Genomic DNA, 72,089 nt, shown 5'->3' on the forward strand with positions numbered 1-72,089 from the left:
AAGAAGAGGACTGGAAGAACATCTGAGAGGTAGGATAACCACCGCGGTGCGTTAAAACATTAATAAGGATTTTTTTTGACTGGATGATATAGGTCCTATTGGCCTAACACGTTGTGAGTTCCCTTACAGGTATGACTGGGTTTTTGCTTCTGTGGTCATCTTCAAAGTACCCAGAACCATTCGGGTGTCACAGGTAGCACTGAAAACGCATTCCTTGCTGGACGTGGTAGAGAAGCCCCCAGTCCGTCGGGTCTCTCCCTGCAGTTCCGCTGCTTGGCCGCAGGGGGCGGAATCTGCGGCGGACTGGAAAACCGGCGGGGGCGTGAGGCGCCGCTCTCTCTCGGGTCAGGCTCTCGGCTCCCGGCTCCCGGCTCCCGGCGCGGAGCCGTTCCTCAAGCGACGCGCAGCAGCGGCGGGCGGGGGGAGAGGACGCGGGAGGCAGCGTCGTCGGATCCGCCCGCAGTCCGCAGCCCCGCTGAGCCCAGAGGCCGCCCGGATGGAGCCGCCGCTCCCGGTCGGAGCCCAGCCCCTTGCCGTATCCGCCCGAGAGGAGGGGGAGGGGAGGCTGAGCCGAGGGTGGGGGCCGGGGGACTGCGGAATCCTGGGGACCGGGTCGGGGGACGGTGGGGCCCAGAGGCCGAGCAATGCCAGGGGGTGCGGGGTGGTGCAGGAGGCGACACCGGGGGGTCGGGCAGAGGGACAGGAGGCTCCCTCCGCACCGCACCACCCTCCCTGGGCGCGCTTCTAGAGGAGACCCTTAACCTGTGCCCACATACTGTCGAGGGTATGGAGATGAACGGGCCCCTTCGGGAGCCCTGCGCCCTAACCCTAGCCCAGAGGAACGGGCAATATGAGTAAGTAACCACCAGATCCCACAGAGAAGGGAGCTTGCCATTACCCCCACCCCCAAACCGCGACCACCCTGCCACCCTCCTGCCACCGAGGCCACGCGGGCAACAGGTTCAGGTACAGGTGTGAAGCGCGAGTGCTCTGTAACGACGGGGCTGTGCCCTGAATTTCCAAGCAGCTAGCTTGTGCCAGGCAGTGTGGCTTAGTGGGAGGACTCAGTGGGCAGGGAAGCAGGAAGCCTGGGTTCTTAGTTCCTGTCCCTGCAAACTGACATGTGTTGTGTAACCTTGGGTAAGTCAATAAAGCTTGCTTAGTGTCCTCATCGCTTAAGTAAAAATATGAACTGCCTTACCTTATAGCCTTTGGAGTTATAACTAGAGGAATAATTAATAAATGGGGAAGTGTTTTACAAAAACTTAAAGCGCTATAGAATTGCTGCACTACAAAAGTTAAAGACTTGCCTTTTCTTAACCCCATTCAACTGGTTCCTCCAGTCTCCCCAGCCCCCATCCCACCAAATTCAAAACCTTTCAACTCACTCTAAGGAATGCAGAGTCATTAGTTCAGTAATAGTTTTGTGGAGGCCTCACACATTGAGAGAGAAAGGGTAATGAAATCTGTAGAAGTGTAAATGACATTTGACATTTTATCAGTGTGTGTCATCTTGCAGTTTGCACATAGGAGCTCAGTAAATACTGGTGATGGATTGATGAAAAGTTTTTTTTTTAATTACTGTAGCTGTTGATCTCACTCCTTTGCTACTAACGCCTCATCTCCAAAGTATCCATGGTGAGACCACAACATATCAGAGGCCCCTATCTCTGTGCGCCCAAGTCACCTCCTGTAGGTGCCCACTGGTTTCTTGATGTCAGATTTCTCCTGAGGTTAAGTGTCGACCCCTTGAACCCTGCCATCTCCCAATATTGGATTCTGCCTAAAAACAATTTCCCTCAGCCCCCACTTTCAGAATCTCCAGACTCAGTCTGTGTCTGGCTATCTAATTTACACAGAAAAAATGTCCACTGGCCTAGCCTGTCCTCTTCTGAGACTATTAGAACCACTTTAACTGGACATCATCTGGTTCTGTGAAGTAGCTCTTCCCTGGGCCCTGCTTGGTCATTTCTGTTGATGTGGGAAATTCATGTTATTTTTCCAGTTTCCGCAAACCCTGGAAGACCAGTTTAATAAACTAAGTTCAACAGAAAAATGGACTAAAACCTGGAATACCACTGCCACTTCCAAAGGCTAAGATGGGGTGAAGAGAACAATGGATGTGGAATCCACAGACCTGGGTTGAATTCTCAGTTGTGCCACTTTTGAAATGTGACCTTTGAGCAAACCAGGAAATGTTTTGTGCCTCAGTTTCCTCTTCTGTAAAAACAAGATTATGGGGATTAAATCGAATAGCTCCTTATGGAAATGACCACAGTCTAGGATCTGGTGTCTTGGTTTTGTAGGGTTGGAACTCTGTTCAGCTAATAAGCGACTGAGCAGCTGGCCTTGAGATAAATAAGCGCCTCATCCTATCGGAGCTCTGATACTAGAAGTACTCTTAAACTCACAACAGGTAGCTCTCCTGACTATTTGTATCTTCTTCACGGAGAAATCAAATTCTTGTGTTCTAATTCTGTATAAGGTATTATAGCAACAACCAACATTTAATGGCTCAATATGTTCAAAGCACTTTTGACAAATCAGTTCATTTGACCCTCATGTGAGGATTATGATGAAATAGCAAGATGATGATCATCATCCCCCTTTTATAGGTATAGAAATTGAGGTACAGAGAGATTAAGTCACTTCTTCATAGGAAGTATCATAGCTGAGTTCTGAACCTCTGCAACATAGCTCTGCTGCCCCAGTTCGCAACTGCTACTCCATGCCTCCTCCCAGCTACGTAGGGAGGCTTGACTCTCAATCAGTAACCTATCTCAGAAATACATTATCTGAGTAGGTTTTTGAAAATCATTCCCTGGAGACCCCCTAATACCATAATACTATCTATAATCTCAAATTCAAGTCTTTTGGGTGCCTTCTCTGACTTGGGTAGCCAGAATTTTTTCATTTTTATTTTTTTTACTTTGGGCCTTTTTATCCTATATTTTGAAGCCTATCTTAATCTTCAGGGCTGTAGCTCTTGCTTGCAACCATAAAAAACCAAAACCAAACCAAGTGCCGTCGAGTCAATTCCAACTCATAGCGACCCTATAGGACAGAGTAGAACTGCCCCATAGAGTTTCCGAGGAGCGCCTGGGGGATTTGAACTGCTGACCCTTTGGTTAGCAGCCGTAGCACTTAACCACTACGCCACTGGGGTTTAGGAGAACTTTATTTGAGAGGCCAAAATTACAGTTAAAAAGGTTTTTGGAAATGGGGAATCAAACACTAGGGTTCAGTTTTTTTAAGGATAATAGGTTACGATAGAAGCTGTTGGTTCACCTTAAACCTTCTTTGAACAAATCAAAGAAGGCATTTTTCTCCTAGGGATAGTGCTGAGTTGACACAGTTTGTCCAACACTCTTCTGCTTGAAACTACCAAATTCTGATTCCATTGTTTTGCCATATACCTTTTTGTAAAAAAATCCTTTTCTGAAATGAATGATTATGTTTAGGTAGAATTTTCATGCTTATTTTTAGCCTTAGTCATTCACCATAGTTTGTTTAGTGACTAACATGTAGTAGATATTCAATAAATGTTTGTGGCATTAACTTAAATTCCCAGTTTCTTCATTTTGTGATGGTTTTTAACATTACAGTCTAGTTGAAACTTTCTGCTAATGTCCAACACCATTTCTAGGCTACATTATTTATTTTGAGATTACGTATATCGGTTTATGTTAATTTTCCTTAAAGTAAGCTCTTCCTCCTTGACCCTTGATTTATAATCCTTTTATTTAGTTTCTGGTCTCCGTCTTGGTTTACAGGGCTCTTTTTTTTTTTCTGATGGAATTATGAATTTTCCAGGTTGAAAAAGTCCTACCCCATTTTTTCCAATCACCTTAAAATGCAAATTAGCCAAATTAGGCAAACAAGATCATAATACAAAGACAGCATTAGTACTTTTATTTCTTTTAGTTATATCTAAGCAACCCTTTCCCCAGGCTATCCCCTTCAAAATTAACACATTTGGAAGAAAAATCAAAAAGCTAAAACAATAATCCCCCCAAAAGACAACAAAATAGAAACCACAACCTTCCAAACAAATATTTTTAATGCCAGATGTTGAACAGTCATATTTAAAAATTAGCCTCTGTTTATAGCTTAACTAAGCTAGTTCATTTATTCAACAAATATTTATTGAACACCTACTAGGCAGGAGAGAAAACTGACAAAACTGAATATGATAGCGTCCTTGCTTTCAAGGAGCTCAAATCAGTGAGGGGAAATAGATATATCTGTAACAGAGTGTGGGGAAATAGAACTATAAATAACATACTGTACTAGAGGGGCAAGGAAAGGAGACGAAGCCACCAGCTCTGCTTGGGGATGTGGGGAAAAGCTTCACCAAAAAAAAAGGAGGTGATATTTGAGCTGGGCCTTGAAGGATAAGTAGATGTTCTCCAGGAAAAAAAGAGAGGAGCATTTCTGGCAAAAAGAAGCACTTGAAGAGTGCTCAACTTTGGGGAAGCTAGGAGACCTTCAGGATGACTGTTTACCAGTAGATTATACCTTGATTCTGGGCCACTAAGGATAAGTAATAAATGAAAATTAATCTTTCAGGAGTACATATGGATTTTAGAAGTCTTGCATTTCACACTGGGGAGTCAAGTTCAGTAATCCCTATTTAGAAATACCAGCATAAAGTTGAAAACCGAAGTAAAAACACAGGAGATACGAAGTCAGCCTGGTTGTGATATCTGTTACCTTGCTGGTCACTAGGGTTATTTGGACTGATCTGGTGGGCTGGGCACCTTCTGTTCTCCATGAACTTGCATGCTTGTTTGAAGAAATTGAACCATTCTTTGGTAAAAAGCTATAGGAGTATGACTGGAAAGCTAATATATGAATTTTCTATTTCATTCATTCAACAAACATGAGCAACTGCTACGTGCTAGGTACTGTGCTGGGTGCTAGAAATACTGTGGTGAGAAGACAGACACAGTCCCTGAACTCATGGAGTTCACATCTCGCTGTTAGTTCTTCACTCTGGTGTGCATACTCTGAAGGCGTGTCATCTATAACTCATGCTCTTAAAATTGTAAGCTGTTTTTCGGACATACACCGTAAGTTTTTTTTATGGCATATAGGACTGTGGGTATTCAGATATTGATCACCGCAAGCATCTTTTTAAAACTAAACCAATATTCTAGCTGTCATAATGCTCAGGTCCAGAGAACTAAATATATTGGGCCTAACAAATACAGATTAGATTTATATAACAAGACAGCACTGTGTTTTGTTGCTAAATGTCTGGGTTTTTCAATAAACTATTCGTTGATACATTCTTCTGTTTCCTAGGTTAATAATCCAGTTGCATGAAAAGGAACAGCACGTTCAAGATATCATTCCTATAAATAGCCACTTTAGATGTGTTCAAGGTACTTGCTGTAATTGCTTGGCTCATTTTATAATGTTTTCCTTGGTCATTATTGCATTGCATAATTCCATACGTATCGAAAATTCATCGTTTCAAGTAAAATGAAATGTATTACTCTTTGCAAAAAAAGGTAACATTAATAATCTACCATCAAGAGAATGATAATGCTTTGTCTAAGAGTGTTGAAGGGTTATAAAAAGTAAACTCTATATATATTGTCTTACCTGTTTCTCTGGCTGGGGTTAGAGATCTATGTAGTCTGTTACCTATGCATAGTCTTTTAGGCTTACTGAACTATGTCTGGATTTAAATGACATTCTTGGACTTAACTGACACACTACTTACGGTAAAGTATCAAGGTTGCCTGGATTCACACACATTCAGCACTTTCTTCCTACACTATTTGAAATTAAAACATTTGGCAACAAACTCTCCAGGTTCTAATACCTTTCACTCAATTGTGCTAACTCAAACCTTGACATTGGTGAATCATAAGAAAATTGACTCCAGGGAGGAAATATTTGACTTCCTGCCCTCAGATTTGGGGACTGAGAACAGAAAATCTGTTGTTTCATTTGCTATAATGAAACGCAAAAACTGGAAAGTTTGTGTAGGAGGTGTTGCTTCTGTCATCTCAAATTGCTGTAGAAAGGAAATTGATTACTAGAGAAGAAATGCATTATGTTAACACAGGGTCCACTGGTTTCATCAGGCAGTGTATCGCTTATAGCTTCTTGGGAAACCTGAGGAGAACCTTAGAAAAATTGTAGGTGAATCCTATTGTGCACTGATTTTTTTTTAATTACATTTAACTTTTTTAAATTTTTATTGTGCTTTAAGTGAAAGTTTACAAATCACGTCAGTCTCTCATACAAAAATTTATATATACCTTGCTATATATTCCCAATTGCTCTCCCCCTAATGAGACAGCACACTCCCTCCCTCCACTCGCTATTTTTGTGTCCACTCGGCCAGCTTCTGACCCCCTCTGCTCTCATCTCCCCTCCAGGCAGGAGATGCCAACATAGTCTCAAGTGCCCACCTGATCCAAGAAGCTCAGTTCTCACCAGCATCCCTCTCCAACCCATCGTCCAGTCCAATCCATGTCTGAAGAATTGGCTTCGGGAATGGTTCCTGTCCTGGGCCAACAGAAGGTCTGGGGGCCATGACCACCAGGGTCCTTTTAGTCTCAGACAGACCATTAAGTCTGGTCTTTTTATGAGAATTTGGAGTCTGCATTCCACTGCTCTCCTGCTCCCCCAGGGGCTCTCCATTGCGCTCCCTGTCAGGGCAGTCAACAGTTGTAGCCGGGTACCATCTAGCTCTTCTGGTCTCAGGCCCATGCAGTCTCTGGTTTATGTGGCCCTTTCTGCCTCTTGGGCTCATACTTATCTTGTGTCTTTGGTGTTCTTCATTCTCCCTTGCTCCAGGTGGGTTGAAACCCATTGATGCATCTTAGATGGCTGCTTGCTAGTGTTTAAGACCCTAGACACCACTCTCCAAAGTGGGATGCAGAATGTTTTCTTAATAGATTTTATTATGCCTGTTGACTTAGATGTCCCCTGAAACCATGGTCCCTAAACCCCTGGCCCTGCTACGCAGGCCTTCGAAGCATTCAGTTAACTTTTTTTTTATTGCAAAAGTAACACGTACTGTAAAAGGTTTGGAAATTACAGAAAAGTATGAAGAAAATAAGTGGCCCAATCTCATCCTTGAGAGAGAAACACTTAGCATTTTTTTCTACGCATGTAACTTTCAGGGTAGGTGAGACTCGTACTGTATATACAGTTTTTTTTTTTTTTTTGTCTATTCCACATGCAATCATATTATGAGCTCTTTTCCATGCCATTAGTGACTGGATAGTATTCCATTTTATGAATGGCCTATAGTTTAATTATTCACCTGTGTTTGATAATTGGATTTTTTTTCCCTTGTTTTTCACTAGTATAAATAATAGTGTGAACATCTCTATACATGCATCTTCCTGCACATCTCTTATTTCTTTAGGATATATTCCTATAAGTGGAAATACTAAGGGTATGTTGTTTTTTTTTTAAGACAGCATGTATTAAGAATTAAAAATATCTGCAATGAATAGTCTCCACATTATATAGAAGAATGAAGTCATAACTATTTAGCTTGCCATGTGTGAAAGAAATTTAAACAAGGCAACTGTATGCCTTAGTAAGTTGCTGTGGTCACCTAATTTTTGTAGCACCGTCTGTTACATACCCAGCCCTTTAAGGAAGAGAAAAGCCAAAGAACATGACTTCAGATTAGTATCCTGATAGCTCTGTACTGTTTCATACAATTTGTAAGGTGTCATCTACCCTGTTTCTTAGTATTGTTTTTAATAAGAAACAACAGATTGGTAGATTGTGATGCTGCCCCTTGGGATCTGGGAAGATACATATGCACGCACACAGTAGTTTCACATGGTGAAAGGAACAGTTACTTCCTTGGAATTTTCACATCCTTTCTTTTTCCTGACCAGTACATCAATTTTGTCAATTGTCTATAAGCACTCAGGTTTTACAAAACTAAGTTACTGATGAACAATGGTGAACATATAATACCTATGTCTTGGTGTCCTATTTTCCGTGGGTGTATCATGCTAGTAATAATAACGAGACTATTTTCTTATATTAGCCAACTCAGTTCCTTATTGTTAGTTATCTAGTGCTACTATAACAGAAGTACCACAGGTGGATGACTTTAACAAAGAGAAATTTATTCTCACACTCTAGTAGGTTACAAGTCCAAATTCAGAGTGTCAGCTCTAGGGGACGGCTTTCTCTCTCTGTCGGCTCTGGGGAAAGACTCCTTGTCATCAATCTTCACATGGTCAAGGAACTTCTCGGGTACAGGGACACCAGGTCCAAAGGATGCACTATTCTCCTGGCTCTTGTTTCCTGATGGTATGAGGTCCCGCTGTCTCTCTGCTTACTTCTCTCTTTTATATCTCAAAAGAGATTGATGCAACAGACAACCTAGTCTTGTAGATTGAGTCCTGCCTCATTAACATAACTGCCCCTAATCCTGCTTCATTAAACATCATAGACACAGGAAAACCACATCAGATGACAAAACGGTGGACAGTCACACAATACTGGGAATCATGGCCTAGCCAAGTTGGCACACATTTTGGGGGGACACAATTCAATCCATAACACTTACCAATTGCTTCTATTGCACCTGAATAATGGAGCCAAATATACAATCTAGTGAGGGAACTAGAAAAGGCTGAGACTACTCCATCTGTCCAAGGTAGATCTGCCTAATCCAGAGGAGTCAGTACTCAGAGTTCAACTAGCCAGGAGGGCCTGGCAGGTGATGGAAGTCAGAGAGGAAGAGGTAGGTTGAATTTGGACACTAGAGGTAAGGAAGGAAGGAAGTCCAAAAGAACCATCGAGAGATAAGAGAACTCAGAACTTGGATACTGTGCTTTGCCCTGTTTTATACTTCCTGTTGGGTACTGTGGGTCTTGGGTTCACGGGTGTTAACTGTAAGCTGAAGCCAGTCAAAGAACTTCAGGTATACTGGTACTCTTCTATTCCAGGCAGGGGCAGAAATACTGAGATCACTGGGAAATTTCAAAGACTAGAGCTGAGTTAGGAAAGTAATTCACTTCTGGGCCTTTGGGGTCACTTCCTTGGCCTTCTATAAAAACCAAAAACACCAAACCCGTTGCTGTCAAGTCGATTACAACTCATAGCGACCCTATAGGACAGAGTAGAACTGCCCCATAGAGTTTCCAAGGAGCACTTGGCGGATTTGAACTGCTGACCTTTTGGTTAGCAGCTGTAACACTTAATCACTGTACCACCAGGGTTTCCACTGGACTTCTGTAAGAACTCTCTAAGTGACACGGTTAGATCATCTTAAATCAGTATGTTATAGTTGAGAGGAATTATTAACATGTTGTTAATGTTCTCTACTATTAATTTGTCATTCATCAATTTACTTTGAGGAGTTCTATCTGATTACTGTAGGAGCCCTGGTGGCATAGTGGTTAAAGCACTCAGCTGCTAACCAAAAGATTGCCAGTTCGAACCCACAGGCCGCTCTGTGGGAGAAAGATATGGCAGTCTGATTCCATGAAGATTTACAGCCTTGGAAACTCTGTGGGGCAGTTCTACTCTGTTGTATAGGGTTGCTATTGACTCGATGACAGTGGATGTTTGATTACTTGTTCAATTCATTTTCCTTTTAGTTGAATTGCTCATAATGTCTAGAGCATAGTACTATTAAAATCCTTTTTTAAAAAAGTACTAAACAAAGAAGCAAAGAATTTTTTTTGAATGTGTTCTAAGACCTAGGAGTGGTGACTAAGAAGCAGTTATTTAGTTGGGCATGTAATCCTTTTGGTTGTAATGAATGGTTTTTTCTTCTCTGATCCTTTTCTTCTTTTTCCCCCTCAGAAGCGGAAGAAACTCTTTTGATTGACATAGCTTCAAACAGTGAGTATCTTTCTGAATGGAGTTGATTTTCAATCAACAAATGTTTGCTTGAATACCCACTATATTTAAGACAACTTTTTTTTTGGCACACCTTTTATTTTACCATCTTATCCTGTATTAGTCTTCATTTTCTTAAAGCAGCCATACAAATTGGCACTGGGAGGAATGCTAAGAAAAACATGTAAGCTGGCAAGAATCTTTATAAAAATGGAAAACATGATCTGCTTTTCTAAGGCCGAACTTCTTTAAGCTACCAATATTGTTGCCATCAGTTAAACCATTGTTGTGGAATTGATAATTGTAGGCAGGGCTAGTAAAGTGTTTAAAGCACATGAGGTTTATGGGTTGGTTGTTGTTGTTTTTTTGATTGCTGTTAATGTTTTCAGCTTTTTTTTTACCCTATTATTATTATTTTTGTTTTCCATGATTTATTATATTATTTCCAGAGACTGCAGAGTCCATAAAATTGCTTGTCCTCAGCATACCTTTTTTTTTTTGGAAATATTTTTCGTCTTGTATTTATGCCTGGTCCCTTCAAGGCATCTCATCTGATTCTTTATCAGAGGGAACACGATCTTCCTTCTTGCTGTCTCTGTTCTCTCATTTTTATCTGTTTGAAGCAAATTACCACTGACTTTCTGTGCAAGCTGTTCTTTGTTTATCATCTAATTGTACTGTGTTATGGAGAAGAGAAAATGGGCACTTAGCTACTGTGACTACTTTGAGGTTTCTATGGAATAGAGTATCTGACCGTGTGAATATGGATCAAACAGGTTGCCTCATCAGCTAACACTAGGATGAGTGGGGCTTGGCACTTAGCAAGGGGCTATGGGCTAGACATAATTCTATTTAAACACAGTCTCTGCCCTTAGCACCATCAATTTGTATTGACCTATTTAAGTAGGCCTTTTCTGGTTCTGGTTTTATAAGCAAACCCAGCTGCTGGCTTCTACTGCAGGTATCCAAGAGAGAAAATAGCTTAATATCTATGTCTTATTCTGCTTAGAAAGAAGGAAAAAGAGCAGTAAAAAAGCAAAATTAGAGCAAAGGCAGTTAAGCAGTGACTGACATTGCTGCTGTAATAAGATACAGAAATATCCTGTTCTTGGTGTAGAAATAGGTATTTGATCCAAAGCTGAAGAGTTAAACTGAGCTGTGCCATTTTTCTTATAAACACCCGGTTTACAGCATTCGTTTTGTTGTAACCTCTCCTACATTATAGAAATTAGCCATGCACTGCTGTGTCCAGAGTTCATAGTGACTACTTGAATAAAATCCTTTGTTATTTCTGCTCATTTGGTAGTATTTGCACTGAAACTAAAAAGGACCCCTGGTGGTGCAATGGTTAAAGTGCATGGCTGTTAACTGAAAGGTGGGCAGTTTGAACCCACCGGCTGCTGCATGGGAGAAAGATGTGGCAGTCTGCCTCTGTAAAGATTAAAACCTGTTGCCGTGGAGTCAATTCGGACTCATAGCAACCCTATAGGGCAGGGTAGAACTGCCTCATAGAGTTTACAAGGAGCACCTGGTAGATTCAAACTGCTGACCCTTTGGTTACCAGCCTTAGCACTTAACCACTATGCCATCAGGGTTTTTTCTGTAAAGATGACAGCCTTGAAAACCCTGTGGGGTAGTTCCGTTCTGCCCTGTGAGTCTCTATGAGTCAGAATCTACTTGATGGCATTGGGTCAGGCACTGAAACTAGATTTTATCTTGATCCTTGGGCTTCATACATAAACCTTCAGGGCGCACAGCATATTGCAGCTGGAGGACCCTGGGTTTGTATGGCAGGCGTGATCGCCCCGTAGATTGGTGTTTTCCCATTGTCTGGATGTTGGTAATAATTTTTTTTTTCTGATTATGAAGGTAATACATCTTCATTGTATGCAGTTTTTTAGGTTAAGATTTTAAGGTGGATTTTACCTGTCTATTTGCTGCTATTGTGAGTAGAATGTTTTTTCTGTTATATTCTAATTGCATATTATTAGTTTACAGAAAAGCTATTGTGTCTTGGATATTTCTCTCTTATCCAGCAACTTCACTGAAATTTATTTTAAATCCTTTTTTGTTTGTTTGGTTTTTGTAGACATCCTTAATCATCTTCTGATAAAAATTTTGTCTCCTTTCTAGTAGCACTGACTATTAGTTTTACTGCACCAATGAGAATTTTGGGGTCTGTGTTAAATAATGATGATGACCCTTGTTCAGCTCCTGATTTTACTGAGAAAGCCTCAAATGATTTTTCAGTCTTAAGGATGTTACTGCCTGTTAATTTGAGAGATGTTTTTATTTTTTACCATATTACAAAGCTGCATCTAATTCAAGGTCACATGTTTTTTAAAATCATGACTGTGTGTTGAATTTTATCAAACGTCTTTTCAGTATCTGTGGAGGTGGTTATATTGGCCTGCCATATGTGACCTATCGATAGACTGTATTATACTAATTCCTAATATTAAATCCTCCCTAATTTATTCATTATTCAAAAAATATTCATTGAGCACCTTCTATTTGCCAGGCACTGTTTTAAGGAGCCCTGGTGGCGCAGTGGTTAAAGCAGTTGACTGCTAACTTAAAGGTCAGTGGTTTAAAACCACTAGCGGCTCCTCGAGGAAAAGATGTGGTAGTCTGCTTGCCTAGAGATTACAGTCTTGGAAACCCTGTGGGTCGCTATGAGGTGGCAGTGGGTTTGGGTTTGGGTTTGGGTTCTAAGTGCTGCAGAATCGTGGAGACCAGCATAGATAAGGTTGCTGCTCCTTTGGTTCCTGCTTCTGTGCTGTTTGGTACTAGTGTCACATATGTGTCTATAATTCATTAATTCATTCTATAACAGTATGAATACCTTTTCTTTGCTTACACACTGTGCTAGACTGTATGGATATATCAGAAAACAATGCAGTCATAGTACTTCATGGAACTTAGTACAAGAAATGGACTCTAAACCAGTAAGGTATAGATACTTGCATAATTGCAGTTTTGATAAATGCTATCAAGACATACAAAAAGTGTATAAGAGCAGTAACTAAATTAGGCAGGGTGGTCAGGAAAGGCCTCTTTGAGGAAGTGACATTTCAATTGAGACCAGAGGGGCTAAGTAAAAGTTAGATGAAGATGAGGGAAAGAGTATTCCTGGTAAAGAGAACTACATGTGCAAAGACCTAAAGTTGGGAAGTTGTTGTTGCCAGGTGCTGTTGAGTTGATTTGGACTCATAGTGACCCCATGTGACAGAGTAGAACTGCCCCATAGAGTTTTCTAGGCTGTAATCTTTATGGGAGCAGATCGCCAGGTCTTTCTCCCGTGGAGTCACTGGGTGAGTTTGAACCATCAACCTTAACGTTAGTAGTCAAGCACTTAATCGTTGCATCACCAGGGTTCGTTATATTGGGAAGTAGTTTGGCACTTTCTCTGAAATGAAAGGCCAGAGTGCCTGAACAAGTGAGACTTAGGCACCAAGGGATGGCAGGCAAGGGCCAGACCAAGCAGAATCTTGTAAGCCATGGTGAGGAATCTGGATTTTTAGATTTAAAAGATGGGAAGAATATGAAGGATTTCATGCTGGTGTGTCATCTGATTTACATGGAAGCAGAGAGTCCAGTTAGCAAGCTATTTCAGCGGTTTATGCTAGAGAATATGGTGGCAGTAGGAATGGAGAGAAGTGGACAGATTTGAGGTAAAAATAACAGGAATTGATTTGGGTATAGGGAATCAGAGGAAGAAAGGTCGCAAGGATGAATCCCAGGTTTCTGGCATGAATATGGTTGATACTGCATTTGCAGAAATGAGAAACATTGCAGGAGAAATAAATTGTCCTTTAGTGGGGTCATGAATTCAGTTTTGGCCATGTGTAGTTTGAATTTCTTTGAGACATTTTAGTGTAGATGTTAAATTAGTTGAATATATGTCTCTAAAGCTTAGAAGAAAGGTCTAGGCTACTAGATGGGATTTGAAACCACGAGAGATGATGTGAATGCCTATAAAGCTGTGCTATCTAATATGGTAGCCACTTTTTAGCTACATCTACCTGTTTAAATTGATTAAAAATGAAGTGTGAAATTCAGTTCCTTAGTTGCACTGGCCACATTTCAAGTGTTCATTGGGCACGTGTGGCTATTGGCTACCATATTGGACAACACAGTTATAGAACATTTCCATCATCACAGAAAGTCCTATTGGACAGTTCTGGTATAGAGTGAGAAAAGGGTTTAGGATTGAACCCTAAGGAACTCTACTTTTTAAAAGGTAGAGGAGGAGATATCAAGGGCACTAAAAATTAGTGACCAGAGAGAGACAAACTAGATGAGTATGGTAGCATGGAAGCCTTCAGAAGAGAGTATTTCGAGGAGTACTCAACTGTTGATTTCTGCTGGTAGGCCTAGTAAGATGATGGAAGAGTATTCACTGGATTTAGTAATATGGAAGTTGTTGGTGACCTTAGGCAAAGCAATTTCAGACGAGCGGTGGGAGTAAAAATCATATTGGGAAGGATTAAAGAGAGAAATGGGAAGTGAGAAAGTAGTGACTTTGTGTTTTTTAAAGCTTGACTGTGGAGCAGGATAATGTAGAGATGGACTGGAGTTGGAAGGAAATATGGAATCCAGGAAGGTTTTTTTTTTTTTAATGGGAAGGCCTTTGAGCACGATTTAATGCTGATGGGAAGGAGCCTGTGAAAGGGAAACGTTAAAGATATTGGGGTGGGGTGTCCTGGGAAATGCATGTGATTGTAAGATTCCTGAGAGAATTGGAGGGGTTATAATTCAAAGTAAAGGTAGCGTTTGATAGGAGTAATCTTCGTTCCTTGTATCAGAAGGGAAAAGAGATGATGAGTACAAATACAGGTAGGTTTTCATGTGATGACTTCTTTTTTCTCTGAAGGAGGAAGTGAAGTAAACTGCTTGGAATGAGAGGGATTGAGAAGAGGAGAAGATATGAAATAGTTGTTCCAGATAGTAGACTTAAAATTGCTTCCTATCACAGAGGGCCTGGTTGAGGTTGGCAGTCAAGAATTTATAATGATAGCATTCCGCCTGTGTGCTTGCATGCCTGTGTGTGTGTTTACCCCCTCTTGTTGCTCAGGTAAAAGTACAAAGAAGGCAATTAGTTGGATTCTGAGGGTTGGAATTTAGCCAAGTAAGGAACTTCTGGTTTTTTCCGAGAGTGTAATAACGGCATTTGTTTGATAAAAAGGGTCGTGAAAGCAGGAGGGAGCGGATGGATAGTGAGAAAGTGGAGGGCTCCATAGGTTCCCATGAAGCTAAAGAACAGTTAAAATGGGGATAATGAGAAAGTAAGCTGGAAGGAATAACAGGTCAGAGTGGGACATTGGAATTAGAGATTTATGAGGTGGAAGTTTTTTGAGTCAGGTGTTGAATCCTGGATTCAGAAGTTTCTGGGAGTATGGCAGATGATCTCATTGAAGAAGAGGGAAGGAAAGAAGATACTATAGCTCAGAAGATAATGAGCTTCCAAGGAATAAGGATTTTCCTCAGGGAGGAGGAGAAGGAATGGTCTGGAGGTAGCATTAGGAAAAAATAGGACAGCAACCTTAAATTACAGTGTGTGAGGGACTATAAACAGCCTTCACCTAAGAGGGCTGCAGGGGAATGCTATTCTCAGGGACCAGCCTGTTTTCACTGGACTCTGGTTTTCAATATGGATGCACATTAGAATCACCTGGGGAGTGTTTTAAACACTCCTCATGCCTGTGCTTCATCCCCAGAGGTTCTGTTTCAATTGGCCTGGGGTGGGGCCCAGCCTCAGTTTTTCTAGAAGCACCTCTGGTGATTCCAGTGCATCCATACTTGAGAACTGCTGAGTGGTAGAAAGAGTAGTGTTCAGAGACGTTGAGGTTATGGGTTGTTGGAGGCCCAGAGAGTGTTGGAAGGGAGAAAAAGAGTAGAAGTTTGGGTCATGAAGTAGTTTGTCCCCTTTTCCAGGTTACATGGCGAAATAGTATCCAGTGTTACTTTGTAAGCAGTTTCTGGAATCTTTTGGCCATTAAATGGGTCAGTTTGAGTTTAATTTTTGTATTTCTAAAATATATCTTTCAAGGATTGTGGGAGAGAGGATATGTGTTCTTGTTCTAAGTTTCTATCAGATAGAAACTGCTCTTTTTCCCGCTACTTTTAGTATAAATGACCTGAGAAAGGGAGGACTTGTTATGCCTTGAAGGAGTTTTCCCCTGTATCTTCAAGGCTGCTGCTCGTTGAAACAGTCTATTCATAAGCCCTCTCCCTACCATGGCACTCTCATGAGTTTTCTTATCTCTGGTCCACTTGGGTGCCTTCTTTTTCGTTGTTTTTTTTTTTCTCTTCATTTTTATCTCGTGGAGCCCTGGCAGTGCAGTGGTTTAAGAGCTATAGCTGCTAACCAAAAGGTCGGCAGTTTGAATCCACCAGCCGCTCCTTGGAAACCCTATGAGGCAGTTCTACTCTGTCCTATAGGGTCACTGTGAGTTGGAATCAACTCAACAGCAACAGGTTTGGGTCTTTTTTAATCACTACTTTTACTTTCCTTTTTTAATTCCATCTTTGAAGATAGAAACATCAGGAAATACAAAGGGAGAAAAGACAGCCGAAGTTTCAAAAGTGCATTTTCACCATAAGTAACTAAGATTTTCGTTTTATTTTCTCATTTCTTTGTTATTTATGAGTGTTAAGAGCTCAGTTCAACAGTCACTTATTAAATGCCTTCCCTCTCTGAAGTCTGGCGTCACTGTCACCAGTCAAGAGACCAACCTCCCGGTTTGCCTGGGACTTTCCTAGTTATAGCACTGAAAGTCCTGTATCCCGGGAACCCCTCAGTCCCGGACAAACTAAAACAGTTGGTCACCCTGGACCTTCAAAACTGTTGTGTTGGGTAATCTGTATATGCAAGCCTACCTTTTGCTCTCAAAGAGTTTGTAGTTTTGTGGGGCATGAGAAATCAATACATGTAATAAACCAGTTAAAGTCCTAATATAAGCAAGGGCATAGATTTCTTGGATCACCATGTCCAAACGATTGATACAGATGGTAGCTATAAGGCATCAGAAAAGGGGAGATAATATGTTATATACATAAGAAACCAAAGTTCTAGATAACTTTGCTTCTAATTACTTTATTTTCCAATTGGCTATACATGAACCATGGAGCCCTGGTGGCACAGTGGTTAAGAGCTATGGCTGCTAACCAAAAGGTCGACAGTTCGAATCTACCAGCCACTCCTTGGAAACCCTGTGAGGCAGTTCTACTCTGTCCCATAGGGTTGTTATCAGTTGGAATTGATTGGACGATAACGGGTTTTTACTCAAACCAAACAACTACTGGACATAGGTCATTATATTGCTTTGGTAAGTTTATTCAAGACATTTGCTTTTCACGTGAGATAAAGAGGTATAGAGGCTTTTTTTCAGAATAATTTGGACCAATCCCACTATTCATTTTTTAAATTAGCTTGTAAATTTGTTAGCCCAGATAGAATCTGTACCTATGAACAAGCCATTGTTCCTTTATTCTTTTCATGCTTCAGTTACACGATCAGGATTTATAATGGTAGGAATTTCCAGCCAGGGGATGGAAGGGGGATGGTTGGGGAATATATCTTTTGCTAGAGTTTGGAGGTCCCTGTGCTTACATCTGAGAGAGATATCAAATGTAGGGAACTATGATTTCTATACGTATCTTATCATTATATCGAGTTGCTCATTGACACAGTTGATCAGCCTTTAGGAGCGCTAACTTCTCCTAGGTTTCCCTCTCTGCGTCCTCTCCTCCCACTTCCCACCACACTGAATCCCTGGATCTTGTACATATGCTTCCTACATTAGAGGTCTGGAATATTTGTGATCTGGACCTTCTTTTAACCTGCTGAGTTGAGGATATGATCACAATTAAACATCGTGTTTAATAGCTATATGTATGTCTTTTTAGGTGGCTGCAAAATTCGGGTTCAGGGGGACTGGACCAGAGAGCGCTGCTTTGAAATCCCTAATGAGGAACACTGCTCGAAGTTCCTCTCAGAGGTTCTTGCTGCTCAGGAAGGTAACTCAAGACTCAGCAACTTTCTTCCTACAATTTAAATAGGAGTAAAATCCTTACTTGTGGATATAGAGGCAAGTGGCCATTAGCAAAGTACCTCACCCTTCAGGCCTTAATACTGTTTTTTTTTTTATCTTTCTTTAGGGGATGAACCCAGGGATAGATTAGGGAACAAGCCTATTTAGCTTTAAGGACAATTTGAACCTTTTTCCAGAATGGTCAGTGTCATGGCAGACAGATACATTTTCTTAGGCTCTTCCTTTATGTTCGGGAATGGTGCTGGCCTCTGCGTTTGAGGAGTATTATGTGAATGGCTTTTGATTATGGGAAACTCTACTCAGTGAAGGGATTTCCCAGTTTCTGACCAGGACCTTTCTCTCTCCAGCTCAGTTACAGCTTCTTGTTCCAGAGCAAAAGGACTCATCCAGCTGGTACCAGAAATTAGACACTAAAGACAAACCTGGGTTTTCAGGTATTAAAAGGGTTCTTTTTCCCTGGTTGCTATGATCATTGCAGAGTCAATCAGTTTTATCTGGACAGATGAAATGATACGGATTAATGGCAGTGTCGGGCACATTTTCCTATGGAGTGGTTTTAGCTAGCCCATGCCCCTGACTAATGTGACTCTTAAGCCTGTGGCATATTAGCTATTAGGTTTTTGTGACGAGGGAGATAATGATGTAAGGTGTTGTGCTACATCTTCAATAAATGCTAGCTTTTTTTTTAATTGTTATTCAGGTCCCAGAATAATGTAACCTACTGTTGTTTTAAGGAGCCTTGGTGGCACAGTGGTTAAAGCACTTAGCTGCTAACTGGAAGGTTATATCCTTGTTTTAGGGACAGATGGTTTTTTTCCCCAATTTAAGTTATTAGCACCTTTCTGGTACCTTTCATTGTAGTGATGCCAGTGATGTTAGCTTCTCCCTCATCCCTCTTTTGACTTTGGGTTCTGTGTCCTTCAGGGCTTCTTGGATTTGAGGATAACTTTTCATCTATGAATTTGGACAAGAAAATCAGTTCACCAAATCCACCTACAGGGACTCATCGGGAGCCCCCACCCCCACCCACTTCTGTCAATAGAATGTAAGTGCCATATTAGAGACATATTTCCCATGTAGGAGACTTATATTTTAGGCAGTTTTATTTTTGAATTCCTCATTTATTTTTCAGGTTTCCACGTGAAAAAGAAGCCACTAACAAGGAGCAGCCCAAGGTAACCAACACCATGCGGAAGCTCTTTGTACCAAGTAACCAGTCTGGGCAGCGGGAGGGTCTCATCAAACATCTCCTGGCAAAGCGTGAGAAAGATTATGTCAACATTCAGACTTTCAGGTTAGTCTCTCTTCTACTTAACTGACTAGTAGGTATAGAAGAAAACAGCCTTTCGGCATTTACATTTTTATCTTAATTAAGAATCAAAGCATGAAAAGAAGGAAAGGTCATCTCATTCAAGCCCTTGTCTCTATGCTGGTCATTATTGTACATATCCAAATCCCAAATCCCTTGGATTTGCTAACTACTCACAGTACCACGCCTGCTAATGTTTTTGTCTACTCTTAGAGAACCAACTCAGGCCTCCTATGTACCAGATGATTGCCCTGTACACATTCCACAAGCGAGCATGTTTCTCTATGTGGCTTGCCGAATTTTTTTCCAGCAAATATTGGAAAAGTAAAGTCCATCATCACTACTAAATCTTAACTTACTTTGATAAATTAAGGAAAGTTTCACTAGTTGTCTCCTTTTGATTGAGAGGTCTGTATTCGTGAATAGCATGTGCTTTTCTAGTCCAGGATTCCAGTCCCATCATGCCTCATTTATTCCAATTCAGTCATAGCTATATCTTGATGTTAAAACCTCCAGTTCCCTATATTCGCCATGATGACTGTATTTGTATGTAAGCAATTAAGACAGTCATGAGTTTTCCCGTCTGCTTTCTTCCTTAATGTTTTATCTGCCTCATCAGAATTTTCTACACAGATGTCCTTGGAATCCTTTGGGAAGTGAGCTTTTGGTTTCAACTACAGCTCCTTACAAAACAGTTGTCCATATTCAGCTAGCTTATAGAGTGAAGATAATGCTTTCCCATCCACAAGCTCTGCCTTCAAGTATGAATTTGGATGGAGTTTAGTTGAAAGGAAACATAATAGAGCAGTTAAGCTTGTGTTTTTTACATAGAAATTTGGTTCCTTTCTGTAGGTTTACTTAATGTAAAATTTAGAGAAAATAAGCCTACTGGTTTTGTGTTCTAGATGCAAGTTCTTCTTTTGTGTGTGGCAAAACATTTTGAGAAATTATGTTAGCTTATTATGAACTTACCCCTGTATAGAAGTGACAAGAGAGAACTTTGTTGGTTCGTACTTGAACTTTGTTTTCAAATTATTTTTTTGATATTATATATTAGATTTTTTGTTGGAACTTGGAACGTGAATGGTCAGTCTCCAGATAGCGGATTAGAACCTTGGCTCAACTGTGATTCGAATCCTCCTGATATCTACTGCATTGGGTAAAGAACACTTCTGGAGTTTCCTTTTGGCTGTCTGCTTCCTGTTCATTTACATGACATTTGCACCTCCTCCCCCCTCCCCTCGGCTTTTTTTTTTAACTATTTGTTAGAAACCTATGGTGAACTCAATGTGAGAGTTAACTTATACGTCAAATTTGTGAGATCAGAAAAGAACAGATAGCTAAAATGATGTAAGGAAGCATCTAGTACTCTTAAAAACCATAGAAAACTCTATTCTTCATAGAAACTGAGACTTGAGGTCAGTTTTAACAATGACTATTTCTAAGCTATAAGAGCAAAGCTCTACTGTTAACCCCTTACCAAACCAAAACCAAACCCAGTGCCGTTGAATCGATTCCGACTCATAGCAACCCTATAGGAAGAGTAGAACTGCCCCATAGAGTTTCCAAGGAGCGCCTGGTGGATTTGAACTGCTGACCTTTTGGTTAGCAGCCATAGCACTTAACCACTACACCACCAGGGTTTCCATTACCCCTTGTGGAGATTTTTTTGTTTATTTTTGCATAGCATATGAATATTGCTGCTGGGGAGTCTTTAGAAAAGAAAGGTATTTGGCCTTACTGATCACCTGGTGAACAGAGTAATTCTATAAAATTTCTCTCCCCACTTCCCCACCCATTCTTTTTTTCATCTAATGTTTCAGAAAATGGGACAGGACGTAGTCAGAGATAATTATGGGATATGTGTAGAGCTCACATCCTCTTGTTTTCTCAGATTCCAAGAGCTGGACTTGAGCACAGAAGCCTTTTTCTATTTTGAATCCGTGAAGGAACAAGAGTGGTCCATGGCTGTAGAAAGGGGTTTGCATCCTAAAGCCAAATATAAGAAAGTAAGCTGCGTTTAATCACCTTCTTTAGTATATGACTTAATAGAGTTCACTAGGAGTTATTCCACTATGTATAACTTTTTCCGACAGGTTTAATTGAATTCTTCCCCATGTGTAATACTGGGATAGGGCATATGAATCCTTTATATCTATTTCCTAGAAAAAAATTTCCCTAAGCTTTCTCATCCTATATTTTCATTAGTTAGCTTTTAGAAGAGGAAAAAAAAACTTTTTACTGTTCTCATATCAATAATTACATATAAGGTAACTAATTTGTGCAGTAAAAGTTTAAGATTGAAATTGTTCACTGTTACGGTCAGAACTGGATGTTTTACAGAAAAGCAGCGTGAAGCATGTGGGTACATAGGATATACTTTACGATATACTTTGGAATCAGAACAAGAATAGAAGTCTTGTGGAATTTAAATGAGTTCTAAAATTGGTTGTAGGTTGAGAGGAGTAGAATTGACTCTAGCAAGGTGGGCCAATTTGTTGATCTTTAGAAGGCATGTGGTAGAAGCATTTAGCTACCAGCAGAGTTATTTTAATTATAGATCTACCACACTAAGCCCTTTTAAAGGAGTAATCTGTCTCAAATGATTTGTGTCTATATCTTCTAGGTAATAAGACTCTGGAAGACTATATTCCTCTCATACAGACCCCTGACTGATACATATTTCAGACCTATTTCTAGTTCACAGATTAAAAGTAATCAAAGTTGTCCATCAACATGTGAATGGATGGATAAATAAAATGTGGTATATACATACAATGAAATATTATTCAACCATAAAGAGAAATGAAGTCCTGATACATGCTACATAACTAAACCTTATGTTGAATAAAGCAAGTCAGACACAAAAGGACAGATACTAGATGAGCCCACTTAGATGAAATACCTAGAACAGGCAAATGCATAGAGACCACAGTTTGTTAGTAAGAGGCGGTGGAAGGAGGAAATGGGGAGGTATCGTTTAAGGTATACTGAGTTCCTGTTAAGGGTGATGAAGAAATTTGAAAACAGACAGTGGTGATGGTTGCACATGGTGAACATAATTAATGTCACTGGATTGTACATGTAAAAATGGTTGAAATGGCAAATGTTTTGTTACATGTATTTTACCACAATAAAATTTTAAAAAAGGACTGCTGTCTTATAGATTTAAATTGCTTAAAAAGAAAATTGGAAATGAGAAACTAGAAGGAGAGGTGGAAGGAGTAAGCTGTGATAGGGCTTTATCTTGATCGTTTAAAACTTTTAATGTTGCCTACTCCTGGTAGATTAGGAAGTGATTAAAATAATGAATCTAGAGCTTGAGCGTACTTATTGTCCCTGAAGGCTTTTAACTCTTATTGGTCAGAGTCAGATTAGAGCTTCCCCAGAGAATTTTTGTTTCTTCTTTATGGGGTCTGTAGGGAAATTAGATTTGGGCATTGTTTTGTCTTCTTGGTAGAAAATTATTTGTGGGAAGTTAGATGTGTGGCAAAGAGTAGTGTCAATATTAACCTTTTATAACTCCCTGGAACTCATAGGTTCAACTAGTCCGCCTTGTTGGGATGATGCTCCTTATATATGCCAGAAAGGACCAGTGGCGGTATATCCGTGATGTTACTACAGAAACAGTTGGAACTGGGATCATGGGGAAAATGGTGAGTTACTTTGGAAATGAGGTTTACTGTTACTTACATCCATGTGAAGTTCAGTTGCTACTTGTGTCTCTGTACTAACTGAATTTTTACTCCTGCTAACAGGGAAACAAAGGTGGAGTAGCTGTGAGATTTGTATTTCACAACACTACATTTTGCATTGTCAATTCTCACCTGGCTGCTCACGTGGAGGACTTTGAGAGAAGAAATCAAGATTATAAGGACATTTGTGCGCGAATGAGTTTTGTGGTCCCAAATCAGACCCTCCCTCAGCTGAACATCATGAAACATGAGTGAGTGGTTAACTCTCATTTTGCTTTTGAATAGTGGGGATAAGAAGGGGTTAAATGTGGTGCAAAACTGGAGAGCTGGGAAGAGTGAGGCATTAGTGTTTAGGGGCTGGGATCGCAAAGAAGAGAGGGTATTCGAGGAATAGCAGACTCATTGAGGCAGAGAAATTAAATTTGACATCACAGCAAAAGCTAGTTGTATTAGTGGGACATCTAGAATAATGCTGGAGGGGTCATGTTCATTCAGTTTTTATTATAAAATAGGATGTTCATTGTAAATGTAATAAAAGATTAAAAGTAAAAATCCCTCATTTCTCATCCTCCACCATCCCCAGCCAAGCCCCTCTGTCCAGTGGAACACTGTTAACAGTTTAGTGTGTATCCTTCTAAATCTGTACCGTCTAGTATGACAGTCAGGAGCCACAAGTGGCTATTGGGCATGCGAAATGTGGCTTGTCCAAGTTAAGCTGTGCTGTAAGCGTGAATTATGCACTGGATTTCAAGGACTTTGTAGGGAAAAAATGTAAAATATCTCAAGTTTTAAAAAATGTTGATTTACATTTTGATAATATTTTGGATATATTGGGTTAAATAAAATTACTTTCACCTTTTTAACTTTTTAAATGTAGCTACTAGAAAATTTAAAATTACATTTGTGACTTGAATTCTATTTCTATTGACTCGCACTGTTCCAATTTATCTCTAATATGCACACACAAAAACACACTTGTTATATGGGATTGTATTAATCCCATTTCTTGTGGATCTCTTTCCAAGTCAGTATATAGAGATCAACATTATTCTTTTCTGTGCCTGTGAATCATTAAAAATAGGGGCAGGGGAGATTTAAAGACACCAATGGAAGCAATAGGATAATATGAGTGAAAGATGAGTGAAGAATAATGGGACTTAATAAGGATAGACACAAATCAGTTGGGAAACGGACTGGGTGATAGAAAGTGATTAGTTGTGAGGAAATTAATGCCAGTGATTTAAATTCTGAAAAAAAAAAATAAATTCTGAGGGTGACTGGAAATACCTGGCTTGAAATGGGAATTCATAGGAAAATAAAGATCATTTAGGGGTATTAGAATCAGTAGAGAGTCGAGTAATTGAGGAAAGAGTAGGGAAGAGTAGTGATATCAGACTGTTTCCATATTATGTCAATAATTAGAAATGTCATACGGAATTCTGTTTCACAGTGGTAAAGTCAAAGCATTGAAATTGATGGTCATAAAGTTGCCCTGAAATTCCGTAAATGTATTTCTCTAGGATTCCATAAATTTCATGTTGTAATTGAAATTGGCAAAGTGATCCACTTGGAGCTTGAGATAACAAACAGGAAAATCCATTTTGGTGTAGTAATTTCAGGGTCTCCCCCTGTGGGACCTTCTGCACATCTAGGGGCCTTCTGCATATCTAGGGGCCTGTTATGGTGACTGGGAGCTGGACAGTCCCATGCCGTGCTAGTCTCCTTCTTGCCTGGACTGTTTGGTCTGCAGAACTTCGGCAGGAGAAGACAGGTTGGCTACACTAGAGAGCCTTAGACTACTTTCCTAGTGGGGCCTACCTGGGAGAACTATCATTCAGATCAGATCGTTCAGACCGTACAGACCTTAACGGAAAGCCTGCAGAACCTCAGCGCTCTGAGAGGCAGAAACCGTTCAGATGTTCTTCCCTTAGAGGGCCTGGCAAGCAGCCAGGCAAAATCTTGAAGCTAGTCCAACAAATAAACTTCATGCTTCTCAGTCAGTTAACTCCGTGGCTTCTGAATCCCGTACATATACTGTATTGCCCCCTTTTTGTTCTTTATGTTTTCACGTATGGAGTGCCTATTTCTCCCACCTATTTTGTAATCCATGGTGTCTCGCAGGTGTTGAGACTGCTTGCCCCCAAAGAATCAGTTATAGCTTTAAACCCTTTGTCAGATAGTGATAAATGAGCTCTTATCAATAAATTACCCATTTTTCTTCTCTTCATTCTCCTCTGGTTGATTTTTTAATGCTAATTATGGCTACTTCTGTGCATATATTTCTTGATTCTCAGTGTTGTCATTTGGTTGGGAGATTTGAACTATAGACTTTGCATGCCTGATGCCAATGAGGTGAAAAGTCTTATTAATAAGAATGACCTTCAGAGACTCTTGAAATTTGACCAGGTGAGTAAATTTTTCATTTTTTAGGTACTTTTTTTTTTTTCCTTAGATAGTAGAAGAGACCATTAGGTTTATGAGGTACATACATGGAAAGTGTGTCTTACTCTAGGAAAAGAAGGTAAGGTCTTAATTGTCTTGTGAAAACAGTGTGACTAGTGATATAACAGGCATTGAATACATACAGGGTGTCTAGTTCTTTTATTAGGTCTTTGGATGGAAGGAGGGGAGAGAACATTAATGATAAAAAGAAATTATAATATTTGTTTAATAAGTCTTTATCAAGAAGAGATTTCAGAAATTTAAAGAAGTTGGAGAATGGGTGGGGTTAATTGGAGAACACTTCCTGGAGGAAGTGGGCCTTCAGCTATGTCGATGTGGTTTGGCAGCTGGAAGGAGGGAAAACTCTTCTGTGATTACTTGGCACGCTGAGCAACAGCTTGGAGGTAGGAGCCGGAGGTCCCGTGAGGAGATTGGGAAACAGAAAAAGAAGTTTGCCTGGGATAAATAGCATAGGCTGTGGTCTCAGTAATGGGAACTGATTTGATAAGTTGGGGCTAGCTGGTGTGTAGATGAAAACACCTTTGGGAAAACATTGACCCGCTGTAGTGTTTATGTGAAACCTGATATTCGGGAACCTAGTTTTCCATATATTTGAGACAGGTGAATTTGCCTCAAAACCTGGCATGTGACTTGAATTTTCACTTTAGCATATGGGTACTGGCTGCTAAAAGTGAATGCTTATTGAGGGAAGACAATGTTTTGACTTGATCCAGATATCTTTAAATCCCTATGTGGATCCTTTTTTTTTTAATCATTATACTTTTTTATACTTTAGATGAAGGCTTACAAAACTAACTTCTCATTAAACAGTACACGTATTGTTATGTGACATTGGTTACCAACCCCACGACATGTCAACACTCTGCCTTCTTGACCTTGGGTCCCCTATTACCAGCTTTCCTGTCCCCTCCTGCCTTCTAGTCCTTGCCCCTGGGCTGGTGTGCCCCTTTAGTCTCCCTTTGTTTTATGGGCCTGTCTAATCTTTGGCTGAAGGATGAGCCTCAGGAGTGACTTCATTAATGAGCTAAAAGGGTGTCGGACACCATACTCTCGGGGTTTCTCCAGTATTAGTAAGTCTGGTCTTCTTTTTGTGAGTTGGAATTTTGTTCTACATTTTTCTCCAGCTCTGTCCGGGATCCTTTGTTGTGATCCCTGTCAGAGCAGTCAGTGTTGGTAATCGTGTACCATCTAGTTGTACTGGCCTCAGTCTGGTGGAGGCTGTGGTAGTTGTGGGCCCTTAGTCCTTTGGACTAATCTTTCCCTTGTGTCTTTGGTTTTCTTCATTCTTCCTTGCACCCAAAGGGATGAGACCAGTGGAATATCCTAGATGGCCACTCATAGGCTTTTAAAGACCCCAGACGCTACTCACCAAAGTAGAATGTAGAACATTTTCTTGTTATGCCAATTGAGCTAGATGTTCTCCGAGACCATGGTCCTGACAGCCCTCAGCCCATTAATTCGGTCCCTTAGCGCTACATGAATCTTTTTGACTTTCAGACACAGTAAAAATCCAGGTGTTTTGCAGTAGAATGGCTTTTGTAGTGACCCTTTCCTGGCTGTGTCTACCTTCACATTCAGGTTGGCTGACTAATTTCTTTGCCTTTCTTCCTACCTCCTGCTCCCAAAAGGGGTACAACTGGAATAAATTCTGACTCTTAAGTAACTCTGGTAAAATATTTGAGGGAGGATAACTTTCAAAATAATTTGTAACTATTCACTGAATGTGACTTTTATAATTATCCATTCAATATTTGTGTGCATTTTAAAAATACACTCAGTGGTTCTTGCTTTGTGTTAGGGAACCTATGATGATTCAGATTTCATTCTTCCATTTTACCCTGGACACCATTAGCAATAAAATTAGTAATGTGCTAATAAGGAGCACCCTAAGTGAGGGTGAGTTTAGATACCATGGGAACGGAATGCCAATATTTAATTCATAAGATACAGAAATCTTATTCATGTACTCTCTCATAGTTGTCTGGGCTATGGAACTAGGATACTTAGAAATGGAAATGGTGCCTGCTAAACCTGAATGTCAACTGTATTATGGTAGTATTACTCTGCTGATGCAATGTTTCTTTTTATCTCTAGTTAAATATTCAGCGTACACAGAAAAAAGCTTTTGCTGACTTCACAGAAGGCGAAATTAAGTTTATTCCCACTTATAAGTATGACTCTAAAACAGATCGATGGGATTCCAGGTAAAGTAACAAGAACCTTCCCATAGAATAGGCTAAGGCCTGATCTTATTTCTGTCCTTCCATATTGGTAAGGGGCTGGGAACTTTGTAGGTCATGCCCTAAGCAGATATAAAAGCCTAAAGACTCAGTGCTATTACATAAGAGGTTTTTTTTTTTAATTTTATTTATTTTGTTGTTGTTATTGAGATTCTACATAGCCAAACATACATCAATTCAACAGTTTCTACATGTACAATCCAGTGACATTGATTGCATTCTTTGAATTGTGCAACCATTCTCACCCTCTGCCATTAACATGAACTCACTGCTCCCTAAGGTTCCTATCTAATCTTGAGTTGCTATTTTCACTTTGATCCCATATAGATAGTTCTTAAAAGAGCTTAATGCTCAAGGCAGACATTCTTTCCCAGTTAAACTAAACTGTTCTATGTCAGAGCTATTGAAGTTGTATGGGCAGTACCTTATTTTTCTCGTCTCAGCAGACTCACTTAGATTTTTGCTTTCCTGATCTCATCCTACTTGTTACCTATTGCCCTGTTGCTGGCTTTTTTTTTTTCCCCTCCCAAATGGCTTCTCAACTATTTAGTTGAAGATACAAGAAGGTAAAAATACTCAAAGATCTGTGAAAGATTTTTCTAGCACAGTGGTTCCCATTCCTGAGTACACAATAGAATCTCCTGGGGAACTTTTAAAAGTACTGATGCCTGGGCCCCACCTCTCCTACAGCCAGAAAATGTTGAGAACCACTGTGTAAGAGGCCCTTTGATTTCCTAGTTACTTCATTTAAAGTGCCTCTGGCAGTAAGTTCCTGGTAACTATTTGTCTTCTACCTAAAATCTGTCTCTTTGTTTCTGATAGTTTCCTAGTAGGCTGAGCCCAGAAGTTTAAAATAGAAAGGGAATACTTTGCTTCTTTAGGCTCTGAGAACAGGGAGTGGGGGGTTGGGAGGGGTGAGGTGGGGTGGGGAGAGTTCTGTTTGTATTACCTTGCTCCCAGGCTGTTGATCAGCAAATGAAAAGTGACACTCACAGATCTTGTACACTTTGCCTTGGTTCTTCCGTTCACCTGACTGGAGGCCAACTAAAGAGCTACTGATATTTGTGTCACGTTCTGGATCAGGTGTACAAAGTGTGGCTTATTCTAATAGAGTGATAAATAGGTTTTTTTTTCCCTACCCTTGGTAGTCTATGGATTGTTGTATGTTCAGACTTGCATGCCTAGATGTTAGTTCACCTCTATTAGAGAAGCTAGACTTGTCTATAAAAGTCAAGTTTAGAGACAGGATCTCTACTCTTACTCATCTCTAGAAATTAGGCCCAGTCCAGGAATATAGGATTGGATTTTCAGATTTTATTCATTATCTGTCTGGAGTGAAGTGTTTTTGTAATTTATAGAGCAAAAGAGGATGCAGTGTTCAGAGTATAGTCCTAACTTTCTGAGGCTGTTTTAAGAGGGTGCTGTTATACTTCCCCCCTGTGGTGAAATCCTTGAGGATAGAATCCTCATCTTAGGAGAACCATTTATTCATTCATTAGATGGCTACGCACTGAGCACCCCCTTTGCCTGAGGTACTGTGCTAGGTGCTGGGAGTTCAGTGGCATACAGACAGACACAGTTCCTTCACAGAGCTTGCAGTGTGGTAGGAAAGAGAATAGTAAGGATTGTTAGGGAAGGAGAAGTACATGGTTCTTTGGGAGCATATAACAGGAGGGTCTAACCCGGGTCTGCACCAGTGTGGCGGGCATTACATTCTTGTGTAGTATGGCCTATGTTCTGCTGATAACTCGTTTCCTTATTTGTAGTGGGAAATGTCGGGTCCCAGCTTGGTGTGACCGAATTCTTTGGAGAGGAACAAATGTTAATCAGCTTCGTTACCGGAGTCACATGGAACTGAAAACCAGTGACCACAAGCCTGTTAGCGCTCTCTTCCATATTGGGGTAAACGCTTGTTTGCTCATTCATTTGTTTGTGTGCTAAGTGTCTGTTCTTAGAGCATTATTTAGCCTCAGAATAGATCAGTGATTCCGTGAGCCATAAATGTTTCCATAAGCAAATAATCATTTGCAGCATTGAGAAGTTAGTGCCCTCAACCCTCCTAAATGCTCTCCATGTAGGCCTGCACTTCCCAGGCCTTTTAATGATGCGCATGTTTTTCACACTATACAAGGTTGGGTAGTAGTAACCTTAGCCTTCTAAAGTTACTATGCATAAGGAAGAATGAGAGGTTAGGTTTTAAAGGAGTAGTTTTTCCTCAGGCAAATAGTAGGCAAGGGAGGCAGTGAGGGAGAGGTTTCAGGCTGGGGGTAGTGAACAGCAGGGACAAAGGCACAGACCGGTCAGAATACAACCAAATCTATGTATTACCTTAAGAGGTATGATGTATAGGTATGGGTCTTCCCATCCAGGACCATGGGCTTTAATTTTTTTTTTTTTACTCTCTTGCATCCTAGGCTGGGTTAATGCCAGTTATTTAATTTTTCTGTCTCTGTTGTGAGTAAAAATTTGTTATTTCCCATTGTATTTTCTAGATGTGTGTTACTAGTATGCAGGTTATACCCTGTAATCTTCCTGATGTAACTTCTTACAGCCAGTACATTTAGATTATTTCTTTTGGATTTTCCAGACCTACGGGCATGTAATCTGTCAGAATTTGTATAGCATAGTGCGTAATAGGATGGACTTTATAATTAGACTGCTTAGATTTGAGTCCCATCTCAGCCCCTTTCTAACTGGACAACTTATGTAAGCTCTCTGTGCCTAGTTCCCTCCACTATAAAATGGGGACAATAATGGTGCCTACTTGTGAGAATTAATGAGTTAAGTCATGCAAAGAGTGTAGCAGAGTAGATTTCCTTCCTCTGTGTTTCTGTCGATTTTTCAGGTTCTGAGATAGCTATTACCAGCATATTTGACCTGCTCCTGTTTTTAAAAGGAATGACTTTGGAACTTTTCCTTTAAGTAAAAATTAATTATTGGCCTTAGATTTTAAATTTTATCAAGACAGTCATGACTTTACTTTTACCCATTTTGAAATTTGAAAATAATAATAATAATAGTAAGCGTTCCTCAAATAGCAGCTAGTAGCTACATGCCAGTGATTGTACTAGGCAGTTTGCACACACCTCATTTGCACTTCATGACTGCTTCAAGTTAAATATTTCCAATTTAACAGATGAGCAAATGGAGAACTAGCAAGTTTAAATGACTTCTTTAAGAACATTCAGCTAGAAGGAGAGCTGAGATTCAAATCTTAAGCCTGTTTAACTCTTAAGTCTATGCTCTTTCTGCTACCCCACAATGCCTCTATAGTTCTGAAGAACTTACTGGCTAAATATATCTTCAGATACTACTTTTAGCCTTTTTAATTTCTAGTTTGTATTTGTGGGCTGGGAGCCCTGGTAGCACAGTGGTTAAGTGCTCGACCACTAACCGGAAAGTCAGTGGTTCGAACCCACCAGCTGCTCTGTGGGAGAAAGATGTGGCAGTCTGCTTCCGTAAAGATTACAGCCTTGGAAACCCTATGGGGCAGTTCTCCTCTGTCCTGTAGGGTCACTCTGTGTCAGAATCAACCCCACCGCAATGGATTTGGGTTTTTGATATTTGTGGGCTGCTCAGTTTTCTTCGTTTGAATTCTCTTAATCCATTTTTTAAAGGATGTCTTTCCCCAAACACTAACCTCGTGGGTTTAATCAGCTGTGCTTGGTTTTTTTGGTTATATTTATTTTCAGAAACCTGGAATATTTTTAATACTCTATGCATATTAATCCAGAGCTTCCAGTAAGATATTTAAAAAATTTTCCAGTTTCCTGTGTAATTTTGTGTATCTTTAATAAAGGTCTACCTTTTTCATTTTTAATGATTTTCAGATCACACCAAAAAAACAAAACAAAGCAAAACAAAACCCTTGGCCGTTGAGTTGTTTCCCACTCATAGCGACCCTGTAGGGCAGAGTAGAACTGCGCCATAGAGTTTCCAAGGAGCGCCTGGTGGATTCAAACTGCTGACCTTTTGGTTAGCAGCCATAGAACCTAACCACTACACCACCAGAGTTTCCTTAGATCACACAGGAATTCAAAAATGCTTTCTCTTTGAAATAATTTTTTTTAAACAAAATTTACAGATAAGGTTGAAGTTCTCCAATACTTGTTCTCTCCTCCACTCCTGCCTTTGCCGAAACCACCCCCAAGCCAGGCCAACTACACTTAGGAGTTTGGAGTGTATTTTTCTAGACCAGCGCTGTCTAGTAGAGCTTTCTGTGCTGATGGAAATGTTCTATATCTACGTTGTCCAGTATTGCTCTACTAGCTGTATGTGGCTATTGAGCGCTTGAAGTGTGGCTAGCGTGGCTGAGGAACTGAATTTGTAATTTTATTTAATTTTAAGTAAATTTAAGTGGGCTATCAGACAGTACAGTTCTAAACCTTTGTGTATGCTTTTCTATTTACCCATAAACAATATACAGTGAAACCTGTGAGAGCCAGAGCTCAACAGGACTGGCTTGTTTTTCTGGGTCTTGCAAGTTTTCCACCTTTGACAGGGTGCAGTCTTAGCACTTCTCTGTTGCTCTGAATTAGTGGAAAATATTTGAGTTTTCTTCCTTCCACAGGTTCCGGCTTTCTCAGGTTTTACGGTAGTATTGTTTTGTGTGTGGATGTGTATATCATAAATTGACTCATACTGTGTGTTGGCCTGCAAATTTCTTTTTAGTTTATTTTTTAAAATTCAGCAGTTTGTCTTGGAGAACTGTCCATGTTATTGCATAATATCTAGTTCATTGTACTTTTTTTCTTAATTCCTAATTTTGTTGTAATTTCCTTTTCTAAAATGGATGTATCGGGTGGTAAAATCCTATGTTTTTTTTCCCCCGTTATTATCCTTGATGTGCTATTAAGCACTATGAACATGATAAGCCGTTGAGAAAAGGTTTGATTTTATTGAGTAACCATCCCGTCTTTTGGACTCTTGGGTGTACTAGGATTAGAGGCTTTGAAAACCACATTACATTTTTACCGCAGTTGGCATCGATGACTGTTGACCAAGGGGCCAAGTGCTCAATGGCCAGTTAATTTCAGAAGACTTGCAAAAAAAAATTTTTTTTTTTTTGCTGTGGGCTGGAGATCCAGCTGAGATAGTGTCCCCACCCCTGAAGTTGGTAATGTGGTTTGCTGCATTGGAATTTGGTAGACATAGGGAATCTCTAGGGAGCTTTTAAAAATGCAGATGCCTGGACCCCCAACCCTAGAGATTGTGATTAGTAGGCCAAGGCATCTGCATTTTTAAGGCATTCCCAAGTTGATTTTGTTGCAAATGGTCCACAGACCACACCTGGTATTTTGGTAAAGGCCTTGCACTAGAGGTCTAGATGACTTTTGGTATTAACTGTTGCAGTAGGCAAGTTAGTTGATCTTTTTGTGTCTCGATGTTCTCAGCTAACAGGAGGAGAATAATAATCATTGCTTTGATAGACTCATAGGGTTGTTGTGAAAATAAAATGACATATGTAAAATACTTTTTTTGAAATAAAATGTTGCAGAGTTTTGTTAAAGTAGAAGATACTGTCGTTAATATTTATAGCAAAAGCTCATCTTAACCTGGCACTATAGTATGGACCCTGGTGATGCTAAAGTGGTTACTGGATCCTCAATTCTCTTAAGATTTACAGTTCAAATGTGTAAACCTCCCCACCCCACCCCCCAGTCTTTCAGATATTTGGCTCAACTTCGACGTTCTTATATTCCACATTTGCGTCAGAACCTCTGCTGCATACATTAATCTTTTTTTTTTGACATGGATTTTTGTGAAGTTTTCTATTTGAAAAAGAAATTGGTATCTCAATAAGTTAAAGTGCTGTGTTAGTTTTGTTCATTTTTGGCATCAATTTGTATGAAGTTTTAATAATAAAAAGAAGCAGTGATGTCAGGAAGCTTAAAAGTGCTGGGTCAGGAGGCAGATTTTTGGATCTGTTTGTCAAGATGATTTTTTTCTTGGTCATCCTGGTTTTACCGTAATCTAGGACATTTTGTGCAGGCTGTGTTCTAAAATGGCCAGAAGTTCCATTTATTAACATACCTTTGCCATTGTATAATCTGACCATTGATATTATGGTTCTTGGCATTGGGCATAGCAGATAATAGTTAAACCCTGTAATCATATTTTCTGCCATTTCACCACTTTATGATGACTGTTAGAAACAGTTCACAGGTACGTTTTCACGTTGTTAATTTGTACAACGCAGGAAATCATTTTTACCACAACCGTCACATTTTCTCCACCACTAAATAATTTAACAATGGAGCAAGAAAATATTCTTCCCAAGAATCTATTATTGCCAAACTTCTTAACATAGAGGTTTAAGATTTCCAGGAAGTTAGCGAATTAATCTTCACTTACCTTTACCTTAAAATGTGTGCCTCTATATTTCTTAGTCTAATTAGTTGCCTTAGTGACCTTTTAAAAATTGTTAGAGCATCTTGGCAATATATAAATTGGGAGTGCATAAGACTAAAATAAGGACCTGTTTTCTTTCAGGTGAAAGTTGTGGGTGCACTGCGATGTCAGCATGTGTTGGAGAACGTTGCTTACACCACAGTTTGTTTTAAATGATGGCTGTAATGATCAGTTTTTAATTGTTACATAATCTCAAAAGGAGATGAGCTAGGAGCATGTAAGACTGAAAACAGGGTTTGTTTTCTTCCAGGTGAAGGTTGTGGATGAACGGAGGTATCGGAAAGTCTTTGAAGATATTGTACGCATCATGGACAGGATGGAAAATGACTTCCTTCCTTCCTTAGAACTCAGCAGGAGGGAGGTGAGTAAAAATACATGGCCTCCCTGTCTTCTGCCCATTGTGGTTACCACAAAGTAAAGCATCTTACTTAGAGAAGGCAACACAGCAAAGTGTGTGCTCTGGAGTTCAACTGCCTCTGTTCACATCCCTGCACTGCCAGGAGTAGATGTGTGACCACAAGCAAGTGTCTTTACCTCCCAGAGCTGCAGTTTCCTTTTCTGGAAAAAGGGCTGGTTGTTTTTTTTTTGTTGTTGTTAGGATTACGTAAGTCAGTACACATGAGGCTCTTAGAACAGTGCCTGGCACATAGTAAGCCCTCAGATGTTGGCTGCTCTTATTTAATATTTCAGAGTTGCTGGTTAGTTCATATGTCTGGAAATAGGAATTGGTCACGGGATGAGGATCCAGAAACAAGAGAAGTAGCAAGGACCACGTAACTCCTTGTCTGCCAGTGTGGGAATAAGAACATATGAAAGTAGGTGGTGTGAAGCTAGCCCAGTTGCACCCCTGGTGAATAACGACCTTATTCTTTATTCATATTCTCTGTGGAACAATCTAACCGACTTACTTCCCCTGCTAGTGATGCATGTCTGTGTCTGTCTGTTACTCCCCAGTTTGTGTTTGCGAATGTGAAGTTCCGGCAACTACAGAAGGAGAAGTTCCACATCAGCAACAACGGACAGGTCCCCTGCCATTTTTCTTTCATCCCTAAACTTAATGACAGCCAGTACTGCAAGCCGTGGCTTCGGGCTGAACCTTTTGAGGGCTACTTGGAGCCAAGTGAGTTTTCCTTTTACCATTGTGTCTGCTTGTACCATCGCCTCCTGACTCCCATCCCCTCCGTCTTTTTAACTTCTTGTTTTCTAACCACATGTCTCTTACCTTCACGGTCATTATATTTGTGGTACCTCTTCTGTGCACTCAGTCTCTGCCTTTTGATTGCTTGATAGTTTTTTTCAGGACACTTCTCCTGTTGGTTCTCATGCCCTGTTTTGGCTTTTCCACTGGAAGTTTTCTGTGTTACCAGGTATCATCTCTTACATTTCAGATGAGACAGTAGACATTTCCCTTGATGTGTATGTCAGCAAAGACTCTGTGACCATCCTGAACTCAGGGGAAGATAAGATCGAAGATATTCTTGTCCTTCACCTGGATCGAGGCAAAGATTACTTCTTGACCATCAGTGGAAATTACCTCCCAAGTTGCTTTGGTACATCTTTAGAGGCTTTGTGCCGAATGAAAAGACCAATTCGAGAAGTTCCTGTTACTAAACTCATAGACTTGGTAAGAAGCATCCTTAGACACAAACCTCCTTTAGATGTAATTCTCGCCATACTTTGTGCTTTCTGTTTTCTTCGGGACTATCGAGTGATAAATAAGAATGTCACTTTAGTCTAGCACTACTTAGATTACTTCAAGCTGAGAGGACAGGGGAGATGGTAATCTATAGCTGGCTCTTGTCAGGAATGTAATAGACAATACTACGCTCACAGAATAAGATTAAAGGCTCCCCTCTCAAATATAAAACTCTTATTTTTTAAGCTTTTCATACTTTCAAGTCATTTCTATATATATAAGCGTGCAGGTGAGATATGGTAATGGGGGGAGGCAGTATTGTGCCCGTTAAACATAGAAGAAAACTAAGCAACGGAGACATTAACTTGCTCAAAATCAAATAAGTTAGTGACAGACCTGTCTCCCCGATTTTCTGATTCTCAGCCCAGTACTCCTCCCCATACTGCATTATATTAACCGGAGTAAAACTTTGTTACTTACTGAAGCCCAAGCCTGTGAGTGAACTTTGGGACCCCTGCATCAGAATCCCCAGGTTGCTTATTACAAGTTACAGGTTCCTCCCCTTCTCTCCCCTCACTCCCCACCTCTGGCAACAGAACCAGAATCTCAGGGTGCGGTGCAGAACCAGAATCTCAGGGTGCGGTGCGGGGGGGCCAGGGAATCTGCATTTTATCAGCATTCCAAATGATTCTAACGTACATTTGCATTTGACACTTATTTACTGTGATTCATTTAAGAAAGGAAAGGATAATTTCCCCACCACCAAACCAAGCTCCAGTTTCAGTGTCCTTACAAGGGAAGCGCTTATTATCTTCCGTAACATAAATTGATTTAGTACAAGTCCATCCTTCTAAATGAAAAGATTGTTGGATTTGTGTGCAGACCTCTTTGCGCTCTATAAGTATATTCTTGGTCTTTTCCCAAAAGAAAACTAGGTCAGGTGCCCTCCAAACGTTATCATTCACATTAGCATTCTCGCTCTCCTTCTGGCCTAGCCAGAGCAAGTGATTGTATCGTCTGGGGTGGGGGGAGGGCTAGACCGGCAGGCAGGCTGCTGGCTTGTTTGAGTGTGATCTGCTCTGTTGCTATGGAATTGTTTTAGCTGTGACTCAGAGAGCAGATTAAAACACTGGAGTCCAGTCCCTGCATTCTTTCTCGGAATTTACTTGTTTCCCTAGAGCCTTCATGACTGAGTTTATTACCTCTGTTAGAGAGAGAACCATTTTCTTCAGAAATTCATACCCTGACATTCTGATATTTCTCATGAATACTTGTTTTCTTTGCTGCCACCATATTCCTGTCTTTCCGATTTAGTATTTCACCTTTCAGAATACAAATCATTCTAGATAATGAGGTGGTTTTCTCTATTTTTCCCTACCCCCTCCCTTCCATCCCAAGCACCATTTCCCAGCTTTATTTTTGCTGACTTTTCATTATGAAAAATTTCCAATATACAGAAAAATGGAAAGGATAGTACAGCGAACACCCACATACCTCACGTACACATATACACATACACATTTTTTTGCTGTACTGTTTGAAATTCAGTGGTACTATCATGTCCCTTTGCCACTAAACACTTGAGCCTACATCTCTTAAGAAAAATGACAGCTTCTTTGTAGTCCAGTACAATTACACCTAAGAAAACTTAGAGTAATTAACAGTGTCATCTAATATTCAGTCTCTATTCACATTTTTCCACTTGTCCCAAGAATTCCTTTTATAGGCTTTTAAAAACCAGAATCCAGGCTGGGTTCGTGCATTGTATTTGGCTAGGTCCAGTAGTCTCTTTTATGGTAGAACAGTTCTCCATTTCTTTCTTTAATGACATTGACTTTCTAAGAGTCCAGTACAGTGATCCGGTAAAAAAAAAAAAAAAAAAGCATCCACTATTTCCTAAATTGTCTCATTGTTTCCTCAGTATTTTTTAACTTATCCCCTTATACTCCCCCCTCCCCACTCATTTCCTGTAAACTGAAACCAAGCTTTGTTTTTGGTAAAAATGGGGGGAGGCATTATAACACCCTTTGCTACAGCTTTCCCCTATTACTTCTGGAAATAGCTAGAAGGAAGCTCAACTAGCCTAAAAAGTTCTTTTGTTATTTAAAATAGTATCAGGTAATTCAACCACGTTTGCGCATGAATAGGAAGTAGCCAGAATCATTAGCAAAATGAATGGCTCTGTAGAAAGCCCTTTTTCTTTTTGTGGACAAATGATTCCGGGTAAAAAATAGAACCCTGGACCTTTTTTAATTAGAAAATTGCTGAGTTGTTATCAAATTGTATGTGTGTGGTCATCATTTATTCTTTTAAAGCTTTTATTTTGTAGGATTTAGGGTTCTAATTCTTTTTGCATTCTGTTGCCTTTCAGTGTTATTAAATTCCTGTATCTCATTAATGAGAAATTATCCATATTAGTATGGGTCAGTAAACAGAGGAATCTAAGATTATCTGTACCCTATTCTTAATACCTTCCCAACCTGTTTTGACTTGATTTTGGCCTTCTGAAATGCTTTCTTAAGTCTGATGTTTGTTCGTGTTTGTTCCAAACCCCAAGATAAAATTTCATATCCTATAAGGCCATGCTGTTAATAATTGGTACTTGATCTCTATTGTGTCGTTTGCTTTAAATATTGGTGAAGCCAGATATGAGTTCAGTGCAAATGTTGAATCTTCATGTACTGTCCAAGAATGATTCTTTCGCCACATCCTCTTCCCACCAAATACCGAGTGAAATAACTGGCATAAGTCCTTCTCATTCTTCCTGTTCCTCTCAATGATAGTGACTTCTGCCAGTGTCTAAGACTCCTAGAATAGTTGGGATTAGCACCAATAACCAACGGATGAAAATCTACTGTTTGTGATTACCTTTATCCTGTTCCAGAATTAAGATATATTTTTCTGTTTTATAAAACTAAATAGCATATAATCATCAATATGTATTCTCTACATGCTGAATACAAAGTATTATAATGTGGGTTCCTATAATTTAGTGGTGATGTTAGTATACTTGTATGTACAATATGGCTAAATTCTAAATCATGGTTAATAGGGAGTTTGGTTAATGTCCAGTGTGTTTGGTAAGTCAATATCTTGGCAAATCATTTAAAATGAATGTTATAGAGCTTAGAATTTGTATTAGCAATAGATTCCTGTGCTGTTTACTCAAGCCCCTCTATGCTATAAAAGTTTATTGATTGACCAGCTAATCTCTATAAATTTCAATCTCAGAATCAGCCTATTTTGACTTTAATGAATGTTTGGTGCATGTGGCATTCACATGACCAGAAATGAGAAATTCAGCACATAAGACACTGGAGTAGAAAAATGATTTCGGGAGAGTCATAGAAGTTTATAAGTTAAGTCCAAGGATGTAAGGAACCTGCATCAATATGTTGGGTGAGCAGGCTCTTCCATCTTGAATAAAGGCGAAAGAAAGGAGCAAAATAAAAAGACCAGGTGTGAAAAATTTTAAGATTTCCCTGGAAAGAGTAAGGAATAAGGATAAAAGTGGGGGATGCTGGGTAGGTAGAATGGGAGCAAATGGTAGAGAGCCTTGAAACCGACGGACGATCCTCTGCTTGAGCCCGAGGACATCTAGAGCCACCAGAAGGCTTTGATGATTAGTATGAGGTTGTAAGTCAAACATTCTGGGGTTGCTTGCAGAGTGGACTAATGGAAAGGAGGAGACGAAGCTTGAGCTTGCCAGATTTGGTTAAGGGTTGTCGTTGTAAATATAGAGATGAAAAAAATACAGGGCGGGGTGGAGAAACTGTTCGCTTGGGGACATGCCTATTAGGAGAACAAATGCCAAAAATACGGAATAACAGCTTAGTAATTAATCCATCCCTGGTGATCTCGTCGCTAAGTGTTTACTTTTCCTTACTGATTCTAACCACTCGTTTCTTATCCTGTTAGGTGTATAATTTGTATTTCTTATTCCACATTGAACTAACCCCTTTCCAGAGCTTCAGTTTCTGTTAAATTTTCTGCCTTTTATTTTATTTATTGTGGTTTAAGTGAAAGTTTACAAATCAAGTCAGTCTCATACAAAAACTTATATACACCTTGCTATTTTTTTTTTTATGTACTCCTACAGGGTCGCTATGAGTCGGAATCGACTCAATGGCAGTGGGTTTTGGGTTTATGTACTCCTAGCTGCTCTCCCCCTAATGAGATGGCACACTCCTTCTCTCCACCCTGTATTCCCCGTGTCCATTCAGCCAGCTCCTGTCCCCCTTCTCATCTCCCCTCCAGACAGGAGCTGCCCAAATAGTCTCATGTGTCTACTTGAGCCAAGACGCCCACTCCTCATCAGTATCATTTTCTGTCTTATAGTCCAGTCCAATCCAATCCCTGTCTGACAAGTTGTTCTGCCTTTTATTTTTAAATTGAATCTTGGGCCTCTAAGGTCTCTTACATTACTTCAGCATGCGTTTACTACTGAGAAGCTCCTAGGAGGGTGAATGGTGGGTTAAAGAATGATTTGCACTGCATTTGGTGGGTGCCATTGTTGCCCCACTCGAGCAGTCTAGAACTAGGTCCACTTTTTTTTATGAGATCAACACATAGCCTTCTGCAGAGAGTGGGCGGGTCAGCTGAACTAAGTGATTAGTAGTTAACCTTAGAACTACCTGAGGAGTAGGCTGCTGATTAAGAGGGACTAAGTAATCTGTTTCTGTTTTCAGAATTGATCCTAATGTTGAAATAAATATAATTTACACCTACTTTCTCTATGCCTATACCCAAAGAGTAGACTCTTAAGGCGAACCTGCTGCCCCTTCACCAGTATCTAATCAAAGTCCTTTTGATTCTTCTTTCAGTTTTTTCTTGTATCCATTTAATACTCTTTTCCTGTTATTAAAGGTTTTACTCTCTCATGCTTGTCCTGCCTTCTTGATAGCCTTTTAATGATTCCCTTCGCCTCCATCTCTCTTAAGACCCTTCAGCATTTCCTACTCAGGGCTGTCAGATTGATCTATGATACTGCTTTGGGGCCTATCATATACTTGCTTACAGGTAGTCAGTGGCTCCCCCATGCTTGCTGAATATAATCCAGATTCCTGAGCCTGCCCATTAAGGTCTCCCATAGTCTGACTTCAACATACCTTTTCAGATTTATTTCCTGATATTTTTCTCAACATACCCCATGCTCACCACAAGATAGATGCCTGACTTCTCCCTAATCTCCCCTCATGATTTACCTTCTCTGCACCTTTGCTTAATTCTGCCCCCTCTACTTGTAATGTCCCCTTCCTATCTCTGCCCTTTATGATCTTATAAATATTTTAAGGGCTAGTTAGGTCCCACCTGGATTGTGAAGAGTCCTCAGAAAGTCCTGGCTGAAAGCCATCTCTCCTTCATTTGAACCCTGTTCTGCTTGTTTGTTTGCTTTTTTTGTTTTTTCTTTGAATACCATCTATTGAGAACTTGTATTTGTGAATTATAACAATATGAGACTGTAAATTCTGGAACTCCTCACCCCGACTCGGTTACAGGCCAGGGTCTGGGCCCACGTCGTTTTCCTTTATGTATCTTCATTTCTATCCCCCTGCCCCGTCCCCAAAAGGGGATATTTAGCCCAGTGCCTTATACTGGCAGATGATCACTGTTCAAAGAAAACTTCTTTGAGGGCCTCGCCTGACAGGTTAGTATATAAAAACTGTGCCTCGTTTTACTCATCATGTGCCATGCATTCATGGGAGAAAAAATAGAGAAGTCTGTCAGACCCAGGCGGGTTCTCTATTTGTTAACAAGTAGTCCTAAATTTTAAAAAAGGCTGTACGTGAAAAATGTGTTAAATTAGATGTTTGGCATTCAGAATTCACTTTCACATTAAAAAGTGATGTAACTACAATACGATAAATATTGTATAATTCATAAAGCACTACTACTCTGATTACTTTTTATTTGACCTTCAGTGTGGTATTTAAGAGTCTAGGTAGCAAAATTATAGAGACAAGAAAAAGATCAGGGTTTCAGCAGGATGGGAGAGGGACAAATAGATAGATGGAGCACAGGGCATATTTAGGCCAGTGAAACTTCCGTATAAATACTGTCCTGGTGGGCACATGACGTGCGTTTGTCAAAGCCCATAGGACTGTACAACACAAACAGTAAACCCTCATGTAAACTGTGGACTTTAGTTACTAGTAATGTATTAATAATTGGTTCATCGATTGTAACAGATGCACCACAGGAATGCAGACGATAATAGCAGGAGAAACTGTGTGCAGGGGAGACAGGGGTAGATGGGAACTCACTACTTTCTGTACAGTTTTGCTGTAAACCTAAAATTGCTCTAAAAAATGATCTTCAAAAGGCATCTAGGTAAGCTCACAAAAGCTTGTCTAATTCATAAAGTATCTAATACTAAAAAACCCAATCGCCATATACAACAGTAGTTTGGGGAAATGTATTCAGCATTACAACTTGGAATGTCGGGGCACACTACCACCCCCCCACCCCCCGTGCATTTCTGACAGTAAGATTGGAATTTCTCCTGTTACCTATCAGAAGTGAGACGTGTGATTTTTACTTCAGTTCTCAGTGGCCTCTAGTGGGAGTGGGAGGATTCCAGTTGGTAGTCGCTGGAGGGGTGAGGAGCTTTGAAAGACTCAGGCCGTCTGCTGACTTATCCACCTCCCCCCCTTGGTTTTAGGCTGCTTCCCTGTCCCTATGAGGTAAATATTATTATCCCTGTTTAGAGATGAAGAAACTGAGGCTCTATGTAGTTTTTAGTAACTTGCCTAAGGTCTGTACAAAATTAATAAGAGGCAGAACCAAGATTTGTACCCAGGTTTGTCTATTACCAACGTCTCTACTCTTTGTGTTAGGCATGCTGCCTTGAAATGAGGGCTTCTCACTATCTTTAGCCTGTTAAGGAGTGGAATACATTCTCACAGCTTTCTCCTACCTCTCTGTCCAGGAAGCAGTCACACTGTCCTTTTTGAGTTGTCTAAGGGAGCATATAGTGGTAAGGGCTGTGGAGTCAGTCAGACCTGGGGTTCTAATCTTGATTCTGCTGCTTACCACCTAATAGTAAGCATGGCCTTGGGCAACTAATTTAATCTCTCAGAGTCTCAGTTTCTCCCTCTGTAAAATGGGAATACCACCTACTTTGCATGTATGTACAGATTAAATGTCATTGTATATAAGCACTTTGCACAATTCCTGATACATGGCAGATGCTCACTAGGTGGTGGTGGTAGTTATTGTTACTGTTATTATTTGAACAAAATAACACAAAAGACAGAAGATAAAAAAGCTAGTGTCTTCTCTCCCCCCGCTCCCTCTTATACCCTGTAGGAAAAGACAGTAGGGGATAGTGGTGGATCTTCTGGTCCACAAAGGTCTGAAATGAAATTCATGTACATTCTAGAGTTTCGGTACTCCAAATTTTTTTTTTAGGGGCCTTTGAGGAGGGATCCGGGTATGGAGAGACAGAAAGGAGTCTGGAATGCTGCTCAGGAGGCTAGCTAGGGTGAGAAGAATGGCAGTGGAGAGGAGAGAAGCTTACTGCCTCCTTCCCTGTGGCCACTGTCAGGCCCACAACCAGATCCTCCCATGGCAATGGCATTAGGACAAGGGGAGAAGCAGCACAGGACAGCGAGCAGGGCTGCCTCGGGAGGAGGCATCTGTGGGCATTTGGCTGGGCCAGCCAGCAGCTGAAAAAGGGCATAAAAGTTTAGGGCTGTACGTGTATGTTTCTTGAACAATATTCTCAATAAACTGCACCAACTTGCATAATAGAGAACTTTGCCTATGGAGAATGTGTTCCATTTTCTGCCATCATAATTTATTTGAAGAATTCAAAGCTGTTTAAAGCATATGTGTCTAGTAAGCTAGTGAGTTCTAATAATACTGATCTGTTTCTAATTCTATAAGTTAATTCTAATCATTTTCTATCTGTAAATGACTTTCTTTTCCCACTCTGCTCTCAGGAAGAAGACAGCTTCCTAGAAAAGGTAATGCAGTCCATTGGTGATAATGAGAGTTTCCCTGTGCTTGATTAACACTTAACTGTGGTCCCTGGAATGTGTCCCTAGGCTTACCTATTCAGAGACCTCTGACTCGGTGAGAATCCCCCAAAGTCCTGCCAGCTGCTGTTGAATGTGTCTGAAGGATAAGATAGTTACTGCACGTCAAGCCGTTGAGACTCAATAGATGAAAGCAATAGGACTCAAGGTTCTAGATTTGCGTTTTCGAAATGAGAAGTGACTAAAGAACTGTCTTAATGTATCTGAAAGCTCATGAGGTGGAGGAGGGTACTGCTTAACTGTCCTCCATTTCCAATGGTAGTCGAGAAATAAAGCATAGAATAGAGTCATGGAGCTGAACGTGATCTTAAGAGATCATCTGGTCTAGCTCTCTGCCTTCCGACAGGGCAAAGTAATTTCTCCATTGTAATAGACCAGACAAATAAGGCCCAGGAAGGTTGAGAAACGTGCTAAAGTTTGGGGTGGGGTGGAGGGTACTAGCAGGAGCCGGTGTGCCTCACTGCATCTCCATCATCAGCCTGGAGAGCTACCTGGCTCCACACACGACTATTGAGTAGAAGAATCTGGAATTGATAAAAATTCTTACAGCACTTTCATACAGTATCTAACATGACCTCCCTGTTCGGTGGAGCATGTTTAATGTATTTTGATGACAGGGGTGGTGTTCTGTTGTTGTACTTTAGTCATTAGCACTAAAGTTATAAAGTGTGAGTGTATCAAATGCTGAATGTGTCTTGATTTCCCTTTGAAAATTAGAGTTCAGGATAATCTTGTGAGATTTTTTAAAAGTATTATCTCTTGTGCATGATCTTTCTCTAGACTTCAGAGACACAAGTGTGCTTTTTCCTGTTATCACACCTGAATTTGCAGATGGATAGCGGATGGTGTATATAACCTACTGACACTTTATTAACCTTTTAAAACCACTGATTTGAGAGAGCTTTGCTTCCTAGCCCTTCTCTGTTAATAGCAGGCCATGTTCTGCCTTTTTATCTCGGACAGTGCCTTGCGTTGCCTTAATGCCTTAGTACATGAAAAGCTCCAATTGGCTGTCAGATTTTTTTTTAAAGTACATGAATCGGTGCTGAATAATTTATAGATGATAAGTTTGGAGGCATCTGCTAGAGAATCTGTACATGTGTTGCATTTGGTCCAAAAAGTTAGCAGAGTGCATCATGGACAGTGTTTTGGCTCAGACATCCTGTGGATGCCTGGATTTAGTATTTGCAACTGGAAAGAAGTTAGTGGATGAGCCATTGATAGTAGTTCTGGTAACTAGAGGGAATACGAATATCAAGTGATTGACTCCCAGGGAAAGAAAGAAAGGAAGCAAAACAATTTAAAGGAAGTCGATTTTAAATGGTAACCAGCTGTCATACTCCCTTTTCTTCCTTTTCTCCTCAAAAAGGCACAGCAGGTTTTAAAAGGTCATTGGTGCCTATTAAAGAACACACTGTTAAAAAGAGACCTCCGCTCTGCTGTGGTCTACAGTAGTGGAATGCTGATTTTCTTTCCCTTAAAGCTACATGGCTGGGAGTTGCGGATGGAGTTTACAGATTGCACAATGGTGTGCAAGAATTTCCTAAAGTTGAACACACATATATATGATTTTAAGTGGGAGGTGGGGGGGTGGGGGAGATGCAGAAAATTGGTCACAGTTTACTCCACTGGGGTTTTTCTGAAAGCTGCCTTTTCACCTCTTTCAGAACCTTTTTTCATAGAATTCGACTATATATAAACATTAGATAATTGAGTTTATTCCCCAACCATTTTTAAATTCAAATTTAGCTGTTGACCTAATGTATGCCACTTCTGGATTTTGCTCTTACATTCTTTCAGAAGAACCTAAACAGAAAGTAGAAAGATGGGTGGACAGGGTGAGAGCCCCTAGAAGTTTTTGCCAGGCTATTAATATGAACTCGGATCCTAGACTTTTTACAGTATTTCTGGCACTTGGTTTCCTGTATTCAGTTTAGTTTTTGGATCTTACAGCTTGTGAGTTTTAGTGCCTTAAGTTTAGAACTTCTATCAAGCCTGAAGTATCCATGTGGGTCTAATGTGAAGAGTTGTCTTTAATTCCTGAGAACAAAAGAACCTCATTTCAATCAAGAAGGAAAATAGTAATATTTGTGGCAAGACCTGAAAGTAGAATAAGTTAAAAGTAAATAAAAACATAAGTGCAGACACTGGTGTCTCGAAGTACTATATGGACAATTATAATTTTGTGGTCCCCAGGTCGCCAGTGATATGTGGATCACCAGAGCACTGGTTCTCAGTGTCAGCCTTGAAAGAATTTCGAGCAGACCATGCATCCACATGATAAACCTAATAAACCCAAATGAAACGTTCAACAGTTAAGTGAAGCATTTTGGAAAGGAGACCTTTTAACCATGGGAATCAGTGTGGAGTGTCTGCTGACCAGGGGTGTCCCCAAGTGAGAAAAGAAAATTCTTGAGGTGAAGATCAGATTGTGCCCACATAAGCAGAATTTGAAGGAGATTAAGTTACATGCATAAGACTTTATTCTGAGACACCTTTGATTCTCATCCTTTTTCATCTGTTAGGAGAAATCTCTTCTGCAGATGGTTCCCTTGGATGAAGGTGCCAGTGAGAGACCCCTTCAGGTCCCCAAGGAGATCTGGCTTCTAGTCGATCACTTGTTTAAATATGCCTGCCACCAGGTAAGTGAGAGCAGGCCTTCCCTGCAACTTTACATACTGTGGGGTACTAAGCCACTTCCATGCAACAGCACTGTCAGATCACCTGAGCTGGTGGTAGTATCCCTATTTTTTTAATTTTATTTATTGTGCATCTACAAACGCAACCAAATACCTAAACAATGTCAAAAAGACCGAAGCTGAGAAGAAAGGTCTGGCCTGATAATATAAATTTTGTGTTGGCTGGTACGGAGAGATCGATGAAATCACCTCCTTTTCGAGCTGAAGTTCTCAACTATCCAGCCAAAGTTGGTCGGAACACAAGAGGCCATGATCTTGTGGTTCTCCTATGAATTATCCCAGCCAAAGCCCTCTAGTCATGCCAGCTGCTCCCACGTGCCAGGACTCACAAACTTCCTCAAAGGCCAAGGCCATGAGCATGGCACTCTCCAGAGCATCTTAGGACAATGCATGTTATTGACACATGGCACACTTTTTTTTGTATTTTTTATTGTGCTTTAAGTGAAAGTTTACAAATCAAGTCAGTCTCTCATACAAAATTCATATACACCTTGCTATGTACTCTTAGTTGCTCTCCCCGTAATGAGACAGCACACTCCTTATCTCCACCCTGTGTTCCCTGTGTCCATTCAGCCAGCTTCTGTCCCCCTCTGCCTACTCATCTCCCCTCCAGACAGGAGTGGCCCATAGTATCCCTATTGACACGTGGAAGCTGAAGCATGCAAGCCAAGTGATTTACCTCAGAATTCAGTGTAAGGGTAGTGGTGGAACCTGGGCCAGAACTGAAAACGCCTGTCTCTTCAACCACTTGGTACCTGAGTCTTTGATGCCAACTGTAGCTTTCATGTAGGCAGACTTCAAACTCATTTTTTTGATTTGGTCCTAATTTTTTTTTTTTAATTCTATCTAAAGTACTAGCCATCCCCTCCTTCTCAAACCCATCGCCCCAAAACGGAGAAATACCTTGGGATCAAATTGAAGGATCATTTTTTCTTACCCATTGAAGAATAGCATTGCTTGAAAGTAAGGCTTAGTATGAATGTGCCATTACTCCTTCCCTAGCATTCAGTAGTATCAGTATTTGAATGTAGATATGCTGTTGGGTTTTTTGTTTATGCCGTTGGGAAGGTGCCCTGGTGGCTCAGTGGTTAAGCACTGGGCTGCTAACCAAAAGGTCGGCGGTTCATACCTACCAGCCGCTCCGTGAAAGAAATATGTGGCAGACTGCTTCCGTAAAGATGACAGCCTTGGAAACTCAATGGGGCAGTTCTACTCTGTCCTGTAGGGTTGCTATGAGTCAGAATCAACTCGACGGCAATGGGTTTGGTTTCTATTTCTTGTTGAGAGGCTAGAAGTGAAACACCTGGTTTCCTGATCGGTTCCCCTGCCATAACCATAATAGGCTAAAACCTTTAAAGATAGTTTTCTCCTTTGAAATCAAATTTCGCACAGATCACAGAGGTGACATAGGGAAAAAGTGCCATTTTTCACACCTCCATCCCTAATTACTGGTACACATACCACCCTTCCTTTTTGCTCCCTTGCTGCTCTCCCGATCCCTGGTTGATCTTCAGAACCTTAAGGGTGATTATCTTGCCTTGTTCCCTTCATTCTGACTTCTTTGGTAGGAGGACCTGTTCCAGACCCCTGGAATGCAGGAAGAGTTACAGCAGATCATTGACTGCCTGGATACCAGCATTCCTGAGACAATCCGTATCCTTTCCGACAAAGGCTTAGAAAGCTCAGCAAGTACTTGGCCAAACTCTTCTTCCCACCTACATTCAATTTGCGTGTTTCCATATTTATTTTCTTCATAAAACTGTCTGTTATTACAAGGTAGTTGTTGACTCTGTGGTTGTTTCTCAGTTCCTTTCAGGAGCTATTGACCTCTCTCTGCTTCAGGCTCTTACGAAAAGGAATCAAGAAGTAGGTACCAATGACTTTTAATAGGAGTGGAACATAAAACCCATATCACTGGTGCTGTTCTCCTTCAGGTGACTCCGGCCACCACACAGACTGTCACTAGGACAGGGAAAAGGATAGAGGACATTGGTGGCTAGTTCGTAGAACTGATTCAACATGAACTATCATCCTGCAGGCTATATTCCCCTGGCACTGAAGTTGGGCCAAAACCTCTTAAGAGTCTCTGATCAGTTAGTAACAACTCAGCTGCAGGATGCTTGGGCCAATAAAATATCAGACATAGTTAAGATCAGTGTGCCCTGAGTCAGAGGAGGGAAATCACCTCTGAGGGAGTGTGAGTAGGCTGGGCCTGCATGTTGTCTTTTCACTGGAGCCCCTTTCCCTTGACTTGCACTCATCCAGCTGGCAGTAATCACTCTGTGGCTGAAGCGCTGCTCATTTTCCTGGAAGCCCTGCCAGAGCCAGTCATCTGTTATGAGCTGTATCAGCGATGCCTTGACTCTGCCCACGATCCCCGGATCTGCCGGCAGGTGGGTTTTATTCATTCTCCCACATTCTGAGGATGTTTGGGTCAGGTTCCCCCATACAGAAATCATCAAGTTTATAAAGACTGCCACCTCCGTGGTGGGATGGATCAAGATCGGTTATTCAGGGCAGGTTGCCAGCACTGATAGCCCTTACATTTTAGGTTTAGCAAATATTTCCTGGTATATTTGCTACCTATTCCCAGGTGGCCTATTTCCATTTACAGAAAACATAGTGGGAGTGGACATGTCTACTATGAGATAAGATTGGTGAAGCTAACTGCATGGAATTCTGGCTGACATTACCAGGAAGGGTGGGTAACACTTGGGAGTCTTTCTTTTTTTTCTCATTGGTCTTTGTTTGTAATTCTGAAATCATTTTGATGCATAATAGCCAAGAATACCTCTGAATCAGACTATGACATTGTAGAGAAAACCATTCAGCTTGAAAAGGGCAGATTCACACCGACCTGCTTATTGAGGCAGGTAGGGGTGTGAATGCATGATGACCACATGGCCTGGTGAGTGAGCGGACTGGGACCAAACAGTGTGACCCTTTCTGACTTGGAAGTTATCATTTGGCAGTTATAATACTGGAGGATTATGACAGATGAATGGAATTCTATAAGGGTTAAATTATCAACTACTTTTATGGAAGCTCTAAGTTCTTCTTACTCCCTATTTTCCCACCCCCTTTTTTTTAAAACAGGTGATTTCGCAGCTTCCAAGATGCCATAGAAACGTTTTCCGCTACTTGATGGGTTTCCTTCGGGAACTCTTAAAATTCTGTGAATACAACAATGTCAGTGCCAACATGATTGGTAAGCATGCTCCATAATGATGGCTGCTCGGGGGTGTCTGTCAAGGAACAACCTGTGTACAGTTTGTACAGTGTATACCCTACATAATGTACACCAGTTGTCAAGTCGGCGCCAACTCATGGCAACCTCGTGTGTGTCAGAGTAGCACCGCACTCCATGGGATTGTCAGTGGCTGATTTTTCAGACATAGATCACCAGGCCTTTCTTCTAAGGCACCTCTGCATGAACCCCAACCTCCAGCCTTTCAGTTAGCGGCCCAGTGTGTTAACTGTACTACCTAGGGACTCCACTTGACGTATAGCACATGGCAGTCACTTCCCTACTGTCCTCATCCCCTGTCCCCCCAGCCCCCAACTCTGAGGTTTTGCTTGGGTTACGTCTGACAAAGGGTTTTTCCCTTTTCTTTCTCTCGCCGTCTAGCCACTCTCTTCACTAGTCTTCTCCTAAGGCCTCCACCAAACCTTATGGCAAGACAGACTCCGAGTGACCGCCAGCGTGCTATCCAGTTCCTTCTGGGTTTCCTGCTTGGGAACGATGAAGACTAATTCTCTTCCTCTTAACAGTTCTCCAAGATTCCAGAGCTGGAAGATCTTGGGCTCCAAGTGTTTCTGAGTGGTTTGAAAAGTTGTGCCGCACGAAGGGTCTATTGCAGTTTCAGGGCCGTTGTCATAAAAAGGTTTTGTTTATGATGCAGAAGGAAGAGAGTTTCCCAATCCCTCCTCTTCCCCTTTACCATATCCTACACAGCAAAATACTTCTAGACTTATATTGCCAAGCCAAAGTTACCATATTTTGGTGTGTTTGTGTTTTCTCCTTATAAGGCAAAGAGATCTGTATTTACACTCCTTTACCTAGGGATATGTTCGTTGCCCTCCTACCCAGTCGTCATGATTGTCCTTTAGCACCCTAGGTCTAGGTTCTGAGATGTTCCCACTCTAGGCCTACAAGCACTACTTGTTGTAGTTCAGACTTGTCTGTAACCCTTCACCTAAAGCACTTTTGGCCTACTCCCTCTTCGTATCACTCCTTTGCACTCCACTCCTCTAGAACTATCACTTCGAAGGAAGTCCGGGTTAGGCTAGCAACCCCTTGGGTGTCTTCAACAGTGAGTTAACTGTCTACATGTGGTTGTTAATGCATTTCTGCATTTCTACTACAGTAGTGTCTTCATATGTCTGTAACATTGGCCTTTTCATGGGTCTGCACTGGGTGGAACCGCATTCTCTTAGATCACATTTAGTATCATAACTTCAGGGACTATTGCAGATAACGTCCCATTCATCTGGGAGAATCACAAGCAGAATGAAAGCATTTTGAGTATTTCAGGAGTGACAGTATTCACGTTTGACAAGTCCTGCTTCCTCCTGTCCTTTTCTTGTTATTCTTTGGATGATAAAAAAAAAAAATCCAAGTGTCCGTGGAAGCCACCGGCTCTTAGAAATCCACCTCCAGAGCAACACTTGCACCATAGTGAGCAAGGGAGTCCGTACCTCATGCTGTTCTCTCAGATACACTGCTCCTTCCCACAGCAGGGGTATTGAGGCTAACCCTTCCAGCCCCCTCTGCAGTCTCATTCCAAGGGGCAGATGTAGCCCCCTCCCTCAGCAGAGTCAACTCTAGGCTCTACAGCCAGCTCCTGCAAGTAGAGGGTTTATAGACTCCCCTTGACTCCCACAGTCACCTTGTCCAGCGCTGTGTAAAGAGACTATGGACAATGGGACCAACCAAGTACCTTACTCTCCCACCCGAGACAACCCTCTGTGCTTTGTATTTATTCAAGCTTGGAGGGGCAACCTTTAAAAAAAATTAATCTATGTTGGTTGGCAAACAAGCCACCAGTGCAAAACTGCCTGATACAATTGGCTTCCTCCTAACTTTCTTCCATTTAAACCACTCTGTTAACACTAAATCTGAGGAGCATAACGTCCAGGCTCTGGGCATGGTCTCAGGCATTGACTCCATGACATGACTCTTCCAATACATCTAAGGAGAGGGGCGTGGGGAACAGCACCACTGAATGGCCCTCCGATTCTCCCGTCTGTTGAAGGTTGGGTTCTTTGGGGGAAGAAAAGGTACGTATCTTGGAATATACTAGTGAAACCCTTTCCTGATTGGGAGTTGGGGAAATAGCAATCGTTACCAAAAGCCAAATAGCCGAAGATCTGATAAGTCGGGGGATAGGTGTTGAACTTAGTTACTGGATGACTGAGAAGAGTTTTGTCATCTCCACTAGGCCAGAAAGTGATGATTGCAGAGGCAGATTATAGGTGCTGGGTCAATGTAGTGACACAAAGACAGGGAAATGCCCCTTCTAGGCATGTTTGCTGGTGTGCTACCAAACTGGGGTCTTTGAATGACCAGAGGTGTGGCTAGCGGGGGCTGTGTGCAGCACGTGTGCAGCTGTCCTTCTTCGTATGGCAAAAAACACTAAGTTGCTTTACCGCCTCCACCTTCTTCCCAGCTCTGGTCCTGGGATGTCTACAGGATTGAGGGTTTTAGACAATCTCTGGGTAGGGGAGACGAGATAGACCAGACATAAGGAGTCTGCTTCCCTCCTGTGCCTATTCCAGGACTCCAACCTCTAATTCCTAAGTACCTCGAATGGACTGTTTCATAGCTCCTCTGACGTAGGCTTTCCCATCCAACTGGTCGAGAAGGACTCTGCATTGATCGATTTTAGGGAAGAGATGGTTCAAATCCTAGTGGTGAAGTTGCATTAGTCTCCCTTTCACTGTTTTCTGGTTCTTATTCTGTAATTGTTTGTTATATTTCCCCCAAATGTCTTGGTCACTAAGCAGAGCTGCTAGTGGGATTCTGTATTTTAGTGTCATCTTTTTTTATTATAATTTATTGCAAATTTTCTTCTGAATAAATGTATGTTGTGTGGAAAAGTGTGGTTTTGGGTAGGGAAGAACTGAGGAGGGAGGCTTATTTCACTGGGTCCCACTTGCCCTTGCTGTAGAGCCCATCAGCCATGCCTGTACTGTCATTTCTGGCCCATTACAGGGAAATACCATTTGCAAGCAAGAATTTTCAGTGTATTTGCCAGCAGAGATGAGAAGAGGAGCCCTGGTGGTGCAGTGGTTAAGCGCTTGACTGCTAACCTAAAGGCTGGCAGTTCAAACCCAGCAGCCGCTCCACAGGAGAAAGATGTGGCAGTCTGCTTCTGCCTTGGAAACCCTGTGGGGCAGTTCTACTCTGTGCTATAGGCTCAGTATGAGTCAGAATTGACTCAACAGCAGTGGGTTTGGTTTTTAGAGATGAGCAGAAACCATGCATTTTCAGAGGCTAATAAAGAAGTCACATACTTTAAGAGGCTAGCCAACTACCCTTATTTTAATCTTAAGAATTCAGACAACAAACTGATCCTGTTAGAGGAAAGGATGTTTATTCTTAATGCGTGTAAATATCACGCTGGTTAGAGCCATGATCCCTCCGCCCAGAGATCTGGCAAGCCCCAGTGTACACATTTTGGGAGAAACCAATTGTCCTTGCTAACATAACCTCATGAATCCGAATCGACTCTACGGCAGTGGGTGGTGGTTTAACATAACCTCAGCAGTTTAGACATGTCCCCCAAAGAGCGCATTTTCACACAATCCATTTTACAACTTTTGAAAACCAGATTTGAACTTTTGTTACCTCTTGAGACGATAAGGTCCATAGATTTAGCACCGTTGTTTTGTGTTCTGTTTTTGCCTCAAATCTGAATGCTGGCACTTCAAGAGGAAACCCCTCATATAAGCACGGGGGCCGGGGGCCGTTGTTCTCTAGCCAATCTCCATGACAAATTTGTGAATTCTGATTCTGTTCCCTTTGAGACTGAAGAGGCCTCAGCTGGAGGTTTCTTCTCAACCAGGGCCCTCTTTCAGCTGCCTCCAACTGTGAGCTTGACCCTGATGAATGTGCTGATTCAGTGTTGTCGTGAAGTTTTTCTAGCCCCACCCAAAGCCTTGGCAGAAGATGTTTCCTTTTGAGAGCCATTTTCCCCCCAGTGGATAGACACGGACACTCAGCAGCCGACAATGTGGCAAAGCAGCTCCAGTGACCATCCTTTCTAGAGGTTCAAGAAGAAACTACATCCCCAGCTGCAGGGCTTCTCTTATAGGAAAACCGTTCGGGCCTTTTTGATGGCAGGACAAATTGAATATCTGGCTTTTTTGGTGTCGTTTAATAATCCAAAGCCACGCATTGTAACAGTGGAGTCATGAAATGTTAGGGAGAGAACCTTAGGGATGATCTAATCCAATCTCCTCACTGTATGAATGGAAAAAGGCCGAGAGGGGACAATGACTTAAGATCACTTAGCTTAGTGATACAGCATGGCATAGTGGAAAAAAGCTTGAGCTTTGGATTTAGTCCTGGTTACTTTTTCCAACTTTTTATTATGAAATTTTTCAAGCATAAAAGTTGAAAGATGGATACAACGGACACCCTATACCCTTAAGCTGGATTCACCAGTTAAAGTTTTGCCACATTTGCTTTATGCCATAGAGACCTGGTTTTTAATCTAGACTCTGCCACTTCCTACCTGGGTGTGACTGTGGACGAGCTAACCTCTAAGTTTCCTCGCCTACAGAATGGAATGGGCATAATACCTGTCTCCTGAGCGTGACTGAATTATATCAGTCTCATCACTTCCCTGCTGAAAACCCTCCAGTGACTTCCCAGTGCATTTACAATAAAATCTCAACTTTCCCAGGGCCCACAAAGCCCTGCACTAGTGGCTCTCAAATCTGAGTGTGCAGGAGAATCACCTGGAAAGGTTGTTAAAAAGTAGGTGCCCAGGCTCCACCCCCAGAAATTCTGATTCACATCTGAGATGGGGTGCAGGAGTCCGCATTTTAAATAAGGACCCAAGAGCATTTTGATGCAGGGGTTCTTGGACCGCACCTTGAGAAACACCACCCCGAAGGATCGGTCCCCTGCCAATCTCCATTACGAATTTGTGGACGAGTAATGTACCATTTTGAACCATTTGTGTACCAGTAATGCACCCCCCCCCCACTGTACTCTGACACTGTCCTTTCATCTCTTCCCAGTGAGCTAAGCCCTTTCCCTCCTCAGGACCTTTGCACATGCTGTGTCTGCCCAGCAAACTCCTCTGGCACTTTAGAATGCTTTAGCCCCCCTCCCCGTCTTTGCTGTGCCGAGCCCTAAGTATCCGCCCCCCCCCATTTACTTTCTCTGCTCCCACCCTTGGGCTTCTGGGCACAAGCATACTGGCTGACTCCCCCTGGGCCTGCCATATAGCATTCCACAAGCCTTTTCATCTCTTGATGGCCCTTCATATACTTGCCCCATAAAGGGGACTAAAAAAAACCACGGTGACTAGGAAGGCAGTAAGCTAGTGGTTCTTCATATAGGCTCTAACAGCCAGACTGCCTGGGTTCAAATCCCAGCTCTACCACTTACTAGGTACATGACCTTGGGCAGGATTTAATTGAACTTTGTGCCTTGGTTTCTACATCGGTAAAATGAAAGTGATAATAGTACCTTGCCTCAGAGAGTTGTGAGGATGGAATTAGTTAATACATTTAAAGGGCTTGGAAAAGTGCCTGGCACATAAGTGCGAAATTAATGGCAGCTGTAATAGCTATTCCAAAACCCCCTCCATTTCCCTCAAGCCCCAAACCTCTCTTCAGCTCAGGTTGTATTCAGAGGAGTGACATGACCTGATATTTCTCTCTCACTGTATGCTCCTTCCCCTAACCATGTTAATGATAATAACTACAACTACTACAATAGTTTAAACAGCTATCATTTTATTAATAGCTATCATTTATCCCAGATGCTGTACTAACACATTTAACATCACCTGTAGTCTTGACAACAACCTCATAAAGCACTCCTTTATCCCACTTTTACAGTTGAAAAACAGAGGCTCAGAGAGATTTAACTTGCCTAAGATCACTTGGCTAGTTAGTGGCAGAACCAGAATGTAAACCCCAAGTTAAAATATCTTAGGCTGGGCTCTCTAGAGAAGCAAAACCAGTAAAGCGTATATATATCAAAGAAACGGCTCATGTAGAGGCTGAAACGTCCCAAGTCCGTAGATTAGGATAGAGGCTTCTCTCAATTCACATAGCTGCAGGGGCTGGGGAACCGAAGACTGGCAGGTCAGAGAGCAAGGCTCTTGCTCGCAGGCTGTGAATATCCATGAATCCCAAGATCAGCAGATAAGCTGATAGCTCAAGTCCCAAGAACCAGAGGTCAGACTAACAGGAGGCAGCTGCAGGATCCAGAGCAAGCAAAAAGCCAGAACGTCTGCTTATATTCAGGCGCAGGCCACAACCCTAAGGAAACTTCCTTCAACTGATTGGCTACTCAGAGCAGATCCCATCATGTGATCACATATAAATACTGAGAATCATGGCCCAGCCAAGCTGACACACAATCTTAACCATCACACAAAATATGTGCTCTTAACCACAGCCACTATATCCCTAGTTGGAGTGGGGGTGAAGGTGGGACACACCTTAAATAGATCACTGTCCCTAGTGGTGATGGTTGTACAACATGATGAACTTAATGTCACTGAATTGTACATGTAAAAAATATTGAAATGGCAAATGTTTTCTTATATATATTTGTACCACAATAAAAAAAAGTCACTATCCCTCCTAGCTACATCCCAAGATTTCAAGTCAGCTAGTTAACCTGCCCCCTGAGTGGTGAAAACAGTTAACATGCTTGGCTGCTACCCAAAAGGTTGGACGTTCCAGTCCACTCGGAGGTACCTCAGAAGAAAGGCCTGGCAATCTACTTCCTAAAATTCAGCCACTGAAAACCTTATTGAGCACAGTTCTACTCTGACACACATGGAGTCGCCATGAGTTGGAATTGACTCAGCAACTGGTTTTTAAGTAACCTGCCAGTAGCTCTAATGTAATGTATCTTCCACCCTGGTCAGCTTCCCCTGGCATCCTCCTCTCTGTCACCCAGGCTTGAACCCATGGTCATTTTTGCTCCTGCCCCACTTCTAATCAGCTACTAATTGCAATTTAACAAATATTTATTGAATCACCTGCTAAATGCAGGACACTTTGCAAGGTTCTGAAGGAAATCAAAACAAGTAAGATTGATCAATATAAGACAAGACATACATAATAATGTTTTTAAAAAGAAGAAGAAAAGAGGATGGATGGATGGAGGGAAAGGAGGAAGGGAGGATGGAAGGAAGGAAGAAACGGAGTGTCTTAGTTATCTACGGCTGCTATAACAGATATCACAAGTGGAAGGCTTTAACACAAATTTATTCTCTCACAGTCTAGAAGTCCAAATTCAGGGTGCCAGCTCCAGGGGAACACTTTCTTTCTCTTTTGGCTCTTGGGGAAAGTCCTTTTCATCAATCATCTCTGGTCAAGGAGCTCCTCAGTGCAGGGACCCCAGGTCCAAAGGATGCACTATTCTCCTGGCTCTTGTTTCTTGGTGGTATGAGGTCCCCCTGTCTCTCTTCTCACTTCTCTCTTTTATATCTCAACAGAGGTTGACTTAAGACACAACCTAATCTTGTAGATTGAGTGCTGCCTCATTAACATAATTGCTTCTAATCCTGCTTCCTTAACATCATCATAGAGGCAGGATTTACAACACATAGGAAGATCACACCGGATGAGAAAATGGTGGACAACCACACAATACTGGAAATCATGGCTGTCATGGATTGAATTGTGTCCCCCCCCCCAAAATATGTGTCAACTTGGTTAGGCCATGCTTCCCAGTATTGTGTGGTTGTCCTCCATTTTGTGATTGTAATTTTATGTTAAGAGAATAGGGTGGGATCGTAACACCACCCTTACTCAGTTCACCTCCCTGATCCATTGTAAAAGGAGTTTCCCTGGGGTGTGGCCTGTAGCAGCTTTTATTTCTCAAGAGATAAAAGGAAACGGAAGCAAGCAGAGAGTTGGGGACCTCATACCACCAAGAAAGCAGCACCAGGAGCAGAGTGCATCCCTTAGACCCGGGGTCCCTGCACCTGAGAAGCTCCTCAACCTTGGGAAGACTGAGGACAAGGACCTTCTTCCAGAGCTGACAGAGAGAGAAAGCCTTCCCTTGGAACTGACACTCTGAATTTGGACTTTTAGCCTACTTTACTGTGAGGAAATAAATTTCTCTTTGTTAAAGCCATCCGCTTGTGGTATTTCTGTTATGCCAGCATTGGGTAACCAAGACAATGACCTACCCAAGCTGACACATTCTGGGAGGACACAATTCAATCTATAATAGGAAGGAAGGAGGCCAAGATCAGTTCATTCACAGTATCTCCATCTGGCCTCCCCTTTCCACTGCCCACTTCCGTGCCCGCCACAAAATTCAAACCCTCATTACCTCAGGTCTGGGGTATTTAACCCCTTTCTAATTTTTCTGCTGCCAGTTTCAGTCTATCCTACATATCACCACCAGACTAATCTTCCCAATGCACTGCTTTGATGCCACTGCCCTACTCAAAAGTCTTCAGTGCCCCCACCACCACTTACCACAGAAGTTCCAATTCTTCAGTCTGGTATTCAAAGTACCCCTTAGTCTGTCCCACTCACCTCTCCAGTTGAATCTTCCTCTCTCTACCTTCTAAGGTCCTCCCCTACCCTAAACTCATGCACCGTATCTGCTTTGGCCGTCTTTTCTAGCCACCTGGAACCTTCTAACCCCTACCTCGCCACCTGCCCAAACCCTATCAAACCCAAATGTCACTCCTCCAGGAAAACTTTGCCCGTGACTCCTGGCTTCCCTGAAATAGCACCTTCCCTTTGGACCACTATTTTAACACACCACACATCAAAGGGTGTTGTAACTCTTTCTTTTGCCCCTTTGGGCCTAGAAGCTTCATGGGAGTGGGAGCCAAGCTTTGCATATTTAGTTTTCCCCACAATGCCTTGCAGAGAGTAAGTGCTCAATGATATTTGGTTAATAAATATAGTTCCTCAAAGCGCTAAAGATACACATCTATATACAATAGTTGTTCCTGGAATGAGTATACGTTTAATTATTCATACTGAGCTCTATTAACTTCACAGGAGCTTGCTTTTGTGTGTGTGGACTTAGTGAATTATATTTATGTATTCCAAAAAGATAATCGTTTTTAGCAGCCATGTTGTTGTTAGCTGCCATCGAGTCAGCCCCCAACTCATGGTAACCCATGCACAACAGAATGAAACACTGCTCAGTCCTTGTCTGATCCATAGGATTTTCACTGGCTCATTTTTGGAACTAGATGGCCAGGCCTTTCTTCCTAGTCTGTCTTAGTCCGGAAGCTCCACTGAAACCTGTTCGGTATCATAGCAACACACAAGCCTCCACTGACAGATGGGTGGTAGCTGCATATGAGGTGCATTGGCCAGGAATCAAACCCAGATTTTCCATGTGGATGGTAAGAACTCTACCACCGAACCACCAATGTCCTCTTAACAGCCATACAATACTATTCTATTCTTTTGTAGTCAACAAAATCAGCCTTGTTGAATTTGCTTTTTAAAAATGATTCTCAAAAGGCAAATCTGAAATGGACTGAACCAAAAGTAAAGAAGTTTCCGGGATAAACTGAATGCTTCAAAGGTCAGCGGAGCAAGGGCGGGGGTTTGGGGACTATGGCTTAAGGGGACTTCTAAGTCAATTGGCAAAATAATACTATTATGAAAACATTCTGCATCCCACTTTGAAGTGTGGCATTTGGAGTCTTAAACACTAACAAGCGGCCATCTAAGATGCATCAATTGGTCTCAACCCACCTGGATCAAAGGAGAATGAAGAACACCAAGGTCACACGATAACTATGAGCCCAAGAGACAGAAAGGGCCACATGAACCAGAGACTTATATCGTCCTGAGACCAGAAGAACTAGATGGTGCCCGGCCACAATCGACGACTGCCCTGACAGGGAGCACAACAGAGAACCCCTGAGGGAGCAGGAGAACAGTGGGATGCAGACCCCAAATTCTCATAAAAAGACCAGACTTAATGGTCTGACTGAGACTAGAGGAATCCCGGCAGTCATGGTCCCCAAACCTTCTGTTGGCCCAGGACAGGAACCATACCCCAAGACAACTCATCAGACATGGAAGGGACTGGACAATGGATAGGAGAGAGATGCTGACGAAGAGTCAGCTACTTGTTATCAGGTGGACACTTGAGACTGTGTTGGCATCTCCTGTATGGAGGGGAGATAGGAGGGTAGAGAGGGTTAGAAACTGGCAAAATTGTCACGAAAGGAGAGACTGGAAGGGCTGACTCATTAGGGGGAGAGTAAGTGGGAGTATGGAGTAAGGTGTATATAAGCTTATATGTGACACACTGACTTGATTTGTAAACGTTCACTTAAAGCTCAATAAAAAAATAAAATAAAAAGGCAAATCTGATCACACTATCCCCCTCTTTAAAACCATTCAGTGGCTTCTCAGAATTCTGACTGCCCGCACTCCAGCCTCCTCCCACATCTAGCCACCCCCATTCTCTTTGCATCAACCATGTGGGCCTTCTTCTGAGGAAGAAGAGTTTTGAATGTTCTATGCTTTCTCTAAGGAGCCCTGGTGGTGCAGTAGTTAAGCACTCAGCTGCTTACCAAAAGGTTAGTGGTTCAAACCCACCAGCCGCTCTGTGGGAGAAAGATGTGACAGTCTGCTTCTGTAAAGATTACAGCCTTGGAAACCCTATGGCAAAGTTCTACTCTATCCTGTAGGGTCACTATCAGTTGGAATCAACTCAGCACACAAAAACAACATGCTGCCTCTAAGGTCTCTGGGTGGTGCAAACAGTTTGCTCTCAGCTACTAACCTAAAGGTTGGAAGTTTGAACCCACCCAGTGGCACCCCAGAAGAAAGGCCTGAAGATCTGCTTCTGTAAAGATTACACCCAAAAAAACCCTATGGAGCTCAGTTCTACTCTGTAACACATGGAGTTGCCATGAGTCAGAATTGACTCAATGTTGATTTTATGCACTCTCTCTTGGAGTCCCTGGGTGGCACAAATGGTTAAGTGCTTAGCCGCTAACTGAAAGGTTGGCAGTTTGAGTCCACCCAAAAGCACCTCAGAAGAAAAGCCTGAAAATCTACTTCCAAAAGGTATGAAAACCCTGTGGAACACAGTTCTCTGCAGTGCACAATTTCGCATGGGTTTCACCACATCAAAGATGTGAACAGGTGAAATTGTGTACTACAAATTAGTAAGTAAACACAAGTAAGCCCATGCATACCTTGTGTATTGGGTAATCTGTTACTGCCAGTGGCACCCAATGATCTTCATTGTTGATTTCTCCAGTGTTAGCAAAGGCAAGGGAAAACAAGCACATCTGCTACTTGTAGAAGGGTAAACAGTGTCACTTTTCTGGAAGGAATTTGGCAATATGTATCAAACAGGGCTTTGAACTGGTTCATTCCAGTTTGAACCACTGCTGAGAATTTGCATTTCTAACAAGTTCCCAGGCGATGCTAATGCTGTTGGTTAGGGACCAATTCTGAGAACCACTAGTAGTGCAGTGGTTCTCAAAATTTATTATACTTAAGAATCATCTGAGGGTCTTGTTAAGATGTAGATTCTGAGTCTGTGTATCTGGTTGGAAATGCAAATTCTCAGTGTGGGGGTTCAAACTGGAACTAACTGGTTCAAAACCCTGGTATCAAGACCCTGGAAATATTCATACCAGTAATTCTGCTTCTAGAAAATGATCATAGAGGAGCACAAAGGCATAAGTCCCTGTGGATGGGGATGTTCATCCCAGCATTATTCACTAGAGCAAAAAACTAGAAACAATCTACAAAGCCTTAATAAGTAGAAGATGGATAAACACATGGTAGATTTTTTAAATAGAGTATTATGCAGCCTTTATAAGTAATGTTTCGAATATCAAAATAAAACAAAAAAGCAGGACGAAACAAGCAAACTTACAACCAATAAATAAACTGATACCTTAATGTCTCGGAGACAGCCGACAGTATCAAAACTTATAAAAAAGCATGACAAGATGGCTCCAGCCAGTAAACAAAATAAAGAATCAGATAACTTTCCAGTAGAAGAAAAGCACTGGAACTACCTCATATGGAATGCAAAAGACTAATATTTAGAGCTCTCTAAGAGATTAGGGAAGAGATCAAGGAAAACACAGACAAAACCAAAGAAAAATAGATAAAACCAACAAAAATGGCCAAAACCAAGGAATACACAAACAAAGCAATTGAATCCAGGAAAGCAATGCAAAAACAAAATGTCAAAATAAATAAACAATTAGAAATCATGCAGAAACAGCAACTAGAAATCCTAAAGATAAACAACAAATTTTCAGAAACGGACAACTCAGTTGAAGGTTTTAGGAGCAAATTTGAAACAATGGAAGACAGAACCAGTGAGATTGAAGACAAATCCACGAGTTTCACTTTGCTTGAGGAAGAATCAGAGAAAAGAATGAAGAAAACCTAAGAATTATGTGGGACACAATCAAGAGCAAAAATTTGCACATGATTGGAGTTCCAGACCGGGGGAGAAAATGGAAAACACAGAGAAGATTGTTGAGGATTTGCTGGCAGAAAACTTCCCAAATATTGTGAAAGGTGAAAAGCTGACCATCCAAGAAGCTCAACAAACCCCATATAGGATAAACCCCAAAAGAAAGTCACCAAGACATATCATAATCACACTTCCCAACACCAAAGACAAAGAATCCTGAGAGCAGCTTGAGAAAAACAAAAAGTCACTTACAAAGGGGAGACAATAAGACTAAGCTCTGACTACTTGGCAGAAACTATGAAGACAAAAAGGCGAACATTGAAAGCAAAAAACTGCCATTTAAGAATAATATATCCTGCAAAACTCTTTCTCAAATATGATGGTGAAAGTAGGGCGTGTCCAGATAAACGGAAATTAAGGGAATTTGTAAAAACAACACCAAACTTACAAGAAATACTACAGGGAGTCCTTCAGTTAGAGAACCAACAACATCAGACAACGACCTGACTCTAGGACACAGGAGAGCATTAGCCAGACACCAACCTAGGTAAAGAACTCTCAATAATAAAACAAAGCTAAAAGACTTAAAACAGAGAAACAGAGATGTCACTCTGTAAATGACAACATGAAAACAATAAAAGGGGGAATAAACAGTGTAGGTATAGAACTTTCCAATAGAGAGGAAGTCAAGGCGATATCAAGTAATAAAAGATTGGTTCAAACTTAGGAAGATAACAGTAAATTTCAAGGTAACTACAAAGAAAGTTAACAAACCTACTCATCAAAATAAAAAAGAAGAAAAACATAAAGACTCAACAAACACAAAATCTATAATAACAAAAGAAAAGAAAATCCACAAACAAAAGGAACTTGGCACAGGAAAGTAAGAGGAACAAAGAAAATGTCAGCACCACACACACACACACACAAAAGCAGACTATGACAGCAATAAATTCATACCTATCAATAATCACACTGAATGTAAGTGGCTTAAATGTACCCGTAAAGAGACAGAGAGTGACTGAATGGATACAAAAACAGGATCCATCAATATGCTGTCTTTAAGAGACTCATCTTAGAAACAAAGTCCTAAATTTATTAAAAATCAAAAGGTGGGAAAAAATATATCAAGCAAACAGCTACCAAAAAAGAGCAGGAGTGGCAATACTAATCTCAGATAAAACAGAGTTTAAAACAAAATCCACTATAAAAGACAAAAAGGAGCACTGTATAATGATTAAAGGGATGATCCACCACGAAGACTTAACCATAATAAACATCTATCCACCCAATGACAGGGCTCCAAAATACATAAAACAAACTCCAACAGCACTGAAAAGAGAAATTGACAGTTCCACAATAATTGTAGGAGACTTCAGCACAACACTCTCGGTAAAGGACAGAATATCTAGAAAGAAACTCAACAGAGATACAGAAGATCTAAAAACCACAATCAACCAACTTGACCTCATAGACGTGTATAGAATATTCCACTCAACAGCAGTAAAATATATAATCTTTTCCAATGCACATGGAACATTTTCCAGAATAGACTACATTTTAGGCCACAAAGCAACCCTCAATAAAATCCAAAACATTGAAATAATACAAAGCATTCTCTCTGATCACAATGCCATAAAAGTAGAAATCAATAACAGGAACAACAGGGGAAAAGACATCAAATGCAATGCACGAAAGCTGAGTAACACCTTGCTTTAAAAAAAAAAACCTGGTAATAGAAGAGATCAAAGAGGGAATAAAAAATTTTCCTAGAATCAAATGAGAATGAAAAGACATCATACCAAAACTTTTGGGAAAAGCAAAGGCAGTGCTCAGAGGTCAATTTATCACAATAAATGCACACATTAAAAAAAAAAAAAAGACCAAAATCAAAACGTTAGCCCTACAACTCGGACAAACAGAAAGAGAACAGCAAAGGGAGCCCACAGCCACCAGAAGAAAAAAAATTATAAAGACTAGAACAAAAAATAAACCAAACCAAACCCAGTGCCGTCGAGTCGATTCTGAGTCATAGTGACCCTATAGGACAGTTAGAGCCAATATAAATGAAATAGAGAACAGAAAAATGATAGAAAGAATCAACGAGAACAAAAGTTAATATTCTGAAAAGATCGACAAAATTGACAAACCATTGGCCAAAATGACAAAAGAAAAACAGGAAAGGGAGGAAATAACTCAAATAAGAAATGAGATGGGGGATGTTACAACAGGCCCAACTGAAATAAAAAAGGATCATAATAGAATACTATGAAAAATTGTACTCCAACAAATTTCAGAACCTAGAGGAAATGGAAAAATTCCTAGAAACACACTACCTACCTAAATAACACAAGCTGAGATAGAAAATCTGAACAAACCCATAACAAGATAAGAGATTAAAGAGGTAATTAAAAAAAAAAACTCACAACGACAAAAAGCCCAGGCCCAGATGACTTCACTGAAGAATTCTTCCGAACATTCGGAGAAGAGCTCACACTAGTGCTACTCAAACTGTTTCAGAGCATAGAAAAGGAAGGGATACTTCTGAATTAATTCTACGAAGCCAGCATAACCCTGATACCAAAGCCAGGCAAAGACGCCACAAAAAAGAGAATCATAGAACAATTTCTTTCATGAATATAGATGCATAAATTCTCAACAAAATTCTAGCCAATAGAATTCAGCATCATATCAAACAAATAATACACTATGACCAAATGGGATTCATACCAAGTATGCAACGATGGTTCAACATTAGAAAATAAATCAGTGTAACCCACCACATGAATAGAACAAAAGAATCACATGATCATCTCAATCGACGCAGAAAAGGCATTTGATAACGTCCAACAGCCATTCCTGATAAAAACTCTCAATAAAATAGGAAAAGAAGGGAAATTCTTCAACATTATAAAGGGCATCTATGCAAAACCAACGGCTAACATTATTCTTATTGAAGAGAGGCTGAAAACATTCCCCTTGAGAACGGGAACAAGACAAGCGTGCCCTTTATCGCCATTCTTATTTAACATTGTGCTGGACGACCTGGCTAGAACAATAAGGCAAGAAAAAGAAATAAAGGGCATCCAAATTGGTAATGAAGAAGTAAAACTGCCCCTATTTGCAGATGATATGATACTACACATAAAGAACCCAAAGAACTCCACAAGAAAACTACTGCAACTAATTGAAAGATTCACCAGATTAGCGAGATACAAAATCAACATTCAAAAATCATTTGGATTCCTATACATTAACAAACAGAACTTCGAAAAGGAAATCAGGAAAACAATACCATGTATAAGGAAAAAAAAAAAAAGCTGTTGCTGTCAAGTCGATTCCAACTCCTTGCAACCCTATAGGACAGAGTAGAACTGCCCCATAGGGTCTCCAGGGAGCAGCTGGTGAATTCGAACTGCTGACCTTTGGGTTAGCAGTCAAGCTCTTAAACACTCCATCACCAGGGCTCCATTTAAAATAATATACCATTTATAACAGTCCCTAAAAAGATAAAATACTTAGGAATAAATCTAACCAGAGACATAAAAGACCTATACAAAGAAAACAATAAAATGCTATTGCAAGAAATCATAAGAGACCTACATAAATGGGAAAACATACCATGCTCATGGATAGGTAGACTCAACATTGTGAAAATGTCAGTTCTAACCAAAGCGATTTACAGATATAATGCAACTCTGATCCGAATACCAACAGCGTTCTTTAAAGAGATGGAAAAACTAATTACCGACTTTATATGGAAAGGAAAGAGGCCCCGGGAAGCAAAGCACAAAGTAAGAGGCCTCAAAGTACCTGACCTCAGAACCTACTATACAGCCATGGTAGTCAAAACAGCCTGGTACTGGTACAATGACAGACACATAGACCAATGGAACAGAATCGAGAACCCAGACCTAAACCCACCCACCTATGGACAGCTGATTTTTGACAAAGGACCAAAGCCCACTAAATGGGGAAAAATAGACTTTTTAACAAATGGTGCTGGCAAAACTGGATGCCCATCTATTAAAAAAGGAAACAGGACCCATACCTCACACCATACACAAAAACTAACTCAAAATGGATCAAAGACCTGAATACAAAACCTAAAACCATAAAGATCATTGAAGGGAAAAAAATTGGGACAACGCTAGGGGCCCTAATACATGGCATAAATACAATACTAATCATAACTAACAACGCACAAACATCAGAAAAGAAACTAGATAACTAAAAAAAAAAAATTTTTTTTTTTTAGATAACTAGGAGCTCCTAAAAATTTAACACTTATATGCTCATCAAAAGACTTCACCAAAAGAGTAAAAAGAGAACCTACAGACTGGGAAATTCTTTTTGTCTATAGCATATCTGACAAGGGTCTAATCCCTAAAATCTATAGAATCCTCCAACCCCTTAACAACAAAAAGACAAATAACCCAATTAAAAAATGGGCAAAGGATATGAATAAACACTTCACCAAAGGAGACAGTCAGGTGGCTAACACACATGAGGAAAAGCTCGTGATGATTAGCCATTAGAGAAATGCAAATGAAAACTACAATGAGATACTATCTCACCGCAATGTTATTGGCCCTAACCAAAAAAGAAAAAAAAAACACAAAATAATAAATGTTGGAGAGGTTGCAGGGAGATTGGAACTCTTATGCACTGCTGGTGGGAATGTAAACTGGTACAACCACTATGCAAAAAAAGATACAAATAGAAATACCACACAATCCAGCAATCCCACTCCTAGGAATATATCCTAGAGAAATAAGAGCTATCACATGAATAGACATATGCACACCCATGTTCACTGCAGCATTATTCACAATAGCAAAAAAGTGGAAACAACCTTAGTGCACATCAACAGATGACGGGATAAACTATGGTACATACACACAATGGAGTATTACTCAAAGATAAAGAACGATGATGAATCTGCAAAACATCTCACAACATGGATAAATCTGGTGGGTATTATGCTGAGTGAAATAAGTCAATCACAAAAGGACAAATATTGTATGGGACCACTATTATAAAAACTCAAGAAAAGGTTTGTTATTATTGCTTGTCGTGTGCTGTCGAGTCGATTCCGACTCATAGTGACCCTATAGGACAGAGTAGAACTGCCCAATAGGGTTTCCAAGGGGTGCCTGGTGGATTCCTGAGCTCTTAACCACTTTGCCACGTGCCACTTTGCCAGGGCTCCATGAAAGGATTTACACACAGAAAAAAAAAAACTTTGCTGCTTACAAAGGAGGGAAGGGGTGGGGATCGGAAATCACTAACTAGATAGTAGACAAGTGTTAACTTTGGTGAAAGGAAAAGAGGACAGACAATATAGGCGAAGGCAGCACAACTTGACCGAGGTAGTCATAGAAGCTTCTTAGGCACATCCAAACACCTTGAGGGACTGAGTTACTGGGACTGAGGGCTGGGGACCATGGTCTTGGGGGACATCTAGGTCAATTGGCATAACATAGTTCATAATAGTAAAAGCTTTTGAGTGGCCATCTAAGATACATCTATCGGTCCCATCCTGTCCGGAGCAGAGGAGAATGAAGAAAGCCAAAGACACAAGGAAAATATTAGTCCAAAGGACTAGTGGACCACACAAACCACAGCCTCCACCAGTCTGAGCCATGAAGAGCTAGACGGTGCCCAGCTACCACCAGCTACCACTCTGACAGGGATCCCAATAGAGGGTCCCGGACAGAGGTGGAGAAAAATGTAGAACAAAATTCAAATTCACAAAAAAAGACCAGACTTACTGGTCTGACAGAGACTGGAGGAACCCCTGACTATAGCCACCAGATACCCTGTTAACTCAGAACTGAAGCCACCCCTGAAGTCCACCTTTCAGCCACAGATTAGACAGGCCTGTAAAACAAACAGTAACACACGTGAGGAACGTGCTTCTTAGTTCAATCAAGTATATGAGACCAAATGGGTGCGCCAGCCCAAAAGCAAAAATGAGAAGGCAGGGACAAGAAAATTGGACATGGGGAATCCAGGCTGGAAAGGGGGAGAAAGCTGACACATTGTGGGAGTTGCAACCAAGGTCACAAAACAATTCGTGAATAAATTTTTGAATGAGAAACTAATTTGCATTGTGAAATTTCTCCTAAAGCACACATGCACATACAAAAGTAATGTTTTGAAGAATACTTGCATGGAAAAATGTTAAGATTTGACATTAAGGGAGGTCCCTGGGTGGCAGAAACAGTTTGTGCTTGGCTGCTAACCAAAAGGTTGGTGTTTTGAGTTCACCCACAGGTGCCTCAGAAGAAAGGCCTGGAGAACTACTTAGAAAGATGACAGCCATTAAAAACCTTGTGAAGCACAGTTCTACTCTGACAAACACGGGGTCACCATTACAATCAACTCAATGGCAATGGGTCTGGCTTTTTTTTTTTAACATTAAATGGAAAAAGCGGAATAAAAGTACATACTGAAAGTTCCTAAATTAAAAAAATTAGATGTCAATAATTGATATGCACAGAAACAGTGGAAGCTGATGCACCAAACTGCTAAGAGCAGTCACCCTAGGTGGCAGGATTGTCAGCAGTGGTGGCTCCAGAATCTCTACATAGGAATGTTTAGGAGCTATTGAAAGATACTAGCAGTTGCCATCGAGTGGATTCTAACTCCTGGTGAACCCATGTGTGTCAGAGTAGAGTTGTGTTCCATAGGATTTCCAATGGCTGATTCTTTTGGAAGTAGATTGCCAGGTCTTTCTTCCGAGGCACCTTTGGGTGGACTCAAACCTCCAACTTTTCAGTTAGCAGCTGAGCTCGTTAACTGTACCACCCAGGGACTGCAACCATTGAAAGGTGGTGGTGTTGTTGTTAGGTGCCATTCAGTCAGCTCCAACTCCTAGTGACCCTACGTACAACAGAACGAAACACTGCCTAGTCTCACACCATCCTCACAATCGTTGTTATGCTTGAGTCCACTGTAGTAGCCGCTGTGTCAGTCTACCTTGTTGAGGGTCATCCTCTCTTTTGCTGACTCTCTGCTTTACCAAGCGTAACGTCCTTCTCCAGGGACTGATCTCTCCTGATAACATGTGCAAAGTATGTGAGATGTAGTCTCGCCATCCTTGCTTCCAAGGAGCATTCTGGCTGTACTTCTTCCAAGACAGATTTGTTCGTTCTTCTGGCAGTCCGTGGTATATTCAATATTCTTTGCCAGCACCATAACTCAAAGGCATCAATTCTTCTTCAGTCTTCCTTATTCATTGTCCAGCTTTCACATGCATATGAGGCAACTGAAAACACCCTGGCTTGGGTCAGGTGCACCTGAGTCCTCAAAGTGACGTCTTTGCTTTTTTAACACTTTAAAGAGAGGACAGCAGATTTGTCTTGAAGCTGCAAGCTGCCTTTGCATAGCAAGCAGAATTTTTACCTAAATTGGATGCGTATTTGGAGTCACTTTGGAGGGCTGATGGAGCTTATAGGAAAGCCCCCCAAGTTGCCCTCTGGTACCAACCTAAGTGATTTTTATTTACTTTTGTATTTGTCTGGTTTTCTAAATGTTTTGCAATGAACATGTATGGTTTTGTATTATCAGAAAAAGATTAAAGAAAACAGTAGTTCATTTAAGAAAGGAAATGTTTGTTTGCTGGAATGAATGAACGCAGTGTCCTGCTCCAGCAACGGAGGAGGCTGGAGAGGTCCCAGCCAGCAAGGAGCTGGGCCGTCCCCTGGGGCAAGGCCCACTCTGTCCCATCTGAGGCCAGCTCCCTCCCAGCCACAGCCCTGCCCATCCACAGCCTCTAGCTTCAGACAGAGCAGAGCAGTAGGAGCGGAGGCAGGCCTGGGGACTCCCCCTTCCAGTGATGGCCCCATCTGGACTCTGCGCACCTCGGGGTTCTTTGGAGCACATACTGCAGGCTCTCAAGGGGCAGTGGACATCCAGGGGACACTCCTCTGTAGTGAACAGTGGCCCTGGCTCCGGAGAGCAAGTTTCATTTACTGGTCGGTGCTATGGCATTATTGCTCTCTGTGGTAAAACTGCTATTTAAAGCTGCAGTTCATTTTCTTGCTTCTTGATCATTTACGTCTACTTTTGAAAATTTGGGTGACTACTATTGGCACAAACTGTTTGAGCTCTACCACTAACCTAAATGTTGGCTTTTGAACCCACCCAGTGGCACCGTGAAGAAAGGTCTGCCGATCTGCTTCCGTAAAGATTACAACAAAGACAGCCCTATGGAACAATTCTACTGTGTAATACACTGGCCGCTGTGAGTCAGAATCAACTCCACGGCCACAGGTTTGCTTTTTTTTTTTTTTAATTCCCCTTAGAATCTTTTTTGTTGTTGTTCGTTTCCGTCAAATCAGCTATGACTCATGGCGACCTCATGTGCTTCAGAGTAGAACTGCTCCACAGGGTTTTCTCCATGGGAGAAAGATGTTGCAGTCTTCTTCCATAAAGATTACAGCCTCGGAAACCCTACAGTTGATGGCAACGGGCTTTTTTATGTACCACCTGCTGGCTCTCCCCACTTCACTGTCCCGCAGGCATGTCTAACTCAACATATCCTCAACTGAACTCATTACCCCTGCCCCATAAACCTCCTTCTCCTCCTGTGTCCTCAATGAATGACAGCACCATCCCACTCTGGCCATCCCCATGTCCCTTCTCTCCTTAGACAGGCAGAGGGAGGGGTGGCTCAGGTTTAGTGGTGTGCTTAGGATCAGCCAGTGAGCCAACAGGAACTGTTTGATGCAGGCTGGGGGAAGATACCTACATGCAAAGGCCCTAGCCATGATTTAGACCCAGAATACCCAAATGGCCCACTCTGTGAGGCTGGGCATTGGACATACTGTTGAGGGACCCAAGTCAGATGCCTTGCCCACCCACCCAGCCACAAAGGCCCCTGTCAGATGTCCACAGGGACTCTATATTTGATATGGCACTTTCTCGTGTATGACTGGTGTGTAATTCACCACTGAACAAGTCCTGTAGGATTATTTCTCATTTGCTCTCAGAGGTCACCAAACTACATCCCGCGGGCCAAATCCAACCCATTATCTGTTTCTTTTTAAAAACGTCTCTCTCTCAAATAACTTTAAATTTTAATCCATCTATTTGAGATAAAGTTTTATTGGAACACAGCCATGCTCATTCCATTATGTGTTGTCTATGGCAGCTTTTGTGCTACAACAGCAGAGGTGAGTGGTTGCTACAGAGACCGTAGGGCCTGGAAAGTCTAAAATATTTACTATTTGTCCCCGTCCAGAAAAATTTTGCCAACTGCTGATCGAGACTGTGGTGGTCTGAGCCCTCCACCACTGGAGATTGGGACCCCTTAACATAGCACTTACAAGCCTGAACATTGATTGGCCTTGATAGTAAGTACCTGCCACCTAGCATTTAACTCACAGGAATTCATATACAAGTGCGGAGAACCAAAAAGAGTTCAAATAGTGTAGTGATTTCCCCCCTCCCCCCACCACCCATTGAGTGTGTACCTCGAGTGAGCATGAAATAAACGGGAATTGTGAATCCGCTGTTCCAGTTTCCACATGCTTCTCACCAAGTCAGCATCTCACCACACTGAGCATGATTCTTGTGTTGACTATTTAATAACTGGAGCTGGCACAATTGGGTAGCCACCTGGAAGAAAATAAAGTTGTATCCATACCTCACACCTACACCAAGATCAAGTCCAATTATCAAGGACCAAGAAACTCTTGCCCTGCCTAAGAAAGGTCAGGTTGGAGACCTGAAAGATAACTGATGCTTTGTTGGACTTAATGACTCCAAGGAACCAGTAGCTGGGTTTGATGGAACTGGAACAGGTAGATCCCTTAGCTAGACAGAAGGTGGCCCAGGAACTCTACCGTGGCCCTCTCATATGTGTATGTCTCAGGGATAGTCAGGATGTGGCGCTAAAACTGAGGATGGAGGCTGGACCAAGCCAATGGCTCACCTGACATGAAGCCTCAGGAGTAGATCTTTTTTTTTTTTTTAATTGTGCTTTAGGTGAAATTTTACAGAGCAAATCAGTTACTCATTCAAAAATTTATACACAAATTGTTTT

At 41.3% G+C, this 72,089-nt stretch overlaps 1 protein-coding gene across 7 annotated transcripts; it reads left to right on the top strand.

Annotated features, from left to right (window-relative positions):
• Positions 1-422: 422 nt before the first annotated feature.
• Positions 423-52,638, top strand: OCRL (OCRL inositol polyphosphate-5-phosphatase). Of its 7 annotated transcripts, none has more exons than XM_023553841.2 (24): positions 423-535; positions 775-854; positions 5,308-5,387; positions 9,808-9,846; positions 17,755-17,865; positions 18,248-18,334; positions 18,825-18,945; positions 19,033-19,194; positions 20,267-20,368; positions 21,104-21,218; positions 22,749-22,865; positions 22,968-23,155; positions 25,199-25,310; positions 27,462-27,571; positions 29,374-29,509; positions 34,269-34,379; positions 34,973-35,138; positions 35,407-35,642; positions 43,598-43,621; positions 46,219-46,335; positions 47,961-48,045; positions 48,658-48,785; positions 49,489-49,600; positions 50,021-52,638. In XM_023553841.2, the coding sequence occupies exons 1-24, from the start codon at positions 497-499 to the stop codon at positions 50,143-50,145; spliced, it is 2,703 nt and encodes a 900-aa protein (XP_023409609.1). In that variant the 5' UTR covers positions 423-496; the 3' UTR covers positions 50,146-52,638. The 7 variants fall into 7 exon arrangements, 6 of the variants coding, with proteins under 6 accessions (XP_023409609.1, XP_023409610.1, XP_023409611.1 ...); XM_023553843.2 differs by lacking the exon at positions 423-535 and adding an exon at positions 2,006-5,047 and having other exon boundaries at positions 50,021-52,635; XM_023553844.2 differs by lacking the exon at positions 423-535 and adding an exon at positions 2,307-5,047 and having other exon boundaries at positions 50,021-52,635.
• The last annotated feature ends 19,451 nt before the right edge of the window (positions 52,639-72,089 follow it).

Source organism: Loxodonta africana, chromosome X (assembly GCF_030014295.1).
Source record: "Loxodonta africana isolate mLoxAfr1 chromosome X, mLoxAfr1.hap2, whole genome shotgun sequence".
NCBI lineage: Eukaryota > Metazoa > Chordata > Mammalia > Proboscidea > Elephantidae > Loxodonta > Loxodonta africana.

Bases quoted from the DNA above. Each gene is read 5' to 3' on its own strand.
- OCRL (XM_023553841.2), top strand. From the start codon at position 497: ATGGAGCCGCCGCTCCCGGTCGGAGCCCAGCCCCTTGCC. The intron at 5,388-9,807 runs GTACTTGCTGTA...TTTCCCCCTCAG, and splicing joins CCACTTTAGATGTGTTCAAG to AAGCGGAAGAAACTCTTTTG. The intron at 46,336-47,960 runs GTAAGTGAGAGC...CTTCTTTGGTAG, and splicing joins TTAAATATGCCTGCCACCAG to GAGGACCTGTTCCAGACCCC.